The sequence below is a fragment of the Gymnodraco acuticeps genome, unplaced genomic scaffold (assembly GCF_902827175.1).
Source record: "Gymnodraco acuticeps unplaced genomic scaffold, fGymAcu1.1, whole genome shotgun sequence".
Classification (NCBI taxonomy): Eukaryota; Metazoa; Chordata; class Actinopteri; order Perciformes; family Bathydraconidae; genus Gymnodraco; species Gymnodraco acuticeps.
Window position 1 is genome coordinate 1,183,553 of NW_022990346.1, and position 69,412 is coordinate 1,252,964.

At 41.3% G+C, this 69,412-nt stretch overlaps 7 protein-coding genes across 12 annotated transcripts in view; all 7 read right to left on the reverse strand.

Moving 5' to 3' along the window:
- Positions 1-1,374, reverse strand: part of pfkfb4b (6-phosphofructo-2-kinase/fructose-2,6-biphosphatase 4b) — a 14,582-nt gene extending 13,208 nt beyond the window's left edge. For both annotated transcript variants that reach the window (XM_034223739.1, XM_034223738.1), the window contains exon 1: positions 1,268-1,374. In XM_034223739.1, the coding sequence (XP_034079630.1) occupies positions 1,268-1,310 (43 nt within the window). In that variant the 5' untranslated portion in view covers positions 1,311-1,374. The remainder of the gene's footprint in view (positions 1-1,267) is intronic.
- A 305-nt stretch (positions 1,375-1,679) lies between these two features.
- si:dkey-197j19.6 (wiskott-Aldrich syndrome protein) lies at positions 1,680-6,547 on the reverse strand. 2 transcript variants are annotated; one of them, XM_034223676.1, is made up of 9 exons: positions 6,366-6,547; positions 5,054-5,200; positions 4,783-4,869; positions 4,225-4,309; positions 4,046-4,121; positions 3,901-3,964; positions 3,654-3,801; positions 2,524-2,753; positions 1,680-2,443 (listed from the first exon to the last, which is right to left on the reverse strand). In XM_034223676.1, exons 1-9 carry the CDS (start codon positions 6,462-6,464, stop codon positions 2,312-2,314), a joined length of 1,068 nt encoding a protein of 355 aa, XP_034079567.1. In that variant the 5' UTR covers positions 6,465-6,547; the 3' UTR covers positions 1,680-2,311. The 2 variants fall into 2 exon arrangements, with proteins under 2 accessions (XP_034079567.1, XP_034079566.1); XM_034223675.1 differs by having other exon boundaries at positions 3,654-3,810.
- Positions 6,548-9,667: 3,120 nt separating this feature from the next.
- LOC117551021 (MAP kinase-activated protein kinase 2-like) lies at positions 9,668-15,461 on the reverse strand. The gene is made up of 10 exons (XM_034223674.1): positions 14,851-15,461; positions 13,575-13,714; positions 12,398-12,462; positions 12,240-12,319; positions 12,036-12,162; positions 11,242-11,317; positions 10,987-11,111; positions 10,720-10,805; positions 10,138-10,218; positions 9,668-10,051 (listed from the first exon to the last, which is right to left on the reverse strand). Exons 1-10 carry the CDS (start codon positions 15,136-15,138, stop codon positions 9,848-9,850), a joined length of 1,272 nt encoding a protein of 423 aa, XP_034079565.1. The 5' UTR covers positions 15,139-15,461; the 3' UTR covers positions 9,668-9,847.
- A 797-nt stretch (positions 15,462-16,258) lies between these two features.
- uroc1 (urocanate hydratase 1) lies at positions 16,259-26,171 on the reverse strand. Its single transcript, XM_034223877.1, has 20 exons — positions 26,072-26,171; positions 23,965-24,166; positions 23,210-23,340; positions 22,200-22,293; positions 22,038-22,097; positions 21,822-21,950; positions 21,677-21,738; positions 21,506-21,572; positions 21,090-21,233; positions 20,651-20,739; positions 19,844-19,906; positions 19,567-19,746; positions 18,831-18,928; positions 18,659-18,731; positions 18,319-18,508; positions 18,125-18,223; positions 17,915-18,014; positions 17,324-17,405; positions 16,774-16,873; positions 16,259-16,684 (listed from the first exon to the last, which is right to left on the reverse strand). The coding sequence occupies exons 2-20, from the start codon at positions 24,088-24,090 to the stop codon at positions 16,544-16,546; spliced, it is 2,028 nt and encodes a 675-aa protein (XP_034079768.1). The 5' UTR covers positions 24,091-24,166; positions 26,072-26,171; the 3' UTR covers positions 16,259-16,543.
- Positions 24,835-28,255, reverse strand: LOC117551145 (mitochondrial intermembrane space import and assembly protein 40-like). Of its 4 annotated transcripts, none has more exons than XM_034223880.1 (4): positions 28,050-28,255; positions 27,337-27,435; positions 26,976-27,237; positions 24,835-26,915 (listed from the first exon to the last, which is right to left on the reverse strand). In XM_034223880.1, the coding sequence occupies exons 1-4, from the start codon at positions 28,069-28,071 to the stop codon at positions 26,402-26,404; spliced, it is 897 nt and encodes a 298-aa protein (XP_034079771.1). In that variant the 5' UTR covers positions 28,072-28,255; the 3' UTR covers positions 24,835-26,401. The 4 variants fall into 4 exon arrangements, with proteins under 4 accessions (XP_034079771.1, XP_034079770.1, XP_034079772.1 ...); XM_034223879.1 differs by having other exon boundaries at positions 24,835-26,945; XM_034223881.1 differs by having other exon boundaries at positions 24,835-26,898; positions 26,959-27,237.
- A 640-nt stretch (positions 28,256-28,895) lies between these two features.
- sec61a1 (SEC61 translocon subunit alpha 1) lies at positions 28,896-35,286 on the reverse strand. Its single transcript, XM_034223817.1, has 12 exons — positions 34,989-35,286; positions 34,271-34,338; positions 34,122-34,187; positions 33,455-33,533; positions 32,931-33,062; positions 32,720-32,829; positions 31,999-32,152; positions 31,747-31,907; positions 31,432-31,629; positions 31,009-31,200; positions 30,843-30,919; positions 28,896-30,029 (listed from the first exon to the last, which is right to left on the reverse strand). The coding sequence occupies exons 1-12, from the start codon at positions 34,993-34,995 to the stop codon at positions 29,843-29,845; spliced, it is 1,431 nt and encodes a 476-aa protein (XP_034079708.1). The 5' UTR covers positions 34,996-35,286; the 3' UTR covers positions 28,896-29,842.
- Positions 35,287-47,980: 12,694 nt separating this feature from the next.
- Positions 47,981-53,646, reverse strand: ip6k2b (inositol hexakisphosphate kinase 2b). Its single transcript, XM_034223837.1, has 5 exons — positions 53,042-53,646; positions 50,383-50,614; positions 50,101-50,276; positions 49,777-49,952; positions 47,981-49,689 (listed from the first exon to the last, which is right to left on the reverse strand). Exons 1-5 carry the CDS (start codon positions 53,253-53,255, stop codon positions 49,084-49,086), a joined length of 1,404 nt encoding a protein of 467 aa, XP_034079728.1. The 5' UTR covers positions 53,256-53,646; the 3' UTR covers positions 47,981-49,083.
- Positions 53,647-69,412: the final 15,766 nt, after the last annotated feature.

A 69,412-nucleotide genomic window follows, 5' to 3' on the forward strand; every position in this document is an offset into this window, starting at 1 on the left:
GCTCTCCCTCGAATACACATGTAGCATCTTCTAGCATGTTTTCCCTGTCTTTCTGCTTAGCCCAACCTCTCTATGTGGCAGACTCACAGCAGAGCATATTCTGCACACCAACACTGAGCTCTGTTCATCCCTCGTACATCTGCCACAACATTTTAAACCTCTGTGCTCATATGCGTGCAAATGTCCGTGTATCTGTCCCTGGAGTAACACAATCTATCACGGACTTGTTGGATAGACTTTGTCCTCTCTGCAATATGACAGTACAGTAACACAATGTTAAACAGGCCCCCCAGGCATCATCAGAAAAAGAGTTACGGAAAAGCCATCACCCGATTCCCTAAATAACATATAGGCCATAGTATCTGCAATTCATATGCAAATGTATCCTTTGTAGTATGTGAAGTATTCATTGAGAATATTAATAGAATAGTAGGTTGGGTTTGACAGTATGCAAAAGTAAACACAAACAAGTTCAGGCTTAAATGCCAACAGTAACATCCAAATATATTTGACACTAAAAGTTCCACTGCTGCATATTTTGTATCAATTGGGTTTCTTACATTTGATCCAACAATACAAATGTGTAAGTCGCATTTTTAAGCTACAAGTATCCATATAACAAGAAACAAAAACGATTAAAAGCAAGCATATAATATCCTTTGAAAACAAAAACTCCTAAAAGTGCGTTGAGGTTAAGATCTGCAGTAAAACGAGCCTGGAGTGTTCAAAGATGTCCATCTGACCTACTCTCACCTCCTTCCACATAGTATGTCCTCACATCAGCTTTATAGTAGCAAAAACAACTAGATATTTCTCGAACATTCTGCAGTTGCAACTTCATCTCTCAGATCTGCCATCTCGTGGTCCTTGACCCGAAAACAAACAGTCGTGTTTACATCCTCTCATTAACTGTTCTGTTAGCCCACCAGATAGCTTGCAGGCTAGCTAACCAGCAGCTGCAGACAGGCTTAGCAGCAGATAGGAAGATGCTTTAGCTACTTAGGCATCCCTGTATTTGCATACTATGTATTTACTACACGAAAGCAGTCTGTAACCATGTTTCCTGCTGCAGCCTGACCCGTGTTTCCTCGGTATTCAGCCCTGTCAGCTCTGGAGCATGCCTACGTGACAGAGACTTGTTTACTTCCTCAGCCTGCTAGCCCAGCTGCTCTGTAGCACTCACTGCACACTATGTCGACTTAAGAGAGTTTACAGAACATAAATAAGAAACAGAAAAGTAAGATCTCAGTGGGAGTTTGCACCCTACCTGCCCTGTCCCGGGTGTTTCTGGAGCGACAGGAGCCCCTCATGGTCCCGGTTTTTAAAGCCTCCTCTCTCCAGCGTGGTGAGGGTGAGCAGAGTGAGTCCTGCAGCAGCGCAGCAATGAATGGAGAGAGAGGCGCGCGCTCATATCGCCTACATACGCACGCATGCACGTGCACAAGCACACCCACTTGTTATTGTTTTGCTTTGCTCATGTGCATCCATATACCCTGGTTAAATATGTTTAAGCCCTTTTTTTATGTCAGAATAATAATCGGTATTATATGCACCAGCCAGTGCATGAAGCTGCCCCTGAACCCCCAGAACACATTTTATTTGTATTGTTTTATAGCATTTGTATTGATTAAATACATTATAAAACAAGAAGCATTTACACACAATCTTCAGGCCATGTCTTTAACTGGAATAACATCAAAATGTATAGATTTATTTCAGTTTAAGGGTGCAGATTATTAAACATTAAATCACAAAATAGTATTTTAAATGTTCTGGTATTTCCTGGTTCCACAGCCTGTAAGGTAAGAACTGACACAATTCTGGAGTGAAACAGGATTTGAGCTCCTTCAGCGTCAGGTTAAGGGATACATATGTTATGATTTTGGATTGCTTTATTCGTTTATTAGTCTTTAGATACTTTTGACTAATTCCACATTTTATTCCTATTGGCTTTGTTTTAGGTTTGTTCTTTATCAGTGATTTTGTGATTTTACCTTTTTCTTGTGTGAATTTATTCTTCTCTATTCAACTCAAATAAAGGAAATGGATGAAATTGAAATTAAGTGAATGAAATAATTAAAGTTTTGCAGAAACAAACTTATAATAAACACAATAATAAAAGCATGCAACCAGGCATATTACATCTAGTACTAGTTGGATTATGAATATGCTTCCTGGAGGCGACAGTGTCTGATTAAAATGCAGTGACATGGGGGCGCAGCAGTAACTTGTGTTAACAGCTTGATTCAGCTATGGCCTTGTGATACAATTTAAATCAGTGTATCACAGCACAATTCAAACAGGAGTTTCTTCAAAAGGTCTTGTCGCCGTTAGTGTCTGGCTCCACATCTGCACTTGTCTTTTGAATCTGCTTTTGTCTGAAGACTTCCCTCATGGCATTCAGAATAAGGTCCCCTTTTTCTGTAGCTGTTGATGAGCCCACCTGATACCGCAAACAAAAGAGAAGATCACTCACCAAACATTTTACATTTTCAAATGTACACAACTGGAACATCAGCTTACAGGTTTGAAACTTGCGCTCTTTCTGATCCTCTCTGGGAGAACTGGAGCGGGAGTAGATGGAGGAGGAGGAATCTGCAGGGGAATTGTACTCTGATGTAGTGAGTCTGTCCACATTGGTGCCGGCTGGGGGGTGCTGCTGCTTTTGGAGGGAACCGGTGGTAAAGGCCCTTTCTTCAGAGAGAGGGAGATGGAGGCCCCTGCAGCTCTTGGCAAAGTGTGAGATACTGGGCCTGTCAAATATGCAAAAGAACTGTCTTAACCCTCCTATTGTCTTCGTTCCCCCCCCCCCCCCTTACTTTGGTGTTCGCGGTCAAATGTGACCGGTCCTGTTTTAACTGTTATTACATTAACATAAAAACCATTAATCATCACCAAATTTAATTTAACACCCTTTCAAACTGTACATATTGTATCAGACTACTGGTATACATGAAACACTGCAGTAAATATACAAAGAACAGACACTGAACATGTATTGCATGTGCCAGGTGTGATCCATGTGGGGGGATGGGCACATAAGAGCGAGAAATGTGTCAAATTGTTCTGTGTGTGTGTGTTTGTTTGTGAGTGCCAGGTGTGATTCACATGGGGGGATTGGGCACATAGGGGGGGGGACATCTATAGTGTGTGTGTGTGTGTGTGTGTGTGTGTGTGTGTGTGTGTGTGTGTGTGTGTGTGTGTGTGTGTGTGTGTGTGTGTGTGTGTGTGTGTGTGTGTGTGTGTGGTGTGTGTGTGTGTGTGTGTGTGTGTGTGTGTGTGTGTGTGTGTGTGTGTGTGTGTGTGTGTGTGTGTGTGTGTGTGTGTGTGTGTGTGTGTGTGTGTGTGAGTGTGAGTGTTTTATCTGATCCAGATGGTTACTAATTCCTTTTCTTTATGGCGGCCATTTTTGTCCGGGAACATCATGGGTGTTACAAAGTTACCAAATTCAATGAAAGTGGTGATCATAAAGCCTCAATGCAATCGAATGTAAAACAAAACAGTTATGATTGATGAAAGTAGTAAATCGGTCAGATTTCACCCGAAGACAACAGGAGGGTTAAAAGATCTTAGATTACTTAAATGTTTAATTTTGTTGCATAAAAAACACAAAAGAAGCAAACACTACGAAACATGTTTTCCAGATAAAGTACCTCTGTTCCTCAGCTCTCTCTGCACAGCCTTTAGTCCTCCAAATTGCTTGATGATGCAGTCGACAGCTTCGGCAACGTCTTTTTCTTTCAGATCTTCCTCAGTGAGGCTGGCCTGCATCAACAGCCTCCTCATAGCCGGGTCCAGATCCTTACATTTCTCAAGGAGGGAAACAGGGAATGGACTGAATTAGTGCGCTGTTTCCAGAATGTCTAATCACAGTTTGAGTCTCACCATGTGATTTATTACCGTGGATGTTTCCTCCATCTGAAAATGTGGCTCCTTGTCTGAAAGGTCCAGTGGCTTAATTGTACTGAAAGACAAAGTAAACCATCCCTTTAATCCACCACTCTCTTCACCTCTTTACGTCTAAGCATTTGAACATTTTTGTCACCCAGAACTATGAGGATCACTTGTGGATTTGTTTTTGTTTTCAACATTTATTTTTTCACTCATCATGGTCATCTTTTCTGAAAAACAGAAGGCGTGAAATTAGAGGAAATGAAAAGTGACAGAGCTGTTTTCACCTTCACATTTGAAGTGTGTTTATCATGTTACTGCTGTTATTCTCACCTTGGTCTCTTTGGACAGCCTCGACGGACAGAAGGAATTCTTCTGCCTCTGGCTCATTTGCAAAGTTGAGGCCTACCTGGTTGCCCTGTTCAGACATAGTAAATCCATGAAAAAATACTCAAAAATGGATCACCTGATGGATGATACTTAAATAATAGATAGATCGGGATATAATTAGTGTTGAATTATTTGAAAGAATAATTGTAATGTTCCAGGTGGTTAAGGTGGAGCCAATTTCCAAAATGTACTTTATTTGTTATTGCAGGGCAGCTTATTCCGTTATAACACATTTAGCAATATTGATTTATACTTTATATTAATAAACTTAATCTGCAAAGTAACTAAAACTTTAAAATACATGAATAGGAGTGAAAAGTAAAATATTGACTTAAAAAATGCTGTGGAGTAAAAGTATATATATAAGTAGAATAAAAAATATATTCTTAAGTTAAGGGAACCTCACAAATCTATTTACTGAAAGCATTGAATTTATGTACTTATAGTAACATTTCAGCACTGAATCTAATGAACGTGTTGCATTCACTGATGCTTGCTTACATCTGCAGGGAATGTGTGGAAGAACTTGCAAGGTGCGGTGTATTTGAAAGGGATGTACAGCTCCTGCTCCCACAGTAGCATCGCACGCTTTGTTCAGGAAAAGACACAGGAATGGTCAAAAGAAAGGAAAAGTGAAAGGGGTTATAAGCAGATGTTGTACTGTAGAATTGACATTAGGAAAGGTACAGGGACACACAACAAGATGTTAAATGTAATTGCAAATCAAAGGTGTACGTGAAGTAACTCTAATCAGTTCTGCAGTCCCTCTTACCTTGACACAGTACAGGCGCAGGAAGTAGGTGTGGATGGAAGTATCCTCGATGAGACACACAGCGCCACAACCCAAACAACTCCAGCCGGGACTCTCCCCCCCGGTCCCTTCAGACACCAGAACCTGAGCTACTGTGGACTGGATCAGCTGCAACACACCAGTACAAATAAAAACTCAAAAATGCAATGATAATCTTTAACATACTTAATAACCAAAGCAGGCTAAAAGGATTACATGTGCTGAGCTGTTTAAAAGCCTCTTCTCTGCTGGTGAAGGTACAAAATACTTTTAAGTCCCACCAAGCTTTCCTGATTGGGAATGCGGTTTAGTCTGTGTTTGGGCATCTTCCCTACCACAAGAAACATATTTTTGTACTGGTATTTTGTATTATCCACAAGCCCTCTCCTTTTCTAAATGTTTAACAATCCAACCACCAACCTGCCTTCACTTTCATTTAGCTTTTATAATGTATGATATAACAAACAACTCTTGTCTTTTGATGCATTCTGCTTTAGTTTCAGAGGCAACTTCTCAGACGGACCATGACCTCTTTCAAGAGGGCATGATGCTGGGAAATTATCCATTTAACTTTTTATTATATAACAGCATAAACGTTGTTAACTTATTTAGTTCCCATGTGTGTGATTTATTAGTACCAATAGAGAATGAAGGTGCAGGGTTACAGTTGATCCTTTTTGTCCTATTTATGATACACTTTGACATCTAATGTTCTAATGTTATACTGATGACACACTGAAATCTGTCTTTAAAAACAACTGCTATCTCTTTTTTAATTTATTCCGACACCTTTATTAAATATGCAGCTACCCTTAAGTTTCTTTAACATTTCGGTAATAGTCATTAAACCTGCATCTTATTGATTGAAATCTTGCAGTTGGCTACATTTGCAGGAGCATAAGCATCTTGTTTTTTATTTATTTATCACCCGCCTCTAACTTCTTTGCTCTTTAAAGTGCTCTAATCTACATGTTTACATCATGTAGCACCTGCTCTGCTACCATATTCAGGTTGTGTCATGCAACACAAAGCAAACAAAACAGCCCTCACAGAAAGCCCATTCATCCACCAGACCTGCTCCGATCAATGTTACTGATAACATGAAAACAACACCAGGCTGCACTCATTCTTAATATGTTCATTTATGGCAATCGCAGTGTTTACCAGACTCAGACGCCCATTTCATTTAGCTGATTCCTAATGTTTAATTTAAACATTCAAAGAACACATAATTATTCTGAGGAAAATTCTGTTAAACTGATCATTTAAATTGACAGTAGTAAACCGAACTGACCTTACACTGAGGGTGGAGCAGAGTGAAGAGGACCCCTTTCTCACGGAGAGTCAGGAGATCACTCATTACCTGACATCCAGGAATCACACCTGACGCCATCACAAGACCCTTGTTCACTCCGTTTGCTCGCCACCACTGCCACCACCTCGTCCTTTCATCCAATTCTGATCCCTGTGCATTTACTCCTGACTATAGCTGGTTGGAATGGCAGTATTTCCATTGCAGCTGGTAATCATGCAAATTCATTTGACTTGGTGTTTGCTTTGCACTGCAGCTTTCCTTTTCTAACTGAGCAACTGTACAGTCAATGCAGGAAGGCATTTGTTAGTCAAATGTATGTATGATCTCTTTTTTGTGATCCATTTATGAATATATTAAAGAGGGTAACACTTAATCACATGTGTAACACCTTTTTACTCATCAAACACTTAAACATAAACGGACCTAATAGCAATAGTACAAAATAACTAAGTTGATTCACTCAAGTTATTCTTTTAGCTTTTGAGGTGAACTTTACCTGATAATGTGCTTATTATGATACCGTAGTATACTTACATTTACTATATTTCAGAGGGAAATATTAAGTTTATACCAGCTAAATAGTATATTATAGATGTTACTACATACAGACATCCATCTGCTGCCTTATAACATCGTATTGTTTGATACATTAATAACAATTAGTTAATATTAGGTTCTGCTACACTACTACAAACTGCACGATTGTTACTTAATGGAGGGATTTGACATTGGAGTACTTCTTGTACCCCATATTATCTTGTGCACATGAAAATTGAACAGTAGGTGTTGGGTTTGTACTGCTAAAGGTTAACTGAAGCTCTTATCATTCCACTTGTAAACACATTGAAATGTTTAAAGACCAGCCTCTCCATCTAACAAAATAAAGCACAGCAATTATTTCTCAAAATATCTAATGCAGTTGAACAATAATACAAAATATAATTTGTTACCATTTGTTATCCAATATATCCTTTAAAGCTTGAACTGTAGGATTCTGCAGTACATCCTCTGGAAGCTGTTTCATGCTTTTCAGCACAACTCATCACATTTTGCTGTGAATGATTTCCTTTTTAAATCAGGTTCATCTGTAAAATCATATGTATTCCTCATCCTCCTGGGACCCGAGGAAAAAAAGTGTCTTCCAATTTCCTTTTTTGTGTGATTTCCTACCTATTTAGGGTTAACAAAACATCTTGCAATTTAGACTTTTTTTATTTTAAAATGTTACAGTATGTCCACTGTAGAGGAGGTCGGGACCATATTAGTTTGAAAAGACAGCCAAAATTAACAGATGGACTATGTAACGTATTATGGTTATAGAGTGATATTAATACAATAATACATTCACCTTTATTTAAAACATGAATAAGTAATTGATCTGAACATTGCTGTTTATTTGGTCAATACAAAACTAGCTTGTTTTTTGGTGAATCTTTCCACATCTTCAAAGACTTTGTAGTCAATGTAGTGGGAAAGTACCTCATTGACTCTAGTCAGCACGGGCTGTAGGGTCATCTTGACTAGTTTGATGGATGTGGTCTCCATTTGACCATGCTCATAGAAACAAAGCTTGCATTCCTGAGGCAATTCTCATATTACATGGCTCCACTTAAAATAAAAACAACAATAAGACATACGTGCTACTCTTGCCCAGGAGTTGTTGGGGGGGCGCATTGCTTATCGTTTTATAGATCTATTCTCATCCACCATCTTTGTTTGTGACGTAAAAAATATGTAAGAGTCACATTTCTGAATCGGACACTCTGAGTGGATCCAGTCACAGCCAATCGGAGTCTGATTCAGAGGGTTGCCTGTCAGTTCTGTTGTTATGTGTACTGAAACGAGAGCCGGTATAATTCCTCGCGCGAAAACAAAATAAAAAATGGAATACGTTATTTTAGTGTCTTAAAAGTAGACTGAGGTATGAAGGGTTAACGTTACATCTTAGGATAATTTTTAGTCATGTTCTGTATACATACTAACATAAGGGTATACTTAGTGTGGTTACTCCATGTTTATTAGCTATAACATTAACGTCAAATCACTCTTTTTCACTTCTTACTCAGTCAGCCAGAGTGCAGATATCACCATTAGATTAACAAACCTGAAACATCATCCATTTCTTGACTGCTGGTGATGACATTGTTGTCAGCTGCTGATACTGCTGCTGCTGCTGCTGCAGCTTGTGGCGCCTGCTTCGATGACAATAACTTTCTAATATCCATAATTGTATAGGCTATTAGCTTAAAACTCGTCAGGCACTAGGAAGGATCACTTCTACTTCAGGGCAGGCTACGCTCTGGTGGACTCCGGTACTGCACATTTTTTTTAAAAGTGAAACATCCGGGGCTTTTCAGAAAACATCCGGGGCTTGAGCCCAAGTAGCCACCCCCTAGCGCCGCCACTGGTCCTGACGTCCACTAGAATAGACATTTATAAAAGGGCTGTTATTTGAAAACTTTAATTATTTAATTGCTTTCAGAACTAATTATATAGTTCCTCACATGTTAATAAACAATAATATATATGATTTTCATGGTAAAAATGACAATTATTCAACAATATTTGACTTCTCCTCCTGCTTCTATACAATTTTGTTTTTCGTATGCCAGCCATTTTGGATGAAAAGAAAGAGGAACTTCCCAGCATGCAATTTTAACCAATGACATATCACTGGAAAGACCAGGATGTCCTCTGTACAGCACATCAGGGATTGATAGAGTAGCTCAAAAGAGTAAAAGGAGATGCATGTTAACAAAATGTCCACTACAGTGGACATTTTCAATGGGCTGAGTCCCAGAAAGATATGACATCTTTCAGACCTGTGATCAGTTTGGTAGCCCTTCCTTAAACCTTTTACTCAAAGAGTTGCGGTTATCGAGGCAGTTTTCATGGCTTAGAGACTCCCAGAGGAGGAAGTTTAAAGTACGTGGAAATGTCTGGTAGGGTTGATATCACACATGAGCTTCACCTCTCAAAGTTTAAATGTCCTTTGAACATGCATTACAATACCCACATCACTAACAATCATAAAAGTTGCCTCAAGGTCTTATAAATCGGATGTAATCTTGCCTAATATATATACGTTATTACTTCCACATATAGTCATATTTTGTTTGCAGCAAGAACACGCTGCCACAACATCTTTATACTCAATTTACTCTCTGATTTTCACCATAAAGCTAAAACAGGTTTCTAAAGAGGTTTTGTAATTCTCTCAGTGTCAATCAAACTATATTAAATAAGGTCATTTGTATGCAAGTGATAATACAACACAGCTGTAAAACATAAAAAACAGGTTTATTTCATGTCTTATATTGGCAACAATGAAAAACACTGACATTAATTGACTATTGAGTGCAGTGATCAAAAAAGAGAAAAAGTAAGTAGTGAAATGTGAATTGGAAAAGTCTGGCGTTGGTGGTTTTGAACTACTTTTATCCAATGATCGTTTACTAATGCTATTCAGAAAAAGTAACTTCTCTGTGGCTGTTACACATCACTCCTCCCCCTCCTCCATCACCCTCTCCTCCTTTCTCCGCTCCTCCTGGCACCGGCCTCTGGCGTCTCTTGTTGAGCAGAGGGTTGTTGGACGTGTCCAGGTCTTTGATCTTCACCTGGTCGTAGTCCACCCGCATGGTGGCCAGGGCGCTGGTCATCTCCTCCTGTTGGGAGACATACTGCTGTGTAAATCCGGTGCTTTACTGCCACCTTGTGTTCATATTCTGAAATTAAACAAAGTTGATCCCACCTTCACATCGTCCCACAGCTCCTTGTCCTCTGTCAAAACACGAGAAGTGTGCAAGGGGGTCGGAGGGACCACCATTGACTGCTGCAGTGTGAAAACATACAAAGTTCTTATCAATAAAAGGGCCATAAATACAGGCAGTGTCCACAAAGTAGTCATATCAGTAAACGTAGTGATACCGTACTGTAGACATACTGCTGTTATAATAATGGACAACACTCTATTAAATAATAACATATTATCGTTTATTGTATTATAATTATTGATGTATTCATGTGTTCATCATTAATGTTGCATCTGGTTTTAGGAGGAGATCATTTTAATTATTATTATTATTTACTGCCAGGTAGAATTTAACAAGGTATCAATAAAGTTGTATCTTAACCTATAATAATACATGATGAACTATTTGTTAATTAATTTGTGGTTATCAGTATGAATGAAAGTAACTGAAGTTAACAGGAGGAGCAATCAAAAAAAGTAGCAGAGAAATTTAAACAATAATAAAGGTGATTGGTGAAAGTATCTTATATACAGTAAACGTTACTGCATACAGGTCAATTTAAAGACAACTTGATAACTTACACTAATCCAGGGATGGTTCATAAACTGTCCGATGGTCATCCTCTCATTGGGGTCTGTCTTCAGTAACTGGACGATGAGCTGTTTGGCTACAAAACAGTTAAACGATATCAAACATTTAACCCAATACATCTTGATAGCCATATGAACCTCTAATAAGGCTGTCTCTTTTGAGTTAACTGGAGATGCTGTCAAGAATTCTAAAACATATTTAAAGCCCTGTTACAATTTTGAAATATTTTCCTTGTAATTTTGAATTTTGTGTCTGACCTTCTTCAGAAACGTCGGCCCACTCGGGGTTGGGGAACTCGTACTGTCCCAGCCGGATCCTCTGCTTCATGCCTGGAGAGATGGCCTGACCTGTGTTTGAGTAGAACGGAGGAAACCCACACAGACTAGAAACAGAAGAAGAAGAACATATTTGACTTTGCTTCATTGGTTAACCAAACAAAGAGTTATACATTTACACATGCTATACAGTTATAAATGTTTAATTAAGTAGAAACGGCTGCAGACGATACTCACAGAATGTACATGATTACGCCCAGAGACCACATGTCACATGATTTGTCATATTTCTCTGGCCCAAGCACTTCAGGGGCTGAACGGACAAATAAATACAGAAAAACAACGCAATGATGTCGAGAATGAGAGACACACAAAAGCAGATCATTCTGCACCCAAAAGGACAACATGACAGTAAATGACAATGACCATATCCAAAAACTATATAGCACAATTGTGGAAGGCAACCAAGCAAAGTTTGTGAATTATTTAACTAAAGTAAAATGTTTAGGTCCATTAACTGCTACTTTATATTTCTACTCCACTACAATTCAGAGGCACATTTTATTATTTTTACTTAACTATTTTTATTAGATAACTTTAGTCATTAAAAAAATTGAAAATATTATATGATACAAACAAATAATTTATTATGTATTAATAAAGGTTAAGATAAACTTTATTGATCCCTTCGTGAAATACACAAGCTGTATATGGAAGAAAAAAACTCTTCCTGTACCAGCAGCAGCATTTATGCAATAAACACATTATTGCATGAATATTTATAATCCAATAAAATAAATATATATGATTCTGAAAAGGGCCATGGTGTATATTGAGAACTTTAAAATGTTGTGCTTATATTTTGATACTTGAGCACTTTTACTTGTCACAGAGTATTTTTACACTCTGTTAATACTACTTTTACTAAGGAATCTAAAATATCTGAGTAATTGATCCACCTCTGTTTATAATACCGGCACAAGTTCTGTATACCTGCAGATTGTATCAAGCTCCGGATAGCAAACACTCACCAACATAGTAGGGAGTGTAGCAGGGGGTTTGGAGGGAGTTGTGCAGGGTGGTCTCCTTAGCAAAGCCAAAGTCTGTCAGTGTCAGTGTGGCGTTACTATCCTTGGTGGTATACAGCAGGTTTTCAGGCTACATGAGATAAAGTTAATGATTAGAGACTCAAAATAAAGCATTAAACAAAAAATGATTTTAGACTTCAGCCGCACCTTTACATCCCTATGAGCGATGTCCATGTGGTGAAGGAACTCGATGGCCATGCCAATGTCGTGCATGATCTCTGACGCCTCTGATGGACAGAAAGGAAATGGATGTAACATGTACAGGACACAGAATAGAGACATTTAAACTGCTCGCTGTGACCCACCTCTCTCTGTGAAGGCCTGGTCCCCCCGGGCCTGGATGCGGCTGAACAGCTCCCCTCCCTCCATACTGCGACAAGATTAACAAAGAGATCAGAAATGGGGAAGAGAGGAAACTCTGGGCAATCACTGTTCTCCACTGCGGTCGTGATTCGACAACAAAGCCAGTCATTGTGAGTCATAATTTACCGCTCAGATGAGTCCAGTCTATTGAACCAAGCCAGCCACAGATGACTCGAGCAGTGAGGACGTATTCAAGGGAAAATAATAAACTACTGAATTCATTTCATAATCAATGATGATCATGTTTCAACTCTTAGTATTAAAGGTCACCTATTGTGCAAAATCCACTTTTTCCTGTCTTTTATACATAAACATGTGTGAAAATGAAAGATATGTTTTGTATAAGAGACCATAATATATTGATGAAAAACAGTATAATAGGGGACTTTTAAAATGTGTTTTGTGAGTCTATTTCAGTCTGAGTTAAATTAAAACAAGAGATAAAGCAACAATGAACAATTAATGAATATAGGCAAAATGGGCTGTGTGTAATTCATTTAAGAATGTAATTTAATTAAGTTTGGATCCAAATGTATAATCTAAAAGCCTAAGCTGCGATGTGGAAGAAGCCATGAGGAGCAAAGAAAGGTCAGTGAGTTGTTTTATCCATGATGCAAACAAAAACAGAAATGGTTTGGCAGAGTGCAGAGTCACAGAGAAAGAGGAAAAATAAATTCCAATCCCAAGTGGTCACTCAAGATGTCTCTCATTTAAACTCTTATACCAGGTGTGAGCTGATCGGGCTCAGCTGGATGTAGATACCTTCCAGACATGTGTAGAGACAAGATGTTCTGAACATTACAACAGTTCATACATTACATATGAACAGCTTTAGGAGGTATGACTTCACAGTGTGTCTCTCAACTGTTAAAAAATGTCTTGTTCAGTCCACAGCTAAAATATTTTCCTAACACTCATTAAAGAGTAAATAAACTGTAAAAATGTTCACATTTAATATGTTTCAAATAAAGATGTTAAAATTATTTCTTAGAAATTCCTAAAAATTCTCAAAATATTGGGAATAAATATAATTGTTCACAGCTTATTGATACATTGTTGCAGCTCTAATTTGCTTGAACGTAAGCAGACAATAAATGACGTATGGCTGGTAATGCTCACCACTCCATGATGATGAGGAGACATTTCTTCCCCTGGTGCATGTTCTCATACAGGCTGAGTATCCGGACGATGTGAGGACCTCCAGAAACTCGGCAGTGCAGCTCAACCTCCCGTCTAGCTTTAAGAGTGTCGTACAGGATCTGCTCAAAAACACATAATTAAATATCTCTGTTTGAGATATGTTGAACGGTATCCAGTCTCCAAGGTATATCAGATGGATATGTTTTTAAATAATGAGTTGGACAAGACTAGTCAAAAAATCAATAAACCCACACAGACAACACAGCCTCCATTGGGAAGACATTCACCATTTACAGCACTATTAGTGGTTGCTATTAAAGCCATTAATCTACATTTTCTAGAGAGAACATTAAGAGTGAATACTGTCAGACTTCATTTAGCAATGTGCCATGTTTTTAAAGACACAGTGCTGCAGCTCTGGGTTCACAGCCAGGGGAGGAGGACATCCTTTTTGCCTCGACATGCAGACCCCAGCCCAAATAATTGTGGACAATACGGTGCATGTTGAGCACTGAAGGAGGAGAAGCACTGCTTGTTTACGTAGGTTGGACTTTCCTCCAAATCCTCTATGCAGAAATCACAGTATTCCACAGAACACTAAACTACTTCCACAGATTCTCATTCCATGGTACCTTTTAGGATGTGGCTAAGCACACATTATATTCCAAATAAATCCTGCAGAGGCACTCATGGGGCTGCTCTTCCTGTTTGTGTTTTCTTAGACTTTGCTTCGTGTGAATTACTCACAACTCATATTTCCCAAGTAGGCTTTAAAAAATACTTGTAAACATTGTATGAGCTGTAGGCCTATACTTAATGTTGCATAACAGAGATACAAAATGCAAGTATTCAATGTCAAATGATTGTGTGGTATTAACAGGGCAGACCATTGTCCACACAGAAATGGGTGAGTGGAAACTGTTTCAAAGTAACCCAGACAACACATAATTGTCAGACAGACACTGTCTGGGTGGCTGAGTTACTGAATTTGTTTTTGAATATTGCTTCACCCCTCTGTTGAGGAAATCATGATTTATCTGTGTCAAATCACATAAGGATATATATAATACAAATTCAAAATCAAACTACGTCAATCCAAAATTCTTGACACATTTCCAGATTAGGAGAGACCATTAAATGGAGAAGACCACAGAGAGGAAATGAATAATTGATGGCATGCTCTCTTGCTTTCCAGGCAGCAGTCTCCAGAGGACAGTGTAGATCACACAGGCTGAAGGAGCAGACAAACACACACCTTCAGGGCACATTTCTCTCCCGTTTTCTTGCAATAACACTCCAGCACTTTCCCATTGATTCCCAGACCAAGAACCTGGGATGTGATTTTATAGTCATCAGTCACTGCATGTCTCTTGAACTCCACTTTGGAGTATGCAGGCGGCTGCTGGTCAGTCGCGGGGTCGCTGTTGGAGTCTCCGTGGAGCGCTGGCCCGGGCTGATTTACGGACTGCTCCTCCTGGTTATGATGCATTTTGAATTCTTCTGTAAAAAGCGAACAGTGAATCAGAGCAAATGTCATCAGCATGTGACGCAGAAAATATCCGGTGTCATCCTAGTTTATTCGCGTACGTCCAGAGGACTTCTGTGATGCTCGACTGAACATCTCGAACACTGTGCGAACAAAATGAAGTGAGCAGCCAGTCTATAGGAAACTCATTGGAGCACAAAAAAGGGCGGAGGTCAGAAACATGCAAGTAGGCTATAGAGAACTTAAAGAATATGTAAACTGATCTGGATACAGTAGAGATAAAACAACGAGAGGAAATAAAAAGCTGTCTGGTCCCCCTGTCTGTTCCTCATCACGGCTCTCTGCCTTTTCCTGCAGGGATCACCAAGCTCTCCAATTCCCTTACGTCAGCGCGGAGCTCCTCAAATTCATTTTCTTAAAGGAACAACCACGCGTAAAAAACAAAACCACAGACGCACATACCAGTGGAGGAAAGAGAAGACCAGAAATGAATGTAATATCTACTTTATACTTGCACTATTTTTTGGACTACAGGTGGAGCCTGTGACCTAAGATTTTCATCGTCATAAGTAACTACACTGTAGCTATGTAGGCTACTAGGACTAATAAAAGCCTTGAACCTTGATATTAAGTTTGTTCCCTTTATACCATTTTGTGGAATCTTCCTTTCACTTCCCTGAATACTGAGCCATACAAGAAAGGAGGAAGGACACTGTGACTTGTGTAGAATGCCAATAAAGTTATTAACTGAGCAGTCAATATGGCGTTAAGAGGATGAGTGTGATAAACAGTATGACCTTTGTCTGTCTGATATGGTTGAATTTTGGAAGAACCAGTCTCATTTGTATATTGTCTTGAAACATGTGCACGTTTTGATTTATGTTTCTCTTCTCACAGTTTTGACCCACATGATGACATCACAGACACTTTTGTGGTAAATGTGTATTTTGCTTAATTTCAAGGTTATTTTTTGAATACCAGAAACTTGAATTATAACATTAAACCAAAAACAACCCGTTACTCTAGTGCTGTGACAATCACTCGGTTTTGGGATCCAGGATGTATTTTTCCTTTTTCTACAATATAAAAATAAACAAAAGCAACATTATTCTGCCTTTAACCTATTATTGACATTTTGACTGATATTTGAGGACATGTTGTGATAAACAAATGACTCTTTTTTTATTTAAACATACTTGTGGTTTAATTTTCAACACAAAAAAAGGAATACATCCTTGCAGATTCAATTATTAAAAGAGCCGAGCACAACATTGCTTCAGTGTATTCATGGCAAATAATTTATTTAACAACATTGCACCTGATTCATTAACTAATTCACTTTATGTGTATAATCAAACCTTTAAAATGTCTGACCAAGACACGTCTGAATGGATTATACTGTAGGTACTATTGATCTGTGTGGCTGAACGTAGCTGGCTGTTGAGCTATGCTAAGACGTTGGCTAGCCCTGCAGGGCCCGGTCCAGCACTTGCTCATCCTGCACAGGGAAAGGCATGGTGACACGCAGCTGCTCATTCTCCTGCATGGTGGCCTGGATGGTATCGTAAGCGTTTGTGTTTCCAGACCAGCAGCGACGAGCCACCTGCAGCACGCAGAAACAGAGAAGAGCATGTTATAAACAATAGGTGAAGCTGGACAGTAATCATGCTGCTCTCCTCTCTGCACTCTCACCCCATTGGAGACGTCCCAGTTGAGCATCAGTCTGGCCCGCTTTGCAGCCTCCTCAGAGCCGTCCAACAGCAAACCAAACCCTCCATTCATCACCTCGCCCCTGTAGGTGATGAACGAGAGATAGTGTTAAAAACACTGAATTGGTGACAGACAAGGATTGATTAACCTTTCACAAAGATGTATTCCTTTAATAGTAGCACTGACTGGATCAACACTTACTTGCTGTTTTACTTGCTGTTTACACCTATTTATACACAAATGTATTACTTCTCTTGATGCATATACATGTACAACATCTGTGTCTAAATTCAGTTCAATCATTTACAACAATTTACTTATTATATATTATATTTTAGCCCCATATTTTAACTTTCACAACTTTATGTCCACATTTTCCATTTGCTTTTACTTGTTGGATTTATTTGACTTTTTCTTTCAAACATATTGCATTGTTTGAGGGAGCATGTGATCAAGGAATTTCATTTTTAAAACGTAGTTGTGTATATGGTAATAAAGAACTCTTGAAACTTGAATGAGCAGCCACCCTTACCAGCCAACACCACCGCCGTTGTGCAGAGATACCCATGTGGCGCCCCTGAATGCATCACCAACAAAGTTCTGGACCGCCATGTCTGTAAGAGCAAGGCATATTTATTTTCAATAGGACAATTCCAAGCTCTTTACATAAAACATCTAAAAGATTGACACATTAAAAAAAGGTATATTAATACAATTACATTAAAAAGCCATAAGAATATACCATTAAAACAAGCTGAAATATAGTAGAACAACTAATAAATAACAGTTAGTTACTTAAGAAATTAATATTATTTGATTTGATAAAAGGCAGTAGCAAACAGAAAGGTTTTTTGGTTGATTTAAAATAACTGAGGGTTGCGGTGGACCTGCAGTTTTTTGGGAGTTTGTTTAAGATATATGGTGCATAAAAACAAAACATTTTCCTGCATTGTTACTGGTTTATATGAAGAATTGAGGGAGGGAAACAGATTTGTTGTGTTGTATTTTTAGCTTAGTAATGACAAGTAACAGATTCTGTGTGAATTGTAATGTTTGTCCCTCATGTTTGTGTACCTCTTAAGCCAATAGTCTCCTGAATAGCTGTAGTGAACGAAACACATACCTGCACAGAAGGCAGATCCATCATACACATTAGAGGTTTCTCTGAAGGGGCTGTCTGTGCCACTAACGTCATGATGGTCTCTGCTAATAACCACAGGAGCCTGAACAACAGAAATGACACAAGAAACTTGAGACTTCAATGCAAACTCAATATCACGCAGACCGCTGTCAACATGAAACAATCTTCTCAGCAGACGATTTATCCTCTTACTGAAACTCTTCCGTCAGCAATAGCCTGGTTGATAGCTAAAGCAATGCAGACTCTGCCTTTCTGGTCGGAGTAGAGGATTCTGGCTTGGGATCCCACAACCTAACCAAAGAAAACACAGATATAAAATCATCTAAATGCATATCTTTAAAATCAGATTTTCATTAAGTGATAGAGATGGCTGCCCAGAGGGTTACCATGTCGTGTTTTCCAGCCTCTCTGATCCAGCGAATGTTATCATTGTACTGCTGTTTGACGCGATCGGACACGTTGGCACTGATTTCCTCCAGGACGGTAGCGGCGATATTGTCTGTTACAGAAAGATCTTGGGGGTCTCCAGATGTGCACACCCAGCGAAAGGGGCCAAAGCCCAAAGAGAAAATGTCACTGCAGCCAAGGCAGAAGGAGATATATCATTAATTGAGAGAAGAACATTTTGGATTGCAATTATTGATCTTTTTGTAGACCTACACAGGTGTTTACACAGTTCTATCACAGGATGAATGCTAGATGAAAATATAAGAAATAACATCTCACCCCATAATGTGCTGGACATAAGAAGGGTAACGAAATTCTGTGGCTCCTCCGCCAACCTTTTCTACCTCTGCTCCTATAAAAACAAGAAACACAAGTCTCTTCCGTGGTCTGTCATTGGGCTGGATGATAATGATGATATCAGAGTGTATTGTGTGGGAGTTGAATTACTGACCAGCTCTCTGGGCCTCCAGGAGAAAAGCGTTGCCGTAGTCCCAGAAGAACATCCCAGCCTCAGACAGATTGTTGATTGCCTTAACGTGTCTTCGGAGGCTGTGAGCGCATATAAAAAACATGTTCAACACACATTATGTCATTTAAGCCACTAGCCATCTAGAGTTTGGTGGTATTGTAAAGTATCAAGGGATTATGGGAGGTTGGTATTGCAGCCAGCTTCTTACAGTTTGTATAACCTCTTGTTTCAGGAGGTTTTTTTTAGGTCTCTTCCTCTTCAGAAAAAAGTAAATGAAATGGATAAAAACATCAGTGTTCAGGCCCAGCTTAGGGGAAAACTGAGATGCAAGGGGGATGAGCTGAGTTGCTATGCATGTTTGCTCGTGTCTCTAGTAACCCAAGATCAAGATGGCCGATGACCATTTTGTTAATCTGGATCAAATGTATATCTAAAAAGTGCATTGTAAACAGTTGGCATCAATCTAGATTAAAGGTTTCCACCATTTCCAATACATGTGCAAATGGTGAGGCCAATGAAACATACTGTTACATTTATAACAATTAAACAGATTTCTCTTGCTTTGAAAATTGTTAGAAATATATACGATAATGTAGGTGTACATATCCCCAAAATATAGGACATTTTAATTTGTAAAGGTTAAATAATGTACCTTTAATGGACCGATATATTGCTGAAAATATAACATATAAAAGCTAATCTCTGTGATTGAAATTACCTTTCTTGGACCATGGTTATGAAACGTTTAGGATCCGTCATCATGAGCTGATTGGCCTGGCGGAAGCTGAGCTGCACTGGGTAGTAGCCTCCGTTGTACGGGTTGTGAAGCGACGTCTGGTCTGAACCCAAATCCACCAGCAGCTCCCCCGTCCTCTCGTACTCCAACAGCAACCTCTCCCTGGATGGAAAGTAAGGAAGAGTTGGACAAAGATGTCAAGAGAGTGGAAAAGAGGTGTCTGTGTCTCTGTATCTGCAGATCTGGGTCAGAAACTCACCACAAGTCCACAATGTTGCCATGGAAACCCATACTGAGAGGCGTCTTGGAGCTCTTGGCCTCCCTGAAAAAGAAAAAATAATCAATGTGTGATTACGTTATCCGAGACAGGTTTACCTATGGGAAACATCTTTCTGTCTTTTCTGTGGATACGAGCTTTGCTATCATGATACTCATCTAACAGTAGACAGCCTAGGTCGCAGTGAAGGTGTGTTTATTTATTCAAGTTTCTGTCAAAATGTTAGGAGCTAGTACTTCATTTCAACAGGGAATTATTGCAACTTTTACTAAACGAGACAGACATGTCACATTGCTTACAAATCATATGCTGGCACAAAAAAACATCAACAGCTGTATGGTTTAAATGACTTAATAGTACAAAGAGTTGTAATAATACCATAATAAATACCACAAAAAGAAAGAAATTAAGGACATTTTGGGGAATATGCTTGTTTGCTATTTATCCAAGAATTAGAAGAGAAGATTGAAACCACTCTCTATCTTGTAATATAAGGCTACTGGCATGGTTGGTTATCTGAGCTCAGTGATATTGATATTCTCAGTACCTCCCAACATTTTGAATTATGTTTTAATAATCTAACATCTAAGATTCTAACACTCTACATTGTTTTTTGTTTTTTTTGTATAGTGTGGTATTGCTACTCTTACTTAAGAATATGATGTGAACACATACTCCAGAAACACACACACGTTCCAAGTGTGTCATATGGATTTAAAAGTGAAATTGAATGCAGCAATGATTTTAAATAGTGATTTACACAGCTATAACCACTTTTCTTTGTGTTACCTGATGCGTTTAATGCAGTGGTCCATGTTGCTGGTGACCTCCATCAGCCAGCCCTGCTCATGTCTCTTTCTCAGCGGAGCCTCATCCACCTACATAGAAATCAAATTCACATTAACATACAGGACTTTCTTCATTTTTTCTGCCTCAGTCAGCAGTGAGTATAGAGTGCCACTGTGACACGTCCTAAAACCCGGAAGTAAGCTGCGCATGGGTTCCTTCGACAACAAAGCAATGCGATTTCTCCATAGGATTTTGGAAAATAGCTCGAAATAAGGTCTGTGGTTGACACACATTTAAGAGACGGATCACGTTTTGTTCAGTCGGATAATCTCCACATGTCTACCCTACTTTTATAATTTTCGAATCATAAATCTAATCGATAGATTTATGATCGATAGATGGCACTCTATTAAGAAGAAATTAAACTGAACCAGCTGACCTCTGCGATCACGCCAATGCAACCAGCAATGACGGCAGCTTTAGCCTGAGCTCCACTCATGCCCCCCAGGCCAGAGGTCACAAAGACGCGCCCGCTCATATCATCAGAGCCCAGGTACCTCCGGCCAGCATTTAGCACTGTCAGCTGCACAGAACAACATCAGGAAACAGATAACAAATCAGGAACAACAACATTACTTCTACAACACACTAAATGTTATGACTTCAAGCAATGGTCAAAAATGACAAATAATTTGTGTGGAAGATGCTTTTGTTTTTATTTGTTTCATCTTATTAAACGTATCCAATAGAACAACCTCTTCAGGAGTTTCTGGCTCTCAGGTTTTCTAACCACTTATCAAAAATGTACCTTTATTTTGCATATGGAAATACAGGAGTGTACAATAAATCACAAACCATAGTGCCATGAACAATCCCTTGAGGTCCAATGTAGCAGTAGCTGCCTGCTGTCATCTGGCCATACCTGAAAATGAATAAACAAAATAAACACAAATAACATCAAGACATCTGTACCCACATCAGAGGTTTGATAAAGCATCATCCTCTTCCTGCAATGCAACAACTTACATTGATACACCGAGGGCAAACATCTTTTCATACTGATTTCTGGAGGAGTAGTTTGGAATAACCTGAGTGATGCAAAATAGGAAAAATTGATTTGAGTGATTTACAGTACAAAGGTGAATGTTTGTGAAGTGTGTTGGGCAGCTACCATGCCGTTGGTGATGATGGCGCGAGGTGATGAAGGCAGGCTGGGGAACAGGCCCATGGGATGACCGCTGTACATCACCAGAGTTTGTTCCTCTGTCATCTCGCTCAGGTAGTGCATCACCAGGCAAAACTGAACCCAGGCACAATGAAATTATTATTACGAACCTATTTACACTCTTTATTACCCAATCCACTGCATGAACACAAAATAACTCACCTGGGCCCAGTTACTGAACACCTGTCCATTCCCTCCATAGGTGACGAGCTCCTGGGGAAACTAAAAGATAAAGAAGAGTTAACCACAGGCGAGATAAACGGTTTAAAAAACGACTGGCCATGCTTAATTCCAAAGTTACTAGGATCTGTGCGAGAGGCTCACCTGAGCAACGGCTGGGTCCAGGTTGTTCATGATCATTAGCATGATGGAGGCAGCTTGGCGTGTGCGGCACGGGTACTGATCTATGGGGTAAGCTCTGAGGAGACAGAGGGACACTCACATCACTGTTGTGGCGGAAACTAAGAGAAAATATTCTACTATCATGCTTAGTATAATTTCATACTATTGAACTTTTGCTCAGCAGAAGCCACTGTGGACACAGGATTAAGTTACAGGATGACACATTGATTTATATTTATCTCTGGTGAGCTACAGTGTGTTTTACTTAGATAATGTAGATTAACCATTGAAATGTTTATCTTAAATGTAAATGTAAGTAGGAATAACTTGCATAATGATTTAAAGGACAATCATTGATCAAGTAAGGGGTGGGAATTAATAAGCATTTGCTTCCTCCTGCTCCCTTTCGGACACATATGACTTATTATTATTAATATGAAGACTTTTTTGTTGAATATATAAATGTTATCATGAATGTGGATAAATACTGTATTTTAACAATACGGTATTCTGTTTTTCACATTTGTTATTTATTTATTTTTTAATCTGTTCGAAATAAAGATTGAAATGAAATCTAAAGTCCTGAGGTCAGTAGAAATCTAGATAACTGGCATTGTGGTGGTTATACATCAATGTCTTTCTCAAGTTAACTTACAATAGCCATCATTTGTATACATCTTATGCAGCAGGGATTGTCATAAAAGTGACAGATATATCAGCAGTGAAAGTGTTGGCCCCTATGGCGGAAACATCAGTACAAGTGTCTTAGTTTTGTTCTATTTATATTTGATTCATATTTGATTGAATTATTTTACCGCTGTGATCTCTGAAGGTTTACAGTTAATCTGGAAAATACTCTGCTTTTTGATTATAATTTGAAGGATTTTAGTCAACAAACGAATATAAAATGCATTAAAAGGAATACCAACCAAAACAAAAGACATTATTACATGTCAAATATCAATTATGGATATTTGCTCAGGTTTTCTCACCTCATGCGTAATGTGGGGCAGAAGCGGTACATGTAGATGTGCCCGTACTGCCGCAGCTCTTTAGCAAATTCAGGTGCAAGTGTTGCATGGTGGCAAGGAGGGAAGTAACGCAAGGAATTTCTCAGCGCCAACTAGAGGAACATGGGAAATGTACAATGGGTTAATGAACACATACTGTATTTATAGATTGATGGAAGAGTAGTTGTTTTACATTTTTAGGGTAATGAGCAGGAGCTCTCTTATAATCATTGACTGAACCTTTGCTCTGAGATTGGGCAATCCTTTGAGGACCCGAGAGAATAATCTATTTTTTTGGGACGGCTCACGAGACAACAATGGTGATGCAACAAGTCAGAGTACACAGTATTATGTCAATTTTGTCCTCACATTCAACACATTTAAAGTCAAACAATTGTCTGACATGACAGTGAGCATTTACCTCCTTTAGCTTATTATTACATCTCTCATTGTTACGTGATCGTGTCTAATAGTAGTCCACTTCTTCCATTTGATAATCGTTTGACAGCAGCCAAGCAGGCCCATGTACGGTGCTTTCCATTATAAATACATCTTAATTTGAGAGTTTTATTCACAGAAAGTATTTTTACTCAGTGTAAAAGCACAGGAATGCCTTCATTTCATTCAGCTGTGCATGTAAAATCCTTCGTAAACAATTCATATTATAATTTTATTTGAGAGGGCTACATGTCTCTGGAATACTTATTTATAAATGATTGAGAGACGAATTGACTCACCCGTTCCTCCTCTGCTGTAAGGTTGGGGGTCCGGATGGGTGCGTGCGGCACATTGGGGTCTCTTCCCCGGTTGGGTGGCAGTGGGTCCAGGGGTAAACCGCTGCATATTTCCTTTAAAGAAGACATCCTGGAGAGGATTTTCTGTCACACACGCGAGCAGACGACGATGAAGGCAGCTCTCACCCTATCTGCAAACCGTCCTCTGTGGAGAGAAAAACTTTGAGGGCGATGACCTTCCCCTTATTGTCTCATTGGTTTTTTGGTCGTCTTTCCCCTCCGCAATCCACCAATGGTACGCCGGTGTTTGGTAATTATTTATCATGATGGGAGTTTTTAGCAGGACATGCTTCAGTGGACAAACACTACATCTGACCTCTGAAGCTTTACCTAATCATATCACATGGAAGAATACATTTACAGCTACATTTGATACTTTTGACGAGGTCCAGTTTTTGCAGACTAATTATGTGATTGTGAAGACAATGTGTATTGAATTCTAATTCTGTATCCTCCCAAAAAGTATAACCTACTCTTGTAACGGTTGAATAACTCTGTGAATTACTATTAAAGATTTGAATAAGAATAGGAAAGGTAAGAAATCCAATCACAGGGGTTGTCTTTAGTTATTGTTCAATTGATGTGAATTGTGTAATTTGGTTGAATTAATTGAATCCAGATCCATTCAAAGGAAGTAATGTTATTGGAGCAAAGAGTTTTCCCCCAAAGTTGCCCTCTGCTATAGAAACTCAGTTCACACATTTGCTCTTCTTGACAGCGTACACTTGCAATATGGTGAGTCAGCACAGTACAAAGATATTATTGCAATGTCACGCATGGGAGATGTAAGAAGTAAACCACAAAAATAACAAATATTATAAAGGATAATTTATTATATAAAAAGTCACACTAGTCAAACTTGTGTTTGACATGAATGGTTCACTTTAGTTCAGCTGAGGTAAAGTTGTATAACTGGATATACACCACAGATAGCAATCAAGACTGCTCAGTCGAAATAGTGAGGTTGTCTTCATCCGTATAATCACTATTATAAACTTTGAGTCAAACATATGAAATGGAACAAAAAGGAAGTAAACTTTGTATATCACGTGTACATACATCATAGGAATCTCTGCAACTAAGAATTACTCGTTAATTTCTCGATTAAACGTTTGGTCTATAACATGTCAGATGGGAAGAATGTCGATCGCATTTGTCAAAGTTTAAAGTTATGTTTTTCAAATGTCTTGTCTCGTCGGTCCTTACCCTTTAAATATTCAGTTACATTTTATACACACTAAAGAAAAGCAGGAATTCTCCATTTTTGAAAGGTGGAACGCTTTTTCTACCATCTTTGCATTTAAAATGACTTTAACAGCTGATCGATTATCAATTAGTGGAGTTTCTCTGAATTAACTTAGTGCTGCCGCTCCAAGAGACAAAGAAAAGGACATAATACACAGTGTACTCTAGGTTCTTCATTGAACTAAATATATTTGTTTTATCTTGTATTGCCAAAGGCAGGATTTCCCATCCTTAATTTAAACACTCAAGATAGTTGTTGCATTGATAACATAGTTTCACACAAGTATACTGTAAGCCCATCTTATTCATAAATACATTGTTTAGTTCAACTGGAAATAAAGGTCATGATAGTTTTTCACATATTTACTATATAACCCGGATGTCCTCTGATCCTCTGTAAGTAAAAGTCCAAAAGTAAGAGCTTATATATTCTAAATATAATTTAATGTAGTTTACGTGTTTGGTTTCACAATAGCAGACCCTATACGTTTTGGAATATTTAACCTTTCCATCATTGGATGAAGACCTTTTTTGCATAGAGATATTTAAATCGCATCATGTTGAACCATGTTTTCATAAAGCAGTAGCCATTGAATAACAACCCACATCATCTTCGCTGCTAAAGTCTTCTTCTTATCTAACCTGCCAACATGAAAGAACATGTTTCCTGTACCATAGCTTGTTGAACTTGTGACTAAACAAACATTCAACAGGGAAACGTGCACTGCTATCGTGAGTTTCCATGTGAGATAGAGAAAGTAGCTCATCAGCTGCAGCAACTTAAACATAATGTTAACTCACGTACAGGCATCACTTCGCTCAGTTTAGATTCTTGTGTTGATTTACTTTTCAATCCCAACGACGCACTTTCTCCAAATGACTTGTAAATGGCAGAACAGGCTATGTGACTCGTTCCCCTGCAGGCCACGCAGCCTGCAGTTAAAGAAACAGTGATCAGCATAATGAGCATTTTGGATACACCCTCAAAAGGTTTTTGCTTCATTTAAAAAAGAATTTCAACGGCAAATGTTAAAAAAACACTATGATGTTATTTATGAATGCAACAAGCAATGACTTAATGGGATTTCAGTCCGATTCTTAAGCCTTGGCTTTACATTGTAACCAGGGCTCATCACTAGCTTTCCCCTGAGCCCTCTGTGTTGGGTAGCATACTATCAGAGTCCGGCTCGGTGGCAGATGTTGAGTCTGCACCTGGGGTTTCTGCAGATGTTGAGTCGGCACCTGGGGTTTCTGCAGATGTTGAGTCTGCACCTGGGGTTTCTGCAGATGTTGAGTCGGCACCTGGGGTTTCTGCAGATGTTGAGTCGGCACCTGGGGTTTCTGCAGATGTTGAGTCGGCACCTGGGGTTTCTGCAGATGTTGAGTCGGCACCTGGGGTTTCTGCAGATGTTGAGTCGGCACCTGGGGTTTCTGCAGATGTTGAGTCGGTAGTTGGTGTTTCTGCAGATGTTGAGTCGGCACCTGGGGTTTCTGCAGATGTTGAGTCGGCACCTGGGGTTTCTGCAGATGTTGAGTCGGCACCTGGGGTTTCTGCAGATGTTGAGTCGGCACCTGGTGTTTCTGCAGATGTTGAGTCGGCAGCTGGTGTTTCTGCAGATGTTGAGTCGGTACCTGGGGTTTCTGCAGATGTTGAGTCGGCAGCTGGTGTTTCTGCAGATGTTGAGTCGGTACCTGGGGTTTCTGCAGATGCAGAGTCTTGTGAGGTCGGCTCTGTTTCTGATGATTGTTCTTTTCGCACCTTGTCATCTTCTTGTGGATAGAGCTCGGGGTAACGCTGTATGCACTCCTGCATGGCCCTGAAGTGCTCCAGGCATTCAGATCCCTTCACCTCCTCCTTACTGTAGTGGAAACAGGAGAAGGCGTCTTTAAATTCAGTCCCACAGGGTCCGCTGGCCATCCCACCCAGACAGGGGCAGTTCCAGTTGATCTCCCCACTGGGAAGAATCAGCCCTAGGATGAGAAAAGAGGTTAATGCACAGGTAATGTAAAAGTATATTTTATCCCCACACCTGAGCTTTAGTAAAGAGTGGCAATTTCACTGCTCCTCACCTTGCTCCTCATAAGGGTCATCAGGGTCTTCCTCTACCAGCTCAGCACTGCTGGGTGTCGCATGATCCTCTTTGGTGACAAAGATAATTCGGTCCTTACCTGTGGTGTTAAATTTGGAAGGACAACAAAAACAAATGCATTGATAAGTACTGTGGCATCTAATCAAAAACTTAAGGCAGGCTATAGGACATATAAAGGCTCTTCATCATTTATATTCTGAGACTAACAAAGTAAACACGGTTAAAACGGTAAAAAAAAAAACCTTCAGCAGTTGCAGTCACAATTTTAACTTCAGGTTTACAAGAGCCTATCAGTGAAATCATCCATATATCTATTATTTATCTGATATAGGTATAAGATTATGACATGCATGCCGGCTGATCATTTTACAATGGTTAAAATGGTTTGGACATTTACATTAAATAGTTGTCCATTTTACCGAGTTATTTTCCGCTAACACCAAAACCATGTTGTTACATGATGAAAACAAAACAAGAACAATCATTAAGTGACCGCACTCAAGGTGACTTTATATTAAAATATGGCACTATAAGAACACTAACAATCCTATGCACTCAGATGTGTTAACAGGTAAAGATGTAACAGTCCTGAATCTCATCGTACCAACAGGAATTTTGTACAAATGTAAGAAAAAAAGAACATGAATTTTCATTCAAACTCAAATCAACTTCAGGGCTAGCACAGCATGTTACCTTCATCTCTGACCGAGCTCATGTCTGCACACCGGGTTGGTTTGAATTCCTCCTTTTGATTGACAGCAACAACTCAGAGGACGACAACTGATACTGAGACACGACACATGCAGAGGGGAAGGATTTAGTGAAGCATCAGCTAGCTTGTTGCTTGTTTCACAACTACCCTTGCCTGAGCGTGCGGTGGATGAGTCTTCTTCTCCGATTCTATTTCCGGTAGAGCAGAGGCTGTTGAGCGCATTGCCGCCGCCACCAGGTCATAGAAACACATACACACAGATGTTTATATATACACAAAATAATGCGTTTAAGAACATTAGACATGTTGTTTTAATATGCACGATTAGAGTTATTTACATCTTATTTATCGGTCAAAATACCTTACATTTCTGACAAGCCTTCATTCAGGTAAAAGTGTAATATGTAATATCCAGAGGGGATTCACCTTCTATGCCATTTGTCACCATTTTTTTAATGATGTAAACTAGGCATCTACACTTTAAATAAATGCACTTATAACAATCACCTTGGAAAAACTTTTCCAATCCTATTATTAAGTACATTTTTATTTTAGGGGTGGGATATTGGAGTTCAAGTAATAGCCATTCATATATTAAAATATCTACTCATACTTTAACAAAAAATATAATCCTTAACAGTCAATCATATAGAAGTTGGATATTCATTCCCCTTTACAGTTATGTACTGTATGTAAATCACAATATATGGATCAAAAATGTTCACTACAGTTGCATTTATAGTATCTTTCAGGTTACTTTTCGTATTAAACAAACCATGTGCTAAGGAACATTTTGGTGGACCAAAAAGAAGAGACAAGAGACTTGACCTTTCTCCACAAAAAGGTTTTTATTGAGAATGTTTTTCTATAAGGTTTGTTCTGAAATGCATTATCTTTTTTTGTTGTTTACATATTCAAAAGACTTTATCTTACATTTAAGACAAATTCAAAATCATTCAATGCGTGGCCTATATACAGAAAGTCATAGTATTTCTCAGGTGTGGAAAAGCGATTGATGCAAGTGTGCTGAAAGCAGACAATTAAAAAACAAAACAAAATTGCAAAAGTGGGAGCCAAAAAGGAATATGACATGTGAGTTAATACTGCAGCTCCCTGGGAATGCCATACATTAAAACAGCGACAGGCGGACCCCAATGTGAGCTCCACATCCTCCTCTTACAAGACCCTGTTCCAATAAAAGCTATAACACCGGGTCACTGATCAGGAAAACGACAGTACTTGACAGTTCAGCTTCTGTTCCACACCTTCACATAATTGGCAGGAGGGGAAAATAAAATAAAGCTGAAAGTAAAAGTATTAACTAAGATAACAGCAAACAGAACATCAGGTGCATTTTTCAGAACACAGCAGTCAGTTGCCCTCCATCATCCGGTCGAGTATGCCGGCATACTGAAGCGTTCTGTTGTCAGTCTGAAAAAAAGGACCAAACTCCCGCAGGACTTCATCTCTTACACAAAGGAAGCCTTTCAAATGAATCTCGGGGAGGTATAATGTAGAGTCAGTTAGAAAATCGGATGAAATACAACTAAAATGTCGGTCTTTGTGTTACTTTGGAAGATACCAGGTAGGGGCAACAAGCTGTGTAGCTCCCCCCACCTCCCAAGGTCCCATTTTAGCTGAGATTCCTGAAGATTCCTCGAACATCCTGAAAGTGGAGAGCTGACGATGCAGGAGCTTCACATAGATGTAAACAAAATGCAAAGTTGGTGATCCTAATAAACGTTGGTAGAAGGTGGGATGAGGTTGGCTTTTTCTAGAACAGCAGAGCCCCCATACTGCCTACTTCGCTCTGTTCTTTCACAAAGATCTCAAAGTACTGATAGATGATGGTGACGGCCAGCAGGATACCGGTGCCAGAGCCAATGGCTCCAAGGAAGTCGGCCATTACTGATAGACCTCCGATACACAGTCCACCAAAGGCAGCTGCTGTAGGAATGTACCTAGAAAACAAAAACAGGAATATTTAGATCAATACTGAGAATTTCACATGACTGTTTCTGCAGAAAGCCTTAAAAGCAGTTTTTATTAAAATACTTTCCTCATGATCGTTTAAAAAGGACGAATGGAACAGTTCAACAAATACACATTGCTTTCTTTCCGCTGGTCACAAGGCTCAAGTCTTTAGATAAATATACAAGAACAGTCTTTATCTTTGCTGAGCATTAAGAGCCCCAAGGAGTCGGCTAGTAGAATCAATGTTTTGGCAATATTTCTAAATTGTTGAACTATTCCTTTAAGCATTGCATATTTCCAATGCATGACTAATTAGGATGACAACTGAAGAACACTTTATTTCATTTCTACCGTCTATTCTTTACCTCACGAACTAAAAGCAAACTAAAATATATATATATTTTGTAAGTTCTTAGTTTTAAGGTTCATGTGAAAAAATACATTTGGAAACAGGAGGACTAATACCCCATTTGATTAAAATCAATAGTAATAATAAATGATTACTTTTTTTCTAATCCTTTTCGCTTTTTATTGTAATACCTTTATATCTTTGGATTTATTTCTGCATTACCTTCCCATCTTACATGTCCTTGTCTTTTATGACACCACTTGAGTCTAAGACTGTCCGAAGAAGATCTACATACAGTATATATAAAACCTACAAATATTGACGTGACAATGTGTTGCTTGATTACAAGATGAGGGTTAATTGCTCGTCAGAGGCAGAAAGATGAAATCATGTAAATGTTGAATAAAGCTTATTGCCATTATAACTGTATGGATTGTGGTTTTCATTGTACCTGTTCAGCTCGTGGACCATTGAGGTTTCTCTGTGTCCCCTCATCACCATCTGCTGCTCCTTCAGCTGTTTCGCCACCTGGATTCAAGTAAAGAAAAGAGCTTTAAAACAAAGTGTGTTTGATATAAATACCCGAGACCACCTGCCTGAAAGTGTTTACCACTTACATCTTTAGCGGAGGAGCCAGAGACTTCAATCCAGGTCTTGGAGAAAAAGGCACATGATCCGAGCATGAAGACGATATAGATGCCAGCGTGGACCGGGTCATCGAGAACATTACCAAACGACTCCGGCGGAGAGAGGTAGTAACAGAGTCCGGCTACAGGGTAGGCCCGGGCTGGACCACCTGACGTAGCATCCTACAAACATCAGAAAATAATACACACTTTAAAACTGGGCAGACAAAAACCACAAAACAAACCATAAAAATAACATTCAGAACATTAGTTTACCAGCAAACGGCTATTTTCTAAGTATATCATGGAGTAATGTCCCCCTGAGCAGAGAGGAGGCACCATGCCTAATCATATTTGAGTCCTTTTGAGAGACTTCATTCTTGAAATGAAGTTGTGACTAAATGGTATACTTACAGACCAGGTACCGAGCAGATTGACCAGGAAGTTGCCACTGAAGCGTGTGGAAAGCATCTGGGAGATGACATACAGGTTGGAGACGAGGGCGGACTGCAGGATGATGGGGATGTTGGAGGTGTAGAACAGCTTGATGGGGTAGGTGTTGTACTGGCCACGGTAGCGAGCAGACTTGATGGGCAGATCCACTCTGAATCCCTGTGAGAAGAGGAGAATGTGAGCAATTCAGCCGTTTACCCTCCAGAACTTCATCATCTAGTCTATATGCAATTATTTATTTTCAGGTTCCATGTGGAAGAAGGTTCAGACACCAACCTGAAAGTATATGACTACAGCGAAGACAAACACGGTGGCGATGAGGTTCAAGAGGTTGGGCAGGTTCTGCCTGTAGAAGCCTTCTCTCAAAGCTCGCACTTTGTCTGTACGAGTGGCCAGCAGATGGAACAGGGCAATGATTGCTCCCTCAAACTCCGTACCTAGAAAGAGAAAACATTCACCAGTATGAGGCACAGTTCTGAAGAGTGCAGAAGATTTCTGCAGATATTTACATATCTTTTTATTTCTTACCTCTTCCAGTGTTCACCGTTGTGGGGCTGAAGGCCTTCCACACGATTGTCTCACAGATGTTGGTGGCAATAAACAACGAGATTCCTGAACCGAGACCGTAGCCCTTTTGGAGCAACTCGTCGAGCAGCAGCACGATGAGCCCAGCTACAAACAGCTGAGAACAAAACAGATACAGTCAGCTGAAAGAGCACAGAGGAAGTCATGTGAAAACGTTTTCACTTTGAAATACATTCACATAGCCTTGGAGGAGCTTAGCTGCAGACTGGGTTCGCTTTACTGAAGTTATTAAGTGAGTTTTAAAAAAGTAGTACATTATGCTTTGTGAGTACACTTTATTGAATTAAACACACCTGTTAGTCACGTATTGTTCATTATAGACCATGAACAATGACTATATGAATTGTATTATTTGACATAATTATACACACGACACTCTGAAATGACCTTGATGCACCTCTTGCACTTAGTAAGATGGCAGTTTAAAACCCTTTAATTAATGGAGGATAATATGTTTGATAATGAATGCCATCCTCACTGTAGGAGATTTGTCTTTGATAATAGAAAAATAGAAAGGACTGGGTTCAATTACAAAGTCACAATCCGCTGTGTTCTATTTCATTCATGTTTTATAATTGGTGCATTCTGAGAGATGACAGAATATAGATTTTAGTCAAAGTAACATTATTGGTTATGACACATTTTAGAAAAGTCCTGTTCTTACCTGAATGATGATGAGCAGACAGATTCCTGCACCCATCTCAGAGGGATCTCCATACATGCCGGTCATCACATACACGATGGCCTGTCCGATGGTGATGATCATTCCAAACACTAAAAGAACAATAAGCGGGGGTTAGACAATCTATAGACGTGCATATAAATGCCAACCGTCCGTACGTTTATAAATTACCACCCAAGGAGAGTTTACTTACATTTCTGAGCTCCATTGAAGAGCGCTCTGTCCTTTGGTGTGTCTCCGACTTCAATGATCTTAGCTCCAGCCAGCAGCTGCATGATGAGGCCGGAGGTGACGATAGGCGAGATACCGAGCTCCATCAGGGTACCTGGAGAGAGAAATTCAAGTTAGTACAAACCAGTGAGAGAGCAGGCACACACTTATTAGAAATGTCCCAATCAATCAGCCACCAGTGTATCAGTCGCATATCTATGGTGAAACTTATTGCCGGTTAATTTACAGCAGCATAATGGTTTTAAATCACACACAGCTTTGTAATAAATGTAAGTATTTAACAGTCAAGGTTTTATTATGAACCCACAATTGAGTTTACATTTTCAATGAAAAAAGTGTTAAAAAAAATTGTTTAATTCCCAATTAGTCTTTACAAAGGAAACAGAACAACAATAGTAATCAAATCAATACCAAAAGATTGGAATAACAATGGGAGCATCTATATATTTGTAATGTTTTCTTTTGATATATTATCTTGATCATTACCTCTGTTTGAGGCCAGAATGACTCTCATCCAGTAGAAAGGATCTGCAGAGTCTGACGACATGATGCCAAAGAGGGGGATCTGCAGGAAAACAAATATGACTTTAGTTAAGCACAAGCTTAATTGCTACTATGAACTTGCAGGTGTTGATTATTAAAGTCCACCTTTAAGCCTTTTGTTAACAAAATGTCATCATAATTGTTGTAAATCAAAACTCAGTGTAACAGTGTTCAAATCCCTGCCTGCACATTTCACATCAGAGTAAAACATTTTAATGAACTAACAAGCCCTTTAATTTAATACTAAGTCCAAATTGAAATAAAAATAATGCACCCTAAATAATTTATAGGATATCAAAATACATAATATCCACTTTTCTATTTCTACAGAAATATGTTACAACAGAACACTGCGACATATTTACTCACTTTATTAACAGTATATCTGTCCTTAGACCTTTGAATGAAGGTCATACAGAATTTTTAGCTGATAAAGTTCAGAAGACCAAATTGTCATTAATAAAGTGCAGGTGAACGTAGTGTGCAGGTTATGTGTTTATAAAACATAATCTTGTTGTCAAATGTTACATTAAAAAAAATCATATGAAATTTCAATCCATTTAGAGTTGTTGTTGAACAACTAAAACAGTAATTTATTGTTGGCACTTACCTGGCAACAGACCAGGAAGATGAAGAGAGTGATGGCAGTCCATAATACCTTCTCTCTGAACTGGATCTGTTAAACAATCACATTAGGAGAAGATATTTAACAACATATCCATAGCCAAATGCAAATGTAATAATGATTGAAACGCATACCTTTCTTTCAGGTTTTTGGATTTCTGGCAATACTGCACAGAACGGCTTTATCACCTCCAGGAATTTGACTGAAAACAAAAAAACACGAGTACATGTGTGAGTGAACTGGGAATGATAGCTGGCTGCCAGTGGGACGTGGCAGTGAGTGGTGGGCGGATTCAAGACATACTGGAATTTACAATAACCAAATTTGACGTGAAATAGGGCGTTTATTACGGTGTTTCTATATGTTTTCCGAAACCTTTACATAATCATTCCTAGGTGTTCTTATTAGCGGTTGGCAGTTGATTTAGTAGCAGCAGGCTCAAGATAACACCGGTTGTGTTGTGCGTCGTCATCACTAGACTGTCAGTGTCTTTGAATGAGTAGCTAACGAGTTAGCTTAGAAGAGATTTCCAGCCAACAAGAACCAACATGTCGCTTATAAAATCCTTCCACAAAAAACAAATTAGTCCCAACAAAAACACTGCCCAACTGTTTAATGGTATCCACTGACGATTTCCCATCATGAAAACCTCAAAATAGTACAGAAGCTACTGCCGACTAGCTAGCTAGCTAGCAACGTGAGCTAGCGAGCTATCAGAGCCAGTCAGCGCTAACACCGCGAGGTTAGCTATCTAAAGTTGTACAAAACAGATTAAACTGTATTTTATGTTGTTGCTAAACAGACTCTGGTTATCTTTATCTCGTACAAATCGTGTGCCAAAGTCATACTCACTACCCATGATGTCCCAACTGTCCTCCTTCGTGCTCCTTTACAGTGTAAATCTGGGCAGAAATCTCACTACTGACTGTGTGACTGAGAACCGGGAGGAGGAGAAACTTTAGAGACACGTCACCACTACAGACACGAAGCACAGCGATTTAAAGAACCAGCCCACTGCTGACATGTTACTGACTTTATACAAATAAATAAAACGGACGTAGTACATTTAATAGCTAATGTAATAAATACAATACAAATAATAACAGAGAGTATATCCTATTTCATGATTTCGTTGTTGTTTGTTAATGTTTTATTTAACAAAGTTGTGTAAGAACAAGGTTTTAAAGAAACAGCCTGTATTATTACACTGCAAACATGATTTATAATCCTGATAACCCAGATAAAACATGTTATTGTTCTATGATACAAACAACAATACATTATTATTATTAGGGTCTGAGACCTAGGTCGGCGAAGACCGATAAACCTGCGAAAAACACCCAAAAACAAGGAAAACGACCGGCAAAAGCATAGAAAAGGTTCGGAAATCATGACGGCTGATAGGCCGCGTGAGCCCAGTCACGTGCAACTCGCATAATTGATATCGTTACGATCAATTTAGTCGCTCGCGAAGCGAGCGATAACCATGCAAAACCCACAAAAAATAGGGTAAAAGAGGGGCAAAAGCCCATTAAAAGTGGCCTAAATGATGCCAGTACGTAGCCCATGCGACGACAGTGAGGTGGGCGTAGCAATGTGTAATAGGTTCCGGAACTTTGCGTCAAAAATTGCGTAGGCCACGCCCACTTCAATTTTTAACGTAAACTCCCCCTACTTGAACTTTCACGTAAACGAACGAAACTCGCCACGCATATCTAGGGTGCGGAGACGAACCAAAAAGCCTCTTGGAGAGGTATAAAATAACGTACAGGAAGTCGGCCATTTTGAATTTTGTGTCGGAAAAACGCGATTTATCGCGTTTTTCGTCCTCCATACAATATATCTTCTCCTAGGGACTTTATCCGTACGACTCGAAATTCGTCGGGTAGCTTCTCGAGACATGGGCAATCTAAAGTTATCACAGACGTTTTTTTCTTTCGCACGGCGTAGCCGTTATTTGTCGCCAAAGTTCGCGTTCGCTCGATGCTAGGTGGTCCCTCGCCATGGAACACGATGATGTCATAACTCAAACTGACATACTCAGAACGCCACCAAACTTCACATGATGGTTAACACTACAGCCCTGAACAGCTCTAGGTCAAATCTGATGTTACTTAATTTGGCGTTACCATGGCGACGGATCCTTTGCCATAAACAACGGTGTCGCTGTAACTCCAATGGACACGGTCCCATCGTCCTCCAATCTTCACTTTTATATCACCGGTACATGCCTCAACAGCTCTACGTGAAATCTGAAATCTCACCGTATGCCGTTTCCATGGAAACGCATCCCTCGCCAAAAAATACCATGTTGTTGTAAGTCAATGGAAAATGGTCCAAACAGCACCAGACCTCAGACTATCATTAATGGTCCGGCTCTCAACAGCTCTATGCCAATTATGGGATGTCCTCATATGCCGTTGCCATGGCAACGCCTCACTCGCCAAAAAACCTGGTGTTGTTGTAATTCAATGGAAAATCTTCCAAACGTCACCAGACTTCATATGATGGCTCCTAGTCCGGCCCTCAACAGCACTGTCAATTATGGGATGTCCTCATATGCTGTTGCCATGGAATGGCGTCCCTCGCCAATAAACCTGGTGTTGTCGTAACTAAATGGAAAATCGTCCAAACGGCGCAAGACTTCAGACTATCATTAATATCATTAATGGTCCGGCCCTCAACAGCTCTATGTCGATTTTGGGATGTCATCATATGCCGTTTCCATGGAAACGCATCCCTCGCCAAAAAATACGATGCTGTTGTAAGTCAATGGAAAATCGTCCAAACAGCACCAGACTTCAGATGATGGCTAAGGGTCCGGCCCTCAACAGCTCTACGACAATTATGGGATGTCATCATATGCCGTTGCCATGGCGACAGATCCTTCGCCATGAAACACGGTGATGTCCTAATTCAATGGCAAATCGTCCAAACGCCACCAGACTTCAGATGATGGCTAAGGGTCCGGCCCTCAACACCTCAATTCGACAATAGTGAGTTTTTCCCAAAAGCTGTTGCCATGGCAACGCTTCCCTCGCCGTTAACCACCATATTGCTATAAGTCCTGTGTAAATGGTCAAAAACTGTTCAAACTGTACATGTGTGCTAACCGTCAAACCCATAACACATATATGTGTCCATTTTGAGATTACGTTAAATGTCGTTGCTATGGTAACAAAATGGTCGCCGTGAAACACGGTTTTCTCATAACTCCAGTTAACATGCTCCAAACGGCCCAAAACTTCACAGGTTTGATAACGATGCAGCCCTCAACACATCTAAGCATATTATGGGATGTCATCATATGCCGTTGCCATGGCGACAGATCACCAGCCATCAAACACAACGTTTGTGTTACTGCTGTAACTCAAAGACATTGTCCGATCGGCCTGAAACTTCCCACGTTTGCCAACGGCCGAGTCCTCGAGACATCTGCCTGACGTCGACGTGCGGACAACAGCCTGCGGAACGTCGAAGACCCGCTCAACGCTGCTTTCAGCTTTAATTATTATTATTATTATTATTATTATTATTATCATCATCATCATCATCATTATCATCATCATCATTATTATTATTATTATTATTATTATTATTATTATTATTATTATAGTAGTAGTAGTAGTAGTAGTAGTAGTAGTAGTAGTAGTAGTAGTAGTAGTATTAATATTATAAGTTATATGATCATTATTACTTGACACATGCCATGATAATAATAATGATAATAATGAGTATAAAAAAGTGATAATATTCATTATTTATTATCTACATTTATGAATTAAAAAAGCCACCTTCTTTATAGTATTACAAAAACAAGTTTTTTTAAGACACCACATATTACATTTTCCGATAGTAATAATAATAAAAACAATTCAGGAACAGATTCTGAATTGTCTACACATCATTGCTGCTTTTGCTTAAGTGGGGGGTCTGATGTCTGCTGATGACCTTGCTCAAGCTACACTTTTACCTCTTATCAGCAAGATCGTCTGAAAATACAGTTACTTTTCAACTTCCCCCTGTATTAATAAATGTATATCTCCACCAGAGAGCAGCAGTGTCCTGAACATGGTTTTTGAATGCTGGCTGGGGAGGGCAGTTAGAGACAGATTTTCACTCAAGCTAGCAAGACTGTCAACAAAGTCAGACCATAACACATGAAGAGGTTGATCAAATAAAAAGAACTAGCAATGTCAATAAATGCCATGCAATACTCATTACGCAATTATGATACCGTTGTTGTGTTTGAGAGATGCTGATCAGTGTAAAATATGTACAGCAGTAAGGTTAGTTCATGTCAAAAGTATTGAGTGGGAATAATCATACAAACAGCATTTATGTCCAAAAGATGTCTCAGTCTCAATATATCTAATTGTTTAAAGTACCCATTTTCTTTCTTTAGAGAATGCAGTTAACAATGACAAAGTATCAGTCAACAGGACGTCATAAAAAGTTTGAGAAGCATTTCTCACATAGTTGAAAGAGGAGGGTAGCACACACAGAGAAAGAGCTCAGTCTTTCAGAGCATGTGCTGATAACAGTATGCCCATAGTGTTGGGGCAGAAGGGAAAAGATAGACGAGAGAGTCCGACAGAATAAAGCCTTATCCAAAGCCTTGTCAGAAGACGGAGATACTGACCAGGTGTGCTGAGGTCAGTGTGTCTCTACATCCTCTCCAGAAACTCACTAATGCCCATTGGTGGAGGCATAATTGCTGTCCTTATTCCAAGTAGCACACAATGCAAAAGTGTTGCATGCTAAATTGTACCACTGTTAAAGTATGTAAGATTTTATTCAAGTATACAAAAAAAACTGCTCAATATACAGACAAACTGGCAGCTTTTTACTATAATTTGTTATGGTTTTTCATATTACTGCTTCATCAGACAGACAGACAGACAGACAGACAGACAGACAGACAGACAGACAGACAGACAGACAGACAGACAGACAGACAGACAGACAGACAGACAGACAGACAGACAGACTCACAGAGAGATAGACCAATAGATAGATAAATACATAGATATTTGATTGATTGATTAAACCAAATTGACTTGCAACTTCAGTATTTCAATCAATATACAATATACAATCTTGGAACAATGAGTAATTGCAGCATTAATACCACCCCAACACACTCTTAATACATTACTTTTCTTTGGAAGTGTTCAGGGACACATATGCTCTGTGACAGCTGGTGTTCGATATAAGTATTTGACCTTGTAAGGAATGTTACAACTGCTATTTTCCCACATTCATTTATCTTGTTTTGTCCTCGAGGATTCACCCTCCTCTGATGCAAGATACGAGGGTTTCACTCTCTTGTTCTGTGTATGGCACTCTCCATAAACTCTGTCATGGAGAGTGCTCAGTCCCTCCATTAGTGAGATCAATAGACTCTAAGTTGAACTGTTTTGTGTGATACCACTATGCTCTCTGCCCTCTCCCTGGATTGTTCGTGAGGTTCTCTGAGATGAGGGGAGCACAGTGGATACATCAGCTCTCGGGTGGGAGTAAAAAGTTACAAGATCACCATGAGACTGAGCGGAGTGAGTCACTCCCTGCTCAGCTGTCTTTTCCCACTTCTCCTGTTGCCTGCATGCTTAGACTCTGGAAAACTATTGGCTACAGCTATGGTTAGTCAAGAGAAACGTGTTGAGACCTATACATCTGCTTCTCTTTCTCTGATTATTAATACATTACAAAGGGGTTCTCAAGTCTATAATACAATATAAGCCCAAGGAGACAAAACTACATTTGACCATGAAAATGCGCCAAAAAACAAACAAACAGACAAAAACTAGATAAATTGTTCATTTAAACATTATATAAAAAGGGATTCATGTGATAGCATTGAGCAAAGAGTTATGAAACATAATTATAGAGGTGTTTTATATGCATGTTGACTGATAAGAAGATAAAGAATTTCGGATAGAATATTTAGGGAGCTTTAAACTAAATCTGTGTAACGATTGTCTCAGTTGAAAAGGTACCACAAACTGTAAGAAGAGAGGGCAATTGAAATAAAAAATAAAAAACTGCAGCCAATGTCTTTGTCTTCTTATGATGGATGATATAGTAAATAAAGAGTTTTTGTACATTGATCAATGATAAGTTCTTAAAGGACAGTCATGAACAAATATGCATAACCTTATCAATCCTTTAATGACTATTTTCATCATGGTTGATTATATGCATTCACTTGTGGCTCACTGTTGACCAGGACTGCGCAGCCCCCACTGCTCTGGTTTAGCGGGTCAACTCTGTTAAACAGCTGCCTCGATCTCGTGGCGACCTACAGACTGCTGATAGGCCTACTCCACCACAACATTCATAAAGTATATCTGCTGTACAAGAGGTCAGGTGTTAAGGGGGATTTAATTGTGATCCAGCAGGCAGGAGAACATTGTGTCCTCGACCTCATGCACAAGGTTACATAAACATCTACAGATCAAAGACCCATAACTCCTCCCAACAGATATTTTCTCACACAGCATTAGAGGGTTAATGAAAAACAGCTCAGTTCTCCAGCTAAATTGTGGCGGTGTTGTTCATTCAAACATGGAGGACAAGTCTCTCTACGTCAAACTGAGAATCTGAGTATTATTCACAGAATAGTTGTGTAATCTGAGTCCAAATCATAGAATTACAAAGCCAAAACACACCAGAACTCAGTCTACACAGCAGAGATGTTTTTAGATAGAGGTTAACGTCATCATGTTACATGCTCACAATGAGACTTGTTGCCCGCTAATGTTTAACACCTTAACATATTATGTGCTAAAATGTGCTATAGCCCTTAACACGAGGCACAGCAGAGACGAATAGAAATGCATTTTTTTTAAAGTGGACCTATCATGCTATATTTGAAAAATATATTGTAGGGCCATACCTATATATTTTTCAATGTCTGTGAAGTTTTTTTTTCAAAATACCAAACAGTTCACCCATTGTAGCCATGCCTCATACTGCTCAAACCCCTCTTTTGAAGCCCTGTTAGAGAAACGCGGATCTTGGGTCCTTAGCTTTAAAAAAAAAAAAAAGAAGAAGAGGAGGCGGAGCTAATGCCTGATCAGAATTCTACTGGAGATAAAGTTAAATTCGGTTGTGATAAAACGCCATCCTGTTTAAACCACGTCAATGATTATTTCTGAAACAGTATGGAGCTCAAATGCTTGTTCTCTTGCAGGTTTATCACAAGGTGAGTTCTTTTTTTATATCCTGCTTTTTAAACACATGTGCTCTTCAGTACAGGTTAGCTCTGAGTGTTAGCGAGGCTTGCTAATGTAAACAAAGACGTCCAAAACACGTCAGGCATTGTTTCTGATAGCAACTTTCTGTGGGTCCGCTGCCGATTTGACGTCAGTTCGGATGGAATCTGTATCCGTTCGTTGTACACCCGTTTTTAAAAGATTCGGGTACGGAGGAAAAGAGAGAGGGTTTTATTTTCTGACGCTGCGTGAGTTCCTCGACGCACCGGGGACACATATGTATGTATAAAAGACATCACAAAGTGCATTTTGCATGATAGGTCCCCTTTAAGTTTTGGCAAAAACTAAATGTAGTCTTTTGAGCAGATTAAATGTTTGCCTGGTGATGATACCTAGATTAAAGGTCAATCACTTAAATGATTCCAATTCATGATTTATTTTTAAAATAAGGTTTATGTTAATAATTTGAATAGTTTCTGAGATCACTCTCTGAAAAACTGAAACATCATCCTGCTAGAGGTGCTATAGAAAAAAATGCACAGGATCTTCAAAGCCAGTAAAACAATTGATTGAGTAACCATGTGAATGTTTGTACAAAAATGTATCACAATCCATCTGGACCAACACATAGTGATCCCCATAGTCATATACTGTAGGCTACTGCTAGCATGGCTAAAACAGGTATCACAGACCGACAGACAGAGTAGTGGGATTGAGGAAAATAAAGAAACAAGTGACATGTGATGTCTAAATCAGAGATAAAGCTTTGTACATAATAGCTCCTTCAAATCCCAAAAGGGGAGGCGTTTGCTATCTTTGCTTTTGTCGCCCCGCTAATCTCCCTTTCACAACATAAATGTCTTATGTAACATGTTTGAAGACTCCTGGACATTGAGTCTCTTAATGTAAACAGCCATGACAGCCAAATGACCCCAGCAATCATGTGTGGGACTTGTTATAACAAAGTAAAATGTCTTGTCTAACAGGACCTTTTCTTCATTCATTATAACATTATTGCCAAGGATATTAGACAGCTAAATCTTAGCAATTGCAAAGCTTAAATAAACACAGTTTAAAGGCAAGCAACCGGAATGCACAACTCTATTCAAAAATAATAGATTTAATATTTCTAAAGCACATGAAACAACACACAATGAACAATACCTGCTTTGTCTTTTAGACTGAAGACTACCAGCTGAACTATCTTCAAGAGGGATAAACTAGGCAACATGACATGAAGCCATTGTCAATGTTCCCAGCTATAATCTTTATTACAATAATTAGAAGGTATCGAGCTACAGTATAGAGGACTTTTTAGTTTAAACATCCTGCCTACACCCTGTATATAGTCACACTCCCTCATTATAATACATCTATGAGCACTGCAATTGCTGCATGGAAAGAGTCTGGTGTCACAACATGTATGGAGTGGGAAAAGTGTGTGAGCAGGATTAATGCAGTCATGTTTTAAAACCAAAACAACTAAACCATCCCATTGACAGGAGAATGTGGTGTGAGTGACGAGCCACAACATGACCCTGCAGGAGTTAATCGCTCTTAACTCGACTGTACTCATCAGACTTAATCCAGATTATTTCAGACCACTAAGCGTACACCCATGGTTCCTCTGCCTATCTTGTCCTGTCTTGGTTATTTTAAGCACTTCACTTGGTTTGCTGCAGGGAGAATGAGAGTGAGTGCCCTGTGATGTGGGAACAAATATCTTTCCACATCTTGTTTGGTGGTTAGACTTACGGCGATAAGGCTCACATGCTCACATGCTCACACACTTACTCATGCTCATATTAAGTGGAAACCCATAGGGAGAAATGCAGGTTCCTCCCTAGTCAGCTGCTAATGCCAGACTCAAGTTGAGGTGTCAGAATCACACACATCACTCTTCTTTTCCTCTGGATATCTCACAGCCTCTCTGTCCTTGTATTTACTAGTTAAAATAGTATTGTCCACATACAACTGGATATTTAGCTTCTTCCATATTTCCGAAATATCTATGATGCATATGAAGTAATAAAATGGTCATTGGCAAAGAGAAAATGATTGAGGAATGCTCGGCCCCTACATTGATGGAGCTCTTTCCTGCTGTGTTGGACATTTCTCTGGCATGATTTGCATTCACCTGTTACATCATTTGTCACCCATCTGTATTAAAATGTGAAATAGTCTATGTGAGGCTGTTGATCAGACAACACACAGATTAGGAGATACAAATAAATGTTGATAGCAGCTGTTGAAGGGCCTGACACAACCTCTGATGGCAACTGATGAGAAATTGTACTTATATGATTCTGCTTTCATCAAGTTGTATTTTGTTGGTCGAACGCACTTATTGTAAGTCGCTTTGGATAAAAGCGTCAGCTAAATGCAATGTAATGTAATGTAATGTAATTGGGAAAAAACAGTCTGTCACTACTGAGGAATTATATAGTCCAGCAACCATTTGGTCCGACTGATACAACTAGCTTGATATGAACAGTGGACAAAAGCACAGAGCACAGTGTGCTTAGGTCCATCTGATCAACTGTCATTTAATATTACTCCTGGTGTGTTATCTGATCGCTCTGTTGACCAGAGTCCAAGGAGAGTTGCATAATATGCTGGCACACTATATTCTTTGTACATGTGTGGTCCTTACCTGTAAGCAAATACAAACACAGACGTTCTCTTTTCCATTAATACCACATTTGAAATTGTTACTTGTCTGGCATCGTATTTCATGTACATTTATTAAAATAAATGTTTTTAGCTGGCCATGGACAAACTGTGCCATGTGTCTTCTTTAAATTACCTCTTAATTGTTAGATAACAGCAACTCGTTTTGAATGGCATACCCTATGATGTATTTTATGGCTGCATTCATGTTGTCCCAGAAAGGCTTTACATTACTGTGGGTGACATCCAGAGTCTCAGGCACAATTATAGGTTGATTGGCAGTCTACTTTTGATCTGGGGTGATATCAAGAACATAGTTAGATTGTGTGCCTATCTCATTCCAAACCAAAGATAAAGTTGTAGTGCACTATGTTACACACATTTTGTACCATTTAAAGTCAAGGCTATCTCTGACTCACATTTGTTTTTATGTAAAGTATCAAGCCTCCTTTGCTATCCCTGAGGCTTAGTGAAAGGCGAAGATGACACAAGGTTATATACATGCATAATACTTTTTTATTATACCATTCATATCTATATTTTAAATAATTCATCACCTCTTTCAAAAATATTTATTTCAGTATGCAACACTTTTTTTTCTGGTCTATATTTCAACAATCCTTGAAAGTTAAACATTTCTAAACTTTGAGTATAGTACATTAGCAATAACTGAAATGTCCATCTATGTCTCTGCATCTTTTGGTTATTTTGAGCTCACATGCATACATCTGTTTCGCTGAATTGCATGAGATCATGGCTGTAACAGTATGGCTTTTAAAGCTATCAGGCCGAGAAGCTTGGGTTGCCAGAACAAAGACAAGAAACCCATAAACTTTGATCTGTGACGTCTGTCCTTCCATGTGCTCAGACACCATCATGTTTCACTACAGGCCTCCGTGCAGAATTACCACACAATGCTGCATGTGTACCTCCACGTTGCATTTGTGTGTTGTCATTGGAGTACGATTTATCACACCTTCCCTCACGTCATAACTCACACCTACACGTGTGCTATTGAGGGCAATCAGGCTTTACTAGTTATTTAGTTCCTTGCAAAACCAGTTTGATCAATCTCATACTAAGCCTGTGATTGCAACGCTGTGCTAAATGGTGTTTGCTTGCGAGACTTCAAAAACAAGCATGCTACCTAATATAGTGAAAGCAAATAAATAAACACATACATTTAGTTTCCCCCATTACATCATGACATCAGATAACATGTTGTTCTAAGAGCTATTCATTCAGGTTATGTAAATATATTTTTGTTAAGCAATAATCCAAGCCCCCCACCCTCCCTGCATTTTGTGGTTAAAAGATATGCTAAAAATACCGGTGCTGTTGCCATGGTAATGTATCACTGTTAAAAGGCAGTGCAGTCACCAAGGCAACTGCCTATGTCCCACACCAGCACTACCACATATACATACAACACAGACACAACACAGACAAATGAGCCCACTCATCCAAAAGAATAAGGCTAAAAATGTGCTGATCAGCATTTTTGGGCTTCATCAATTAAATCATATAAGCTTGAGAAAAACACATTCAGCTTATTCTGTTTTGATGCAGGCAGCAGATGAGGGAGGTTTGGTTATTTTTAGATCTCAAAAAAGGAAATGATAATCTCCCTTCTCACCCTTCACTTTCCTTTGATGATGTTCACTGCACTAAACCCTCTAACATCCTGCACATGCCGACAGATATGACATAACATAAAGCTTCACACTGATCAAAACAAGAAACTAATGCAGCCATAATTGGATTTGATATCCATTCAGGCTCAAAACCAGACAAAAAGGTGGTTGGTAATGCATTTGTTAAAATATGTTTTGCATGAAGCATCTTTTAAGATATAGGCTACATATGAAACTGCACACAGAGTATGGGTTTGTGGGTCATCTGAAGTCTCTGAGTGAACTGTGGATGTGTTTCTCCTGTTGGCTCATGTCTCCTGTTTGTTATAGACACACAAGTCGATTTGCACACAAAGAAACAAACAGAAGGCCTTTATATTTACACAGCCACCCCTTTCACACGTCATGCAACTGTCCAGAGATGAATCTGCTATTGTATCTATAACATCACCTAGCCTTTAGAAATGTAATTTGCTACTCCAACCTTCATTTAAGCAGGTGCGTCAACTCAGCATTCTAAACATACTCATAAACCACCCAACCAGTGTTCCTGTAGACTTGCCAACGGGGTTTTCCGGTGCTGTTAATCTGATTAGGCTGACTGAATTTCACTATGGAGTTCGGTTGAGGTACATAACAGCTGCTGGCTAACACCTTTCAAAGCTTCCTGCTTAGTTTTTAATGTTTGAAGTTTATAATCTGAGCCCTATTTCAGATCAGTCTCCGATGTCGCGGTACAGTGGCAACACGGCCAAAAACCTCAACTAAACAGCTTAATAATGAACTCTGTGCTATGATGAAGCATGCAATGCTTGGTTTGCAGTATTTGTATTTATGCTGTCTCGTGCATGTTTGAGCAAACAAAGGAAAAATCCTGAAAGCCTATTTTCCTCGCAGAGGCTTTCCTGTGGATGGATGTTATCTAAATTATAGCAGTAACGTAGCCTACAAAGGAAGCAATCAGCACCAGGCACAAACAGGCTACTAATCACATTGTAAATCGTTGTTACTTCACAGAAACTCACACATCAGTTTTCATGATCCTTCATCAGCTACTTGCATCACTTCTAAACCAAATGTTTTTTATATTCAGTCTGCTTAGGAAATATTCCAGCCATCTGTCAATTGTCACTGACACAAGACCTAAGATCATGTTCATCAAACCATTTCCAGGCAAGCCCACAGTGATTTTGTCTCTTCATTTCGAAGTTCAAGCTTCAGATTCCATGTCAATGCAGATCGATTGGTATCTCGTCCTAAAGCCAGCAATACCCTTTTTCCTATTTTTAGTGCATAGGCCTACAGTGAGCCAAGTGACCATTGTACATGGATCTATGGAAGATGTATGGCCTTAAATTGTTCTACTTGTCTAGTTTACAAAAAATCTGTCAACCTGTTTATATTGGTCTGGATAGGTCAAACATGTTTTTTTAGTGGATCCAAATCCATTATGTCTTCATAGACTTACCCGTTAGATATACAAAGTGAACATTAGAAGATATGTTTGCCTCCAATGACACTTTAAAGGTGGGGTAGGTAATTTTGGAGAAACCAGTTCGAGTGCGCTAGAATTTGAAAAATACACAACCGGAAAAAATCTGCCACTTCCTTACAGAGCCCCTCCTCCAACACACACGAACGCATAGATATCATGCACGAACGCGCACATGACCAATGAGGGCACAAGATAAGTTTGTGCCGGTTTGTGCACATATGGAAGGCTGACAGGCCATCCAGTTATTTTAGCCGGGCCGGCTAAAATGATTGGTCGTGCTTTTTACAGCGCTACGGCTTCCACAGATGACATTTTTTAATGTATTTATTGTCAAAGCATTTAATATATTCATTGCTATCGGGATGTTAAGAGCATTCCATGGAATATAACAAAAAGTGTTTCTGAAATAAATTACATACCCCACCTTTAATAAGTGTACACATTGTGTTGTGAGAGCGATGCATCACTTTGGTTTACTAAAGTGTTCTTTGCAGTTGGACTGTGTGATGACCCTGGGCTCTTATGTCATGTGTGTTTTGCTATGCGATACTCCCTCCTCCAGTGTGTGAGTGACAAGGTGGTGCATCAGCACCCTAACCCTGTGTAAGGTTAATGATGATGGATTCATGGTAAAATGTCCCTATTTTCCATACAGTATTCAACTCAAAAGGTTGACTCATGGTTTCCACAGCTTGCATATACTTATGTTACAACTCTCTGGATCCCAGATCTGGTGTCAGCATCCCGCTCGCATTTCATTTTCCATCCCCCACTTCACTTCTTGTCCAGTGAATGCATATTATTATAACAAACACAACACAGACAGTATTTTTTACAACAAATAAATGCCTTTATTTTTTAAGACACTGTTAACACACAGATACAAGAGACACATCGGCTCCTGCAATAACAAAATAAATCAAAGTCGGTATCATAACAGATAGAGTGGTAATATGGAATGTAGCCGTTTTCCATTTTTTAAGTTTTTAAACAATCCTTTCAAATAAATAGCCTCTATTCAATCTTTGTAGCTAGTGTTTTTAAATCAATATATTCTCTTTGTTTAGTCAAAGTTTCAGGAATGAAGGAGAAAATCAGACAAAAACAAAGACAGTGACAAAACAAAGATATTACTTTTTCAAAGGTTCTTTAAATTATAGGAAATAAAGTAAAGGGAAGAAAGCAAATGTTGAAAAAAGGCAAATCCCTTCTTCTAGAGCTAAATAAACTTGTTCTTCCAGCAATAAGTGTAAATCCAAGTGCCCGTAGACACTTGTTTGTTGCAGAAGTCTTAAGAGACACCAATATAAACACGTAATGTCCTTTTCAGAAGCTTAAGTTGTCAATTGCCACACGGCTGCTGACCTAGCCAGCCAAGGTCAGCTTATACAGTCAACTTCCCCCCTAATAATGTGCTGTGCTGCGGGGGACCTGCAGTCCAAACTTCTTACAAAAAAACATATGACATATCACAGGTAAAGCACCACGTCAGGTTCCTAGAACTACACTTAAGCTTTAATTCTCTCTGCCTCGCTCTTTCTCTCTCGGAGAGAACTTAACAGTAAAGAAACTCATCTGTACCAGAGGAGGAGAGGGGGGGGGGGGTCCTAGAATGCTACAGGAGTCCCTGTGTTTGTTTAGAGACCGCCGCCTCATACAACATTTCTCCTACCATGAAAGAAAAGGACCAGTCCCAGAAAGAGAAAAGTGCAAGTAAGGGCACAGGCAGCCCTGTCCTCTGGCAGGTGAGGGAGAGCGCAGGAAGGGCCGCATTGACTCTACCCTGTCCCCGAGATGAGGTTCCCCCCAAGCAGAAGGGGGGTCAGACCCTCAAGTAGGCGTAAGGGCAATGCACCTTAGAGTAGCAAGGTTTCAGCTCTATGAGCTCTTCCCATGCTTGAAATTAAGACAATGTTGGCTTCAGTCCAGCCTCAGTCAGTACTGTGATCCTCCAGCTGGGAGATGATGGTGATCAGGTTTTGGAGGCCGAAAATGAACCCACTGTCCTGGCCTTCATGCACCACACTGTCCTCTCCGTAGTGCCGGCAGGTGGTGTGAGCAAAGTCAATCATGCGCACGTCTGCCGTGGTGCTGCTGGACTCTCCTGCGCTGTGGGAGGAGCGACTGCTGTTGCTCCCTCCCGCCACACTAGCACTGCTCCCGGCTGAGGAGGAACAACGGAAGCCAAAAGCCCCTTCCTCCTCCTCATCATCTACCTCCTCTTCTTCATCATCATCAGAGGGTTCATCCTCGTCACCTTCTTCCCCACCACGGTGTCTAGGTCTAGGAGGAGTCCTGTGAGGGTCTCCGTCGTAGATGATGAGCAGGGAGCTGGAGTAGAAGCGGTAGGACTCGCAGGCCTCGAGTGCAGCTTGCATTTCCCGGAGTCTGCGCAGCACCGGGGACAGCAGCTCTCTCCGCAGGCGGCGCCCGTTGTGGAAGAACTGGTAGAGCGCCTCTTTGAAGCCTGCAAGGGTCAACTTACGGCCGTGGTACTTATTCATGAACATCAGCTGGCCTGAGTCGGACTGGTACACCTGCAGACACAGAATCATGAGCACCACTGATCCAAATGTAACCAATACAAACAACTTCAATGCAAAGGAGTTTTTTCTGTATCATACCTGCATGCCACAAAGTCGCACTCCAATAGAGGCGGATGTGCTCTGCTGACACTTGCGAATCTGATTGGCTTTCTTCTCCTCTGATGCATCATCCCCATGTTGGCGAGTTCCCATCTTCAAATCTAAGACACATGGTACTGTGTAGCGCCACGTCAGGTTTTCCAATAGAATAAATTCTGTTAAAGGGGGTCAAGGATCAAATAACAACAATAGTCCCATAAACTCTCAGAATATATAAGTTTATATTAACATCAAAGACTCATCAGTCTATTTTACTGCACATTGGAGACACCCAGTAGCAGATGTTTATTCATGAAAGGATACTGTATTGGTTGCGATGTTTTGCATTGTCCTTCATCCTCTGTAAGTGCTGCTGGTGGCATTTAAGACTCCAGGGGTTGTGTTTGATCTGTGGCACCACGTTGCCTTTTTCCAGGCTGAAGTACAGAACCTCTGCCTTCTGCTGCTGCTGCTGCTGCTGCACCTCCTCCCGGTTATAACTGCAAAGTGGAAAACAAAGGAAACATGTTTAGTGTTACAGAACTTTATCATGAATAGTCTAGTCGTTTTTTTTAAACATTAAGGTGGTATGGGGAGCATCGTCACCTCATGATCTTTTCTTCTTTACGGCTGTGTCGAGTTCTGTCTTTGCTGTAGTTTTCATTTTCCAAAAGCAACGAGGACTGCTTCTTTTTGCTCAACTTCAGCATCTTGCTCTTAGGCTCACAGTCTGTGGAGGGATCTTTGTTTTCCAGATCCCCTGACTCACTGTGGAGGGGGTAGGCGATGAGGCACAGGTTCCCTTCCTCATCCTCTTCAAAACTGACCGACACTACACCTGAGAGAAGGTGAGATGAAGCAGCAGAGTGGTTATGAGTACTGACCTATTTTATATCAATATAAATTGTTATATGTTGGTAATAGTTCGTAATAATGGGTAAAATACTAGGTAATTATTTATCATTAAATGTTTGAATCCACATTTAAAAAACACATTTCTGCAAAGATGTTGACACACTCGAACAGTAATGTGCTTGTTCACATTTCCACATGCACCAACACTAAATGGAAGTAACTGTAGATGTGAAATAAATATGAAGTGAAAGGCGGACAGAGAATTTGTATATGAAGAGAAACAAATGTAAGACCACAAACAGTATTTGAAGGACTCATGATTAAGGAAAGGAGACAAATACCACACGAGGCTGAAATGTGTCAAACTGAGAAGGACATTTATTTAAAAATGGCTAAACATCCTCATGAAACACACACACAATAACTCGTAAAACAGAGTTACAAGCCGTCTGCAATGACATGAGAAAATGAAGTACAGTTCCCACTTTCCACATACAAAAACATACATCAAACACCTAAAGAAGAAACAGAGTGGTGCTTAACCCCATTACAAACAGTCATTTCATTTTCAGTGACATTTGGCCTGTATACACAGTTTATTAAGCAGGCCTTTTATAGAACAAGAACAATTGCATTTTCCCCCAGATTTTTTGAGGTGAATATCAACCACAGTTTTAGAAACAGTTAAAAAAAACATTTATTTTTTCTTAATGATCAAAGAGACACATTAGTGACAATATTTATTTATTACACGATCCAAGAAAAGCCCCCCTGGTAGTCCCCCCCACCCCTGGTAAAGGTCCCTAAAAAGGGCCTGTGTGTTGTGAGTCTCTGTGTGGGGTGGGGGATGTGTCGCACTTGGAAAAGAAACCACAGCTGCAGCGGCTAATAGAGATTAACCCACAGACAGGAAGTAGTGATGAGGCTGAAACTGGTATAGAAGAGATAGTGGCAGAAACGGCCGCAGCATCCAACACAAGTTATAGTCATATTTAATAACAGCCCTCGATAACAGAAAATAAATTGTGATTTAGAACAACCTGACCAAACAAAAAAATGCATCTGAGTGCGTGTGCATGTTAAACAGCGGGCCTGAGGACCCAGCATCCGCATCTCTTCCGCAGGCTAATGTCATGCGCACTGACTGACATCACCATCCTGCAGGAGGCCCGGAGCATGTCCTCACACCGTCCACCCAGAGCTGCAATGTCATCACACCACCTCAGTGAGTGTGGGAACATATGAGTCATTTCAGTACAAGGCCTCATAAATTAGTGTAATAGGTGACTCTATTAAGATTGTAATAGTCTGATACTATACAGTGGATGTAATATAACAGCCCTGGTTTGAAAGAGTAGCAAATCGTTACCAATGACCCTTGTTTCATTAGGTTCAAAAGTTCAAAGCTGACATTGCAGAGCCCTTCACACAGTAATTAACACTAGATGCAGACAATTTTACAATATTATAATGTTTCATTAAAGTGTGTTTTGTTGTTAAATTCATCATGATAACAGGCCAATGTCAGGTGTCCCTGAAATTGTCTTTTAATGATTATATCTATAAGAATAAAAAAACACCAGAAATGACTATGTTCTTTAAAAAACCAAAGCAAAAACTCTTCCCATTATTACTGTGTGATTGTAATAGGGTCAGAGGCCCCATGAGTCAGAATAGCTTTTTTCCTCTACTATTTACCCTCCTCATCTTCCCTGGGTATTTTTCTGAGATCCATTCTGAATGAAGAAGTCAGGAACCAGTGTGTGTCCCAACTCCGTCATACAGGCCCGTATCTGTATAGCATGTACTAATGATACAGTTGGCAATATATGTTGGTAGAACAGCAAGACACAGTGTGACCATGTTTGTATGATGTTGGTGGAAATATACTCAAGTGATCTTCCCCATTTATTTTTGATCCCCGTGGAAGGAATTCATCATCTTGTAACCGAAGCCATCTTAAAACCGACGCAAAACACTTGTAGGGACTAGGGCGCTTTAGTTGCTTTCCAGGCCCTCAGCCTGGATGATACTTGAACCCCCCCCCCCAGTTTGAGATAAAAGCCTCATCTAGAAAAAATGCTGTGGTGTCATTGATCCAGTCACATTGGGTTACAATTGAAAATAGAAACGGGTCTATCTATAGGTATACAAAAACATATTGCAGTGTGTTGTGTACGCCGTGTTATTTTAACCAGCAATCAATTTAAATGAGACTTTACCCAAAGCTAAATAAAATCCTTACGATCTGAACAAATAGATATTTGCAAAGCAATATTTTTTTCAATGAAGATTTATTGCACACTGTTAGAACAAGAATTGAAAAGCATATATGAAAGGTAGCAGCTTTGCATCAAAACAACATCATTTAGGTTTACACTTCCTGCATATTTGGGATGGGGGGTCTTACCTTTATACTGAGGGGTGAATTTTCTCATCTCTGGAGGGAGGCTCTTGTAGAACTGGTGCTCCCGGGGAATGAGGGGCTTGCATATAGTTTGTTCCCCAAATCGCAGCACACAGGAGTGGCCTCCTACCTGGTGCACGAAGGGCTCAAGCATTACCCCTTTCCCGGGGTAAGGAGTCCCGTCCGCCTGCATGAGGGCTTCCAGAGCGGGACTCATTCTCACTCCGCATCGGACAAGTGAGCTGTGGGGCCCCAAGCTGCTCGCGAGGCAGGAGGCTCGAGCTCTCGCCTGGCTCCCTATCCTCGAGCTCTTTGTGTTGGCTCGCGCGGGGGCGCTATTGTCGTCTGCTCAAGCGCAGCCGTGAAAAAACAAAGGGCTGGACAGGAAGGACACGGTCACCGACAAAATCCCTTATTCCCTTTCTGTTCCTTTACGGAGGACAAATTATAAAACTCCTTCGCTTGGTTGGATGATCTCCTTGAATGTACGTGTAATAAAGCGCTATTTATGCCGTTTTTAGGCTGCTTAAAACGTTTTCGAAACGACGTATGTTTCCCTCGTCTGGTTATTACCGAAACTGACGACAGGGCTGATCCGGGAGCTTGAAAAACAGCAAGGGCAACAGGGAAGCTCCTCCTATCCTCTCAGCTGGCCAATCACAAAGCCGGTGCTGTCGCTGGGAGGAGACAAGGCACCTAGAAGAGGATCAAGCAGATCGAGCAAACAAAGAGGAAGGAGAGAAAACAGGGGGGAGGGGAGACCAGGAAAAACACGACCTAAAAACACAATCCTGAGGGTATATCTGTAATAGCGAGTTACATTTTTCTTGTTATTTGGAGACAGGGTGCATGTTGCATTTTTAAGTTTAATCTTTTTCTTGCTAAATCAAATATCTGCGGAAGCAAACTGCAGCAAGGAATTTAAAAATGGCAAGGAAATCGAAACAGCAAACAAGCCATTTCCTTTCCATTGTACTTTTTCGATTTACGTTTTAATGTCTCATCAATAAGAAGGGTGGAGGGGCAAAATGTGTTTTTTCGGTGGCATATGCTACCCCTTTTACATGATATGGGATGGAATGTTAATTACTTTAAACTGAAGATATCATAATTCAGGCAGAGTTGATCAATTAAGGGTTGAAACAAAAACAATTTATTATTATAATCCATCAAATGATGAGTTTCAAGATTATTTGCGAGATTGGACATTAAGTCGTTACGACAATAAGTGTGTTCGGACCAATAGGATTGCATTAAAAAAACACAATTGGGTTGCATAAGGGTTACATTTTACAGGTCAGAATACCTTTATTATTCGTCCCTCAGAGGGTACATTTACAAGATGTTGGTGATAAATTGGCATTTGGTCCAGAAAGTCCAGTTGGAATAATACATTCATTCATTTGGTTTATTCCACGACAATTCCAGTGAAAGCTACTCACCCAAAAACAATGTTTGCTTTGCTATATGTACTGTATGCTTACACGTAGGTTGTTTGGCTCACTGCCTCTCCCTGACCACAACCAAAATACTTTACATTTGAGATGACATAACAAAATAAAATTACCTTTTTAGCTACAGCGGAAGCAACGATTGATCCTTCATTGATTGACATTTCATAACACAATAAATAAGTGCAATTGTTTACAGTTTGGGGTGTAAAGTCAACAATTCAACAGAAGTTGATGGGACAACGTGCTCTTCTTATTCTCCTATTCTCCTTGATTCTCTGGTTTATGACTCAGAAATGGATCTCAGTGCTCCCTCTTGAAGAATGTCCTATTTACTAAAATGCATCATCAGACAGTAGACAGAATTATATATACTGTATTGGTACTCTATACTAGAATGTGCACCTGCCTACATTTCACCAATACACTTAATTGCCAATTATGTTTTATTGTGCTGTGGTAAGAGTTGAGCCAGGTTCAATAATAGTTTGCATTATTAAATATTTGTTTGTATAATAGAATATCAATGGACAAACATTCCTAAGTGGAGGTTGTGCGTTATATCTGGAAAAATATTGATTCAGTATAAAGTAAAGTTTCAGACCAAACTGGAAACTTAATTGTGAGTGGTAAATTACCTAATGATTCTGAGTGGTGTGCCAGAACAGACAAAGCTTTGGATCTGTCGGCAAGCTCGGGTCACTGAGACAGGCACAGTCTAATCACATACTAATCTCTGATGTTCCAGTTCTGCACTGGGATTACAAATGGGAAGAAAGGATCTCAAACCCAAGCAGGGAGGGGATTAAATGATCAGCACTTGAACAGGGGACCCACTCTTCTATTTTTACCGGTCTCACAGGTATAAGAGAATGAGAACCAAAAAAAGCAAAGGGAGATAGTGTGTTTACAGTAATGTGTGTGTGTCTGTGTCAGACATTCTGGGTTTCCCAGATGTTCTGATCCCAAGATCAACAGAACAATACTGACTTAATCATGCCAGTACATTTTTCGGGAAAGAAATCCATGGCCGTGCCGTTTTACCGTGAAAAGGCTTTACTTGTGTGATTACAAAAAGTGAAGAATGGGCCTCAACACTGGGGTTGGGGATCAATGTGTGCGTTTCTGTGAGTGTGCTCTAAATTCTATAAAGTCCAAAGATTTAATCCTAACTCTTTTTCTTAGATACCTTCACCACATAAAAAGCACATTTCCACTATGGGTATCATAGTCCTACAAATCTTGAAACTGAAATAAGACATTGAACTCTTCAACACTGTCACCAGTAGAAACCGTGACTCCACAAATCCCACTATATACAGTATGAGGGATACAAGAAAGTGTGTGTTCATGTGTATGAGTTGCCGACTTTCTAGCCAGTCACCATGGCCTTACTGATGCGTCAGTGTTATGTCAGCTTAGCATGGTTTCCCCTCTTATGTTATGGGTCCGTGCTCAAAAACAATAGATCTAGGCTGTGCCACAGGGCCCTCAATCCAGCTATGAAACAGAGCAGTGAATCAGTGATGCAATGTCCAACAAACTCCTCCTTGCACATTGTATAATGCGTGGCCTTCTATAAACACAGGAGCCATTGTAAACCCCATCCACCAGAGATACAACAGGGGTCTCTAGATATCCAGCAGTGTACAAAAGCAGCAGCACTTACATAAATGTTTTCTTCTAGGGTACACTTATTTTGGGTGCACCAATCTAACACAACCGATCTGACACTTTTACTGATGATACCATTTGTTACAATGTCATTGTAAAACTGTAAAGCTCCGACTATCACCTTCAACTTAGTTTTAGTGCCAGAGCACGTGCCTTTTTCATGGATATTTATTTGTATACAAGCAAAGGTGTAAATAGTGAAATTAAATGTGGCAGCATTCAGTTTAGCTGTTTTAATTTCAGGTTCCTGGCTGGTACTGTGCACACTGGCTCAGTGACTGTTACTTTCACTGGGACATTTTAATACAATGGAGGTATTGTCAAATAACTGTACCTTCTCTGCTGTGATGACTCAAAATGTCCGCTGTGAAAAGGCCAATACATAAAATATAAAAAAATTATTTTAAATTTGTGAATAAGAGTTTTTTGGTCTTGCATTGGTAAAGCAATTGAAAAGAAGAGGTTGGATCAGTTTCTTTTTTTTAACCAATGTGCTACATTTGCATTACTACAAACAAAAAATATATACTGTAACAGGTGTTTCCAAATGTTTCGTCTTGTAGAACCAAACATTCAATTAAGCACACCTCTGATGAAGCCACTTGAGTGTTCCTTGTCCAAGTAAGCTTCTTTTCCTTTGTTTGCCTCATTAGTGTCAAGCTGTAATGGGCTCATGGTAAACACCCTGTTACTGACACAGTTGGTGAGAACCGTAGCTGTATATACTGTTTTTACACAAATAATTTCGCACTCAAAAACAAATGTATATGACGGTGACATTTATTTTATCTGAATTGGTTTTAATCAGTGGTTTATGGTTCTTCAAGAGAAAATATTTCAAGTATGACAACTAAATGGTAACCAGATATACTGCCATGTATTATAGGCAAGGTTATTGGATGTCTTCAGTCTATGCATGGATTTGAAATGATTAGTTTTTTTTTGTTTTAAATGCTCCTTCCACCCCAGGAGTACACAGTGCACTGTCAGTACAGTACAGCTAAGGGGTAACATGTGTTCAGTAAGGAAAGGAGCACCTTGAAATTCCTGTGTGGGGGAAATCACAACAAGGTTATTCTACCAACTTGACATCCTACATTCTAGTGTGTCCATAAGCCCTTCCCCTCAGTCCAAGACACGTGAGGTAGTGAAACATGGGTGGGTATGAGAGCTTGCCTCAGAGAGGGGATTGGCCCATATGCTGCCTCGTCCAGGCTATGGGCCGCTCTTGTCATGTGTTGATATTGATGAGTGTTGCTGGCACTCTGACACTCAATGCCGAGTCAAGAGGACATCCTTGTTTACTTGTTTTGCTCCCTACCCACGTTCCTCATGCCATTCATTCCACATTTTCCCGTCTGCTAATGGAAGAAAAGTCTCACCTGATCACACCACACTGACCACTTGATAAAAATACGATAAAATCACACTTTTGTCATTGGATGTTTATCTGAAAACGGCATTAAATATGAATCAATCGTAACCAATAAGGGGCAATTTCACCAGTTTTTTCATCTAAATAAAATACAGAAAATGTTGATTGCAGCACAAATTATTTTACATTTTAAAATAATTTGTAGATCACCAGTTCATTTAATTACTTGCCTGTAATGATGTCCCTGGAAAGCTATTTGGTCGAACAGTTAATACAATCATAAAACATCCGTCAGACACTCCTAGATCACTAATCCACCTCACAAGCTTTACTTCATAATCTTCAAGTGCATTGAAACATTGCTGATGTGCATTCCTCAAACCCATTACATTTTAGTATGTGCCTGTGCCTGTGTTGCACTGATCTACGGCCAGCCCAATAAAAGCAAGTCCATCAAGGTCCCGGGTAGTGAAATAATTGAAGGTGTATTAATGAAACCTTGACTAAACTGCACGCAGCTCTGTATTCCAAAGAGAAGCAAACTCACGTTCACTTGAACAAACTGATACTGCATACACAATCTGTGGAATCTACTCAATATCATGTGTTAGTGAAAATGGAGGACATGTATATCTCCATTGCATTGTTTAAAATCATTGAAGCCTCCTTAGACTGTTAGAGATAATACCTCGCTATCAGCTTCACACTTTCAGCCTGTCAGTAAACAAGACCCTGACCCACATTTAAGGAAGCAGCTGATTGCTGCTTTCAAGTCTACAAGGTGGGAGGGGTATGTGTTTGTAAACACACATGTCACAGTGTAACGCTAGACATGGAGCATTTGTAAGGTGAAATGATGTAATGCATGTGTGCGCTCTCAAATCGCCGGGAGTGTCACAGTTTATGTTTCGGTCATTTGTGCAGGCCATTAGTCATAGAAAATAATGAAACATTCTTCAACGCCCCAGTCCCGGGTTCAACACCTTTTGGATTATTGCTAGTTGTGAACTAGCACATCACTATGGGAACAGTCTCAAGAGGTGTTTGTGAGCAGTGTGACAGGATAAAGGTCTTATTGGGTTGTGGTAAATTAGGATAAGTGGCAGACTTGTTTATAAAAATAACTTTTTTATTTCCAGATATAATTATAATGCTAGTATAGAATATTTGACAGACTGTGTGATGTGCCACTTACTAATGAGCCTTTGATTTATTCTTTGTCCTCATAAATCTAGTCTTAATGATGCAGTCTGTGGGTTTTACTATGAAACTGTATATAATCATGATTAAATATAAATAAACATTGTATCTTTAAAAAACAACAACTGAGTGAGGTTTGCAGAGGGATACATTTGTCAAGATGACATTAATTTAACCATCAGAGTGTGTGCAGGTTTGCAGCTCTGTTTGTCTCCCTGCAGCTCACTATACAGTAATGAGTTCCATATGACCCAAACATGCAGAGCGAGCAAAACAAGTTTGATTTATATAAACAGAACCACTCCTCTTGCTGTTCACGTGTTGCACAGGACGTCACGTGGCATTGCCAAAATCTAGAACCATAATATTTTTGAATTTCACAGACACACACACATCCATGCACACACAAAATATATTTTCTGACTCAGTTCAAACTTATGCACACTGAAGATTAAGCGCCAAACAAACAGAGCAAGGAGACATTTACCATTCAAGGAGCAAAACAGAGCTTTAAATAAGTCTTAAAGTCCCCACTTTCTAGTGTACCTAAACTACTGGAGAATGATGTTCTTTGAAAGTGTTTGCAATCCTTTAGAACCTGTATAGGATTAAATTGAGTGGAAAGTGGAAGAATAGTTAGGTCATGGGTTTAGTTTTGCATCCGGGACAAAGTGTACAGCTTGTTCCTACATAAGATTAATGTTGTGTTGGAGATACAAATGCTGGCTTGGTTTTCAGTTTGTTATGCTCTGACACAGAATGTACAGTTGGTTGCTGAAAAGTGCAGCTAAGATCCTTTATAGGTGCAAAGGTCATGACCATGAATGTCCTCTCCGCAGTTTGCAGAGGCTTCACTGTCATCTGTTCACCAAATTTCCAGGAAACTCGGGGTAAACATCTTCTGTTGAAAGTCATATTTGTGACTCCTCCTCACTTGGCTGGACAAAGAGAGGGTGTTTTTGTTTTCAGTCTGCAGATGTAGGACCTTTGGAGTTCCCTCACACAGCAGTTGCTAGTGTGTGGCTGTGTGTGTGTGTGTGTGTGTGTGTGTGTGTGTGTGTGTGTGTGTGTGTGTGTGTGTGTGTGTGTGTGTGTATGTGTATGTGTGTGTGTGTGTGTGTGTGTGTGTGTGTGTGTGTATATGAGACTCTGCAGCCAGGGCGTGTATGTGCATGTGCAAATGTTTGAGAGAGAAAAGAGGGTTATGCAAGAGTCTAGTGTTTCAGTTCTGACTGTATCTGCACCCCATGACATTACATTGACTCTGAGTACAGGCTGTTCAGAGGTGGTGACTCGGCACACAAGCACACAGCCATGATATCACAACCAATTTCACACTGACCATCAAAACAAGGAGACTCTAGTTTAAGCATGTAGTTAATACTTTACATATTGTTGCAACCAAAACTACAAGCAAACATTAAAGCTGTGGAATGGGAAATACAAGTTTATCTATTCTTGCATTTCAAATGTTTTTGTTCCGCAATTTGCTGAGAAGTCAGTATAAAGAGAACTGGATACAGCATTTGAGGTGGAACCATTGAATTAATTTGACAGAGCATGGAGCCAAAAAGGTTTGACTTTTAAACTACAAGATCTCTCGATGATCTTCTGCATCCATAGGGCAAACAGAGCAATATAGTGTTTCTTCTAACACCCCTTCCAGCCACTCGGTATCGGTTCATTCAAATGAATTGCAGCACAAAAATAACTCTAAATTAGGATTTGTACATTTCAAACTTTTAGGACCTTATATAAGGGCTTATAAAGTGTTCATACTGGGAAGTTGGTTTCCAAAAAAACAATTCTTTACCAATGTAAGTTTATGTGGAAACGTTTTATTTGGCCCAATGGCATAGGCTCAGAACAGTCTCATAATACACACATGCACACAGAAGGATTCACACGTGTACTTCATGATCCGCAAAAGGATTCACACTTGTATTTCCGGATCCACACTTGTGTTTTTCAATGCACACACAAATGTGTTCCGTTTCATATACATGTAGGCCTAAATAAAATCCAAATACAGAAAAAAGTTTTACATATGTATTTTTGATCCTCACGTATTTGTTTTCCGTTTAAATCTCCTGAACCTGCAAACACAAACAGCTTTCTGTGCATGGATCGCTGTGCATTCGTGTGTGGGTTTTTTGAGACTCCCCTGACAGTCAGCCGATTCGTACTTGTAATTTTTTCTATCTAGAGCCAATCAGATGTCTCCTTCATTCACATGAGCGCGCCCCCACGAGGGTATGATTTCTTGCGTTCATGACGTAGCGCTTCATGTATGCATTTTGCGCTGTCCGGTCAGCTCGCTAAACAGAGGGTGATCATGCAGAGCTGCGTGTCTCCGTCAGACTCAGCAGCTGATCTGATCTCTCTCTCTCGTCCGGTTATACTTCACTCGCGTTTATGTCCATATCGATCAGATCCAGCTCTCCTGATCGACCTTTATAGAGAGCACCGATCAAACTATTAAGAGTGAATATCGGCTCCCCCTCGTTGACAGTTCACTGTCTAGCACTAGCTTCGTAGTGCACTGATCGATTAGGCTAAGCCAGTGGCTCTCAAAGTGGGGGGCAGATGCATGACAGGGGGGGCGCGAGAGACCTGGAGGAACAATGGTTATTAAAAAAAAATTTCATATTCATATTTTGAAAGATTATTGATTTGAAAATAATATGATACAGTACAGTACTGTTACGTGCCGTAGTGTTTGTGTGGTCGTGTGTGTGTTTTCTCTCTCTCCCTCTGACTCCCCAGGTGCAGCCTGATTGTCCCCAGGTGCAGCTTCTCCCCAGGTGCTCCTAATTCCTAATCAGGGCCTCCATATAGGACCGGAGGAAGACTGCAGTGGTCTCTCCTTTTTTCCTCCTCTGGCTGCATGTGTGCCGACCTGTGTCTTGCCGATTGATAGGAGGGGAGCTCCGTGATATATATGTATGCTGTGTTATTCTGTGCAAGTTGGCTGGTGAGCCCGTGTTCCTGTTGTGTTCCTTAAACGACTTGTTCGTTACTCAGAGATCGGTTTTCTCTCCTTTTGTCGCGCTTGGTCATCCTTGTGTGTTGTTACTTCCTTTTGTACCCCCTAGATTTAGAAGGGAACGTAACATGGGGGCTCGTCCAATCTTTCAGAAAAAGAGTGAGTATTTGTTTGTGGTTTAGTGTGTTTGGTAGCATTGACTTCCTCAGTTTAGACAGGGGAGTGTCTAGCTGGGCTGAATCAGTCCTTCCTTCAGGCACTCATTTTTTATTTTCGGGGTAATCCTGGGTGGGGATTTATTCCCTGTTGGGGGCAGGCGATTCAGGGTTTCGGCCGCTGATGTTTGCCTTTAAAGTCGCCTCGAGCCCGGCACGCCCCAGAAGATAGTTAGGTAAGTTTGGTAGGCAGGATCTGGGGAAGTTTGTAAAAAAAAAATATATATATATATATTTATAAGTAGCCGTTGCTAAGGATGGCTTTTGTTTTGGAGCAGTTTGTGGCCAGTCCTACTGTGGGTCAGCTAGACTGCTGTAGGAAGGTTGATTTGCGGTTAGTTGCTGACCATTATCACGTTTCTGTCTCCTCTGCTCTTGTTAAAAGTGAACTCAAGGCTACTTTGCTAACTGGACTAGTTGAACAGGGGGTTTTGAGTCGGCCTACTTTAGTGGAATCTCCTGGCACGGTGGCCGGGGCTGTAGCAGCAGTATCTCATGGTGGAGGCCGCATTGGTGTTACTCCTGGTGTTCAGAGTGCTACGGAACAGGCCAAACTTTTCACCACGCCTCAGTTTGGCTCGTTCTCGGCAGGATCCTCACCTACGGGGTCTAAATTAGATGCTAGGGTAAAAATGCGTATGGCTCGTCTCCAGTGTGAGAGGGAGGAGCGTGATAGGGATTTTCAGCTCAGGAGGGAGCTGGAGATCAGGAAGCAGGAGCTGGAGCTGGAGATCAGGAAGCAGGAGCTGGAGCTGGAGATCAGGAAGCAGGAGCTGGAGGCAGACACTGCTGTCCGGATGCGTCAGCTAGAGCTCCAAGCAGCTGTGGTGGGTGATTCTGCAGTTACACCTTCTGGTCCTGCTGCCTCCTTTGACGTGAGCAGGCATATTTCTTTGGTCCCTGTGTTTCGTGAATCAGAGGTGGAAGTCTATTTTGGTGCATTTGAGCGCATTGCTGCTGCTCTGCACTGGCCAGAAGATGTGTGGGCTATTCTTTTACAGTGCAAGCTAGTCGGCAAGGCTCAAGAGGCTTGCTCTTCTCTTTCTCTCGAGGATAGTTTGGTGTATGACAATGTGAAAGGTGCTATTCTCAGGGCAAAAAAGCTTGTGCCTGAGGCCTACAGGCAGCGTTTTCGCGGCCTGAAGAAAACTTCTGGCCAAACGTACGTGGACTTCGCAAGGGAGAAGAAAGCCCTCTTTGACAGGTGGTGTAGAGCGTGTAAAGCTGATGACATTGCTTCAGTGTGCGAGCTAATGATGTTAGAGGAGTTTAAACACTGTGTACCGGAGCGTACGGTAGTCTATTTGAATGAGCAGAAAGTGACTACCCTTCGGCAGGCTGCCATTATGGCAGACGAGTTTGCGCTGATACACAAGAGCGTTTTTTTTCAGCGTGATCCTCCTCAGCGGGACACTTATCGTAGAGCTCCTGACAATTACATTCCCTGTGCCAGTGTTCCATTGTTAGGTCCCAGGATAAACAGAGCTTGTTATTTTTGTCTTGACCCAGGTCATAGGATAGCAGACTGTGCAGCTTGGAAGAGAAAGCAGACAGTGGATGGCAAGCGCCCAGAAGGGGTGGGTTTGGTTACAACAGTGTGTCCTAGTGGACGGGCCACTGTTAACAAAGGGCCTGATGAGTGTTTGAAACCGTTCATCTCTACTGCCTTTGTTTCTCTGTCAGGAAAGGTGGAGGACCAGCGGCAGGTCACGGTGTTGCGAGACAGTGGTGGCTCACAGTCATTCATCCTTGCCGGTGCCCTGCCCCTGAGTGCTGAGTCTGCCTGTGATGCGAATATGGTGGTGAGAGGTATTGAAATGGGTTCTGTGCCCGCACATCTTCACAATGTCCATGTCCAGTCTGAACTGGCTACTGGTTTCTTTCCAGTTGCTGTGCTCCCCAAATTTCCTGTCGACGGTGTGGATGTCATAATGGGTAATGATATAGCCGGGGGTAAAGTATATCCTCAGGGCAGTTATCCTCACTGTAGGGCTCGCAACAGACGTGTCACACGTGCTCATTCTGTTTCTCTCCCAGGTCCCGACACTAAGAGATTGTGTTTCTATTGTCTTGACCCTGGTCATTTAGTGGTGGAGTGTGTGGCTTGGAAGCAGCAGGTGGCAGCTTCCAAGCATTCTATAGTATGCTTGTGAACTATGTAATGAGTGTTGTTGGTAACTGTGACCAAACACTTGTTTGGTTTTATGGGGGGAAGTGTTACGTGCCGTAGTGTTTGTGTGGTCGTGTGTGTGTTTTTCTCTCTCCCTCTGACTCCCCAGGTGCAGCCTGATTGTCCCCAGGTGCAGCCTGATTGTCCCCAGGTGCAGCCTCTCCCCAGGTGCTCCTAATTCCTAATCAGGGCCTCCATATAGGACCGGAGGAAGACTGCAGTGGTCTCTCCTTTTTTCCTCCTCTGGCTGCATGTGTGCCGACCTGTGTCTTGCCGATTGATAGGAGGGTAGCTCCGTGATATATATTTATGCTGTGTTATTCTGTGCAAGTTGGCTGGTGAGCCCGTGTTCCTGTTGTGTTCATTAAACGACTTATTCGTTACTCAGAGATCGGTTTTCTCTCCTTTTGTCGCGCTTGGTCATCCTTGTGTGTTGTTACTTCCCTTTGTACCCCCTAGATTTAGAAGGGAACGTAACAAGTACTATTACGTCTGGGTCTCTGTGTTTCATTAAAGCTCGGCTCTGTGTGTGTGTGGAACGAGCCATTATGTGCGCGAGTGAGAGAGCGCACCGGTACCGGAGATCGTTGTTGTTAGCTTCTGGAGCTACGCTAACGGATATAAGGAGTTTTTTCAACAACAAAGTAGAGGAGAGTCCTCTCCTGTCAGACTGAGAGACTCAGTGAGCTAAAGGACTCTTAGTGTTATCTCAGTGGGTCTCAAACGTTTTGGTCACCATTAATGTAAACAATTATTTCCGAGGCACACGTTTATATGATCATTATAGTTATAAAAAAATAAGAGAATAAATTAAAAACAGGTATGAAATACTATATGACATTAAAAAAGGAATAAAGTTTAAAAGGGAGTGATTTGTAAAATATCCATAAAGAAAAAGTAAATCTGTTTACAGTTCTGTTTCATATGGGTGTTGAGAGATGTATCCATAGATCTCTTCATTTTGCTCTCAAAGTGCACCAGATTGATGCTTTTAACTTCAATATTTAGCTTGCCCCCGGACCCCCCTATGTAAGGTCCACACACCACCTATAAAAATAGCACTTTACCTCTGCTTACACCTAGATGCCGTGAGCTGATTATCGAGCCTTCATTGTAACAGTTGCGGGTACGTTGTGTATATGTGTGGGGATTGTTGCAGTACAAAATTCAACTGTAGCGCCCGGTACATTAATTGTCACGATCTGTCTTTATGGTGTCTTGTCTTGTCTTGTTTTATGTTGAAAGGTCTTCACTTCCTGTCTTGCCTGTTTCTGTCTGCATTGTGTCTTGTTTAAATCTGTCTGTGGTTCCCGGTCGTTAGTTTCCCTGGTGTGTCTAATTTACCCGATTGTGTTCACCTGGTGTCCCTGTGTTTTCTCCTCCCTCCTCACCTGTGTCTTGTTTCTGTGATTAGTCTTGTGTGTATTTAAGTTCTGGTTTTTCTGTCTGTCTTTGTCGGTTCGTCTTTTGTCATGACTAGTTCGTCGGTGAGCGTTCTGTTTTGTCTTTGTTGTTCACCTAGCCTTGAAATAAAGGAAGTTTCACTTTAATCTGCATTTGGGTCCTACCTGCTTCACACACCGTGACAGTACGAACCGACCACATTATGGACCCAGCAGACTCAGCCCTTTTGATGCGACAGGCGGAAAGTCTTGGATACTCTCTGGAGTACATTTTTTATACATGGAAAGGCGCCTCATCTAGACGGGGTAGAGAGGCTGTGTTGAAGGAGGCACGTCAGGAGGTTGCTCGCAAGCCCTGGCTCTGGAGCTTGTTGCCCGAGTGGCTTAGGGTTTTCTCACGTAGCCCTGAGTACCAGGCTTCATGTTCGGACCCTTTCCTGGGGTCTGGTCTGGCGTTTGGAGGTCCACGAAGCCTCCAAAAGACTCCTAAAGGACGAAAGGCCAGGGTTCCAGCGCCAGTTCCAGCTCCAGTGCCGGACCCAGCAGCCATGGTTCCGTGCTCCAGTACCATCCCACATAGCCATGGTACCGTGCTCCAGTACCACCCCACACAGCCATGGATCCGTGTTCCGGTTCCTTGCCCAGCAGCCATGGTGCCGGCTCCAGTGCCGGCCCCAGCAGCCATGATCCAGGCTTCAGCTCCGGACCTTACAGCCATGTTTCCGGCTCCAGAACTGGATCTTACAACCGTGGTCCCTGCACCAGAGCTGGCCCATACAGTCATGGTCCCGACTCCAGCACCTCGTCTCCTGCTGGCTCCCCAGCCGACGCCAGCTCTCCGAGTCTTGTCGGCGTACCGGCCGACTCCAGCACCTCGTCTCCTGCTGGCTCCCCAGACGACGCCAGCTCCCCGTGTCCTGTCGGCGTACCGACCGACACAAGTTCCCTCTCAAGTCCCCTCTCAAGTTCCTACCCGAGTCCCCTCTCGAGTTCCCTCTCGGGTCCCCTCTCGAGTCCTCTCTCGAGTCCCCTCTCCAGTCCCCTCTCGAGTCCCCTCTCCAGTTCCCTCTCGAGTCCCCTCTCGAGTCCCCTCTCGAGTCCCCTCTCCAGTCTCCTCTCGAGTCCCTTCTCCAGTTCCCTCTCCAGTCACCTCTCAAGTTCCTACCCGAGTCTCCTCTCGAGTTCCCTCTCGAGTCCCCTCTCGAGTCCCCTCTCTAGTCACCTCTCAAGTTCCTACCCGAGTCCCCTCTTGAGTCCCCTCTCTAGTCACCTCTCAAGTTCCTACCCGAGTCCCCTCTCGAGTCCCCTCTCGAGTTCCCTCCTTTAGTCCCTCCTTTAGTCCCTCCTCTAGTCCCTCCTTTAGTCCCTCCTTTAGTCCCCTCTTTAGTCCCTCCTCTAGTTCCCCTCTCGAGTTCCCTTCTCTAGTCCCTCCTCTAGTCTCTCCTCTAGTCTCTCCTCTAGTCCCATCTCGAGTCCCCTCTCTAGTTCTCCTCTCGAGTTCCCCCTTGGTTCTCCTCTCGAGTCTCCTCTCGAGTCCCCTCTCGAGTCACGTCTCAAGTCCCTACCCAATGTCCTGGTGCGTTGGAGGTTCCGCTGGGGGTCCTGCCAACTCCATGTCCTGTCCCGTTGGAGGCCCCGTCGACTACTCCTCTGCCGGGGGTCCTACCAATCGTATGTCTGTCCCGTTGGAGGTCCCGCCGTCTACTCTCCTGCCGGGGGTCCTGCCAGCTCCTTGTCCTGTCTCGTTGGAGGTCCCGCCGACTACTCTCCTGCCGGGGGTCCTGCAAACCCTTTGTCCTGTGCCGTTGGAGGCCCCGCCGACTACTCTCCTGCCGGGGGTCCTGCCAACCCTTTGTCCTATCCCGTTGGAGGTCCCGCCGTCTACTCTCCTGCCGGGGGTCCTGCCAACCCTTTGTCCTGGGCCGTTGGAGGCCCCGCCGACTACTCTCCTGCCGGGGGTCCGGCCAACCCTTTGTCCTGTGCCATTGGAGGCCCCGCCGACTACTCTCCTGCCGGGGGTCCTACCAACCCCTTGTCCTGTTCCGTTGGAGGCCCAGCCATCCTCTGTCTCGCCGGGGGTCGTGCCAATCCCGTGTCCTGGTCCTCTTCCGTGGGGGATCCTGCCGAGGCCTGTCCCACCAGCTCCGGTTCCTGTCCGGCCGACACCGGGTCCTGCCCGGCCTCCGGCGCTGGCCCGTCAGCGCCTTCCTGCCCGGCCTCCGGAGCTCTCTGGTCTTCGCCCTCAAGCCCAGCCCCCTGAGAGCCGCGGTCTTCGCCCTCGATCCCGGCCCTCTGTGAGCCGTGGTCTTCGCCATCAAGCCCGGCCCCCTGAGAGCCGCGGTCTTCGCCCTCGATCCCGGCCCTCTGTGAGCCGTGGTCTTCGCCCGCGATCCCGGCCCCCTGACTCTTCCTGCCGCTGCCCTCGTCCTCAAGCCCGGCCCCCTGACTCTTCCTGCCGCTGCCTTCGCCCTCATGCTCGGCCGCCCGAGTCCCCCACCTTAGACTCTGCCTTTCCCCCGGGCCGTCCGCCCGAATCCCCCTTTTTGAACTCTGCCTTGCCCCCGGGCCGTCTGCCCGAGATACCTTCCTGGTCCTCTGCTGTGCCTCTGGGCGGTCAGCTCAGTCCCGTCCTCCTGACCCCCTCCACCCACCCTGGTGGCCTAGTGATACGTCCCTCCTCCGGACCCCCTCCACCCATCCTGCTTGAGGTTTTGGACTTTTGTGTTTTTTTTTTGGGACGTCTGGGATCCGTCCCTTGAGGGGGGGGGCGTACTGTCACGATTTGTCTTTATGGTGTCTTGTCTTGTTTCATGTTTTATGTTGAAAGGTCTTCACTGCCTGTCTTGCCTGTTTCTGTCTGCGTTGTGTCTTGTTTAAATCTGTCTGTGGTTCCCGGTCGTTAGTTTCCCTGGTGTGTCTAATTTACCCGATTGTGTTCACCTGGTGTCCCTGTGTTTTCTCCTCCCTCCTCACCTGTGTCTTCTTTCTGTGATTAGTCTTGTGTGTATTTAAGTTCTGGTTTTTCTGTCTGTCTTTGTCGGTTCGTCTTTTGTCATGACTAGTTCGTCGGTGAGCGTTCTGTTTTGTCTTTGTTGTTCACCTAGCCTTGAAATAAAGGAAGTTTCACTTTAATCTGCATTTGGGTCCTACCTGCTTCACACACCGTGACAGTACGAACCGACCACATTATGGACCCAGCAGACTCAGCCCTTTTGATGCGACAGGCGGAAAGTCTTGGATACTCTCTGGAGTACATTTTTTATACATGGAAAGGCGCCTCATCTAGACGGGGTAGAGAGGCTGCGTTGAAGGAGGCACGTCAGGAGGTTGCTCGCAAGCCCTGGCTCTGGAGCTTGTTGCCCGAGTGGCTTAGGGTTTTCTCACGTAGCCCTGAGTACCAGGCTTCATGTTCTGACCCTTTCCTGGGGTCTGGTCTGGCGTTTGGAGGTCCACGAAGCCTCCAAAAGACTCCTAAAGGACGAAAGGCCAGGGTTCCAGCGCCAGTTCCAGCTCCAGTGCCGGACCCAGCAGCCATGGTTCCGTGCTCCAGTACCATCCCACATAGCCATGGTACCGTGCTCCAGTACCACCCCACACAGCCATGGATCCGTGTTCCGGTTCCTTGCCCAGCAGCCATGGTGCCGGCTCCAGTGCCGGCCCCAGCAGCCATGATCCAGGCTTCAGCTCCGGACCTTACAGCCATGTTTCCGGCTCCAGAACTGGATCTTACAACCGTGGTCCCTGCACCAGAGCTGGCCCATACAGTCATGGTCCCGACTCCAGCACCTCGTCTCCTACTGGCTCCCCAGCCGACGCCAGCTCCCCGAGTCTTGTCGGCGTACCGGCCGACTCCAGCACCTCGTCTCCTGTTGGCTCTCCAGCCAACACCAGCTCCCCGAG

What these genes read in the sequence shown, in the direction of transcription:
- si:dkey-197j19.6 (XM_034223675.1), bottom strand. Translation starts at nt 6,464, where the DNA reads ATGGCGTCAGGTGTGATTCCTGGATGTCAGGTAATGAGTGATCTCCTG. An exon ending in TGCTCCACCCTCAGTGTAAG is followed by an intron (nt 5,201 to 6,365) that starts GTCAGTTCGGTT and finishes GGTGTGTTGCAG; the next exon opens with CTGATCCAGTCCACAGTAGC. An exon ending in GGCTGTCCAAAGAGACCAAG is followed by an intron (nt 4,122 to 4,224) that starts GTGAGAATAACA and finishes TCTGTTTTTCAG; the next exon opens with AAAAGATGACCATGATGAGT.
- LOC117551021 (XM_034223674.1), bottom strand. Translation starts at nt 15,138, where the DNA reads ATGCTGATGACATTTGCTCTGATTCACTGTTCGCTTTTTACAGAAGAA. An exon ending in CTACACTCCCTACTATGTTG is followed by an intron (nt 11,318 to 12,035) that starts GTGAGTGTTTGC and finishes TTGTCCGTTCAG; the next exon opens with CCCCTGAAGTGCTTGGGCCA. An exon ending in TGAACCATCCCTGGATTAGT is followed by an intron (nt 10,219 to 10,719) that starts GTAAGTTATCAA and finishes TTCACACTGCAG; the next exon opens with CAGTCAATGGTGGTCCCTCC.
- uroc1 (XM_034223877.1), bottom strand. Translation starts at nt 24,090, where the DNA reads ATGTCTTCTTTAAAGGAAATATGCAGCGGTTTACCCCTGGACCCACTG. An exon ending in TGTTCAGTAACTGGGCCCAG is followed by an intron (nt 21,951 to 22,037) that starts GTGAGTTATTTT and finishes GCCTGGGTTCAG; the next exon opens with TTTTGCCTGGTGATGCACTA. An exon ending in TGGATCTGCCTTCTGTGCAG is followed by an intron (nt 17,406 to 17,914) that starts GTATGTGTTTCG and finishes TTGCTCTTACAG; the next exon opens with ACATGGCGGTCCAGAACTTT.
- LOC117551145 (XM_034223878.1), bottom strand. Translation starts at nt 28,071, where the DNA reads ATGAGCTCGGTCAGAGATGAAG. An exon ending in GAGCTCGGTCAGAGATGAAG is followed by an intron (nt 27,436 to 28,049) that starts GTAACATGCTGT and finishes TTAACACCACAG; the next exon opens with GTAAGGACCGAATTATCTTT. An exon ending in TGACCCTTATGAGGAGCAAG is followed by an intron (nt 27,238 to 27,336) that starts GTGAGGAGCAGT and finishes TTCTCATCCTAG; the next exon opens with GGCTGATTCTTCCCAGTGGG.
- sec61a1 (XM_034223817.1), bottom strand. An exon ending in CATTCTGGCCTCAAACAGAG is followed by an intron (nt 33,063 to 33,454) that starts GTAATGATCAAG and finishes TTCTCTCTCCAG; the next exon opens with GTACCCTGATGGAGCTCGGT. An exon ending in ATGGTCCACGAGCTGAACAG is followed by an intron (nt 30,030 to 30,842) that starts GTACAATGAAAA and finishes TTTGTTTTCTAG; the next exon opens with GTACATTCCTACAGCAGCTG.
- ip6k2b (XM_034223837.1), bottom strand. Translation starts at nt 53,255, where the DNA reads ATGAGTCCCGCTCTGGAAGCCCTCATGCAGGCGGACGGGACTCCTTAC. An exon ending in ATTCACCCCTCAGTATAAAG is followed by an intron (nt 50,615 to 53,041) that starts GTAAGACCCCCC and finishes ACCTTCTCTCAG; the next exon opens with GTGTAGTGTCGGTCAGTTTT. An exon ending in AAAACATCGCAACCAATACA is followed by an intron (nt 49,953 to 50,100) that starts GTATCCTTTCAT and finishes CCCCTTTAACAG; the next exon opens with AATTTATTCTATTGGAAAAC.